Source organism: Aptenodytes patagonicus, chromosome 1 (genome assembly GCF_965638725.1).
Source record: "Aptenodytes patagonicus chromosome 1, bAptPat1.pri.cur, whole genome shotgun sequence".
NCBI lineage: Eukaryota > Metazoa > Chordata > Aves > Sphenisciformes > Spheniscidae > Aptenodytes > Aptenodytes patagonicus.
In genome coordinates this window covers 76,479,226-76,551,314 of record NC_134949.1, presented here as the reverse complement: position 1 = coordinate 76,551,314, position 72,089 = coordinate 76,479,226, and the positions used below count along the sequence as shown (strand labels likewise).

The following is a 72,089-nucleotide window of genomic DNA, read 5'->3' as shown; positions in this document are numbered from 1 at the left end:
TATGGCTGAGGACAGTGTTGCAGTTTTGGGGAGGATGTCGCAGCCAGGAAGCGAAGCAGAAGGAGGGTGAATACTAATACTCTGGGCATTCCCTCCTGCAGTCAGTTGTCAGCACGTGCTGGCTTTGCCACTGTTGCATCCTGCTCTTAATTCCCCTAGTTCCTGCTCTTGTTTCAGAGCAATGCCTGGGGAGGAGGGATGTGTCCTGTGGTCCATCAGCGGTACCCAGGCCAAAAGGGCACTTTTGGCAGCCCGCTGCCTCCCTGCTGTAGTGCAGGCTGGGTCTGCACATGAGGGGGCACTCTGCGTTACTGTGCAAGAGGCTCGGGAATGACTGAATTTTTCCTAGCTCTTAGCCATAGCTCTGAATCTTCCAGTGTGCAAGATGCAGATCACTGTGCTGTGACTGAATCCCACCTAGGTGTCCTAAAGCTGGCAGCCAGCTCACGGCATCATGGCAAAGAAATGAACACCTTGCTTCAGGTGTCCAGGGAAGAATGTAAAGAAATGCCAGCTACCCGGCTGCACTGCAGTGGCTGCTGATCCCTCTGCCATGCTGGGAGAGGGGGACCGCTGAGCCAGTGAACCCCGGATGCTGGGGGTTAGCACCAAAAGAAAGAGACCAAGCTCACCATATTTCTGCTGTACCTGTTAGAGCGTGCTAGACTGCAGATTGGGGCAAGCCTTTAGTCAAATGTGTCAACCAGGTAAGACACTTGCTTAAAAGCCTCTTTTGCAGAAACCATAGACTGTTTCATCCCTTATGCTCAGAAAACTATTCAGATGACTGTTTTCCCCAAGCCATCCCCATTCAGTTTGTTATCATTTTCATTATTAAACATTTATATAAGCACTGTAACATTTTATAGTGTTTGACAGAGATTTCCAAGTCTGCCTAATTAGCACAGTCCCTGCCATATGGAATATACTTTTATTATTACCCATTCATGGCCTTGTTATTCAGAAGAGGTTCTCTTGTGAATGGAAACGTGCATTACTGCACTTGAGGCTAATAAGTGTGACATAACATATGACACACAAAATTAACTACTGCGCTACAGGATCCAGCAATTGGGGGTGATGTGCATATGGTCACACCGAGACTCTGTTCATTTGCATCATTGCTTTTCTGCCTTACTGCCTTATTAAAAGTCTGAGAGAGGAAAATATTGGGAGAAGAAGGAGGGCGAGAAGAAATGAATAAATCTATCTTAGCGTAAATAGGTTTGGCTCAACAATACAACAGTTGTCAGCAGCCTTTTCCACAAGCCTGTTCTCTCAATGAGGAGAGCACAAAACAAGTGATTGAAAAGTCAGTTCATGTCCTTACAGCATTCTTGGAAATAATCTTTTAAAAAAAAAAAAAAGAAGAGGTAGTTATGTTTCTAAAATGAAATGTGCTTTATGCTTCTGCATGTCCAGTTCCAAAGCAGAGCTTGCCAAGTGGAGGTGCAGTCCTGTGTTTGTCGATTGTCTGGTCCAAAGACTAGATCAAAAGAAAAGTGGCATCTCTTCTTTTTTACCCTCCCTCTGCCCATTCCTGCTCCGATTTGTTTTTCTGAAATCATACCTAACACAAAACAATATATTAAGAGCTTTGGCAACTTTTGGAGCTCTCAAACAATAAATTATGAAGAAGGACCATAAAACAAGTCACTACTTGTCTATTAAATATGCATGCGCAAATCTCTCCAGCTCTCTGCTCTGTCCATATATCTGGGTTGACTGATAAGTAGGCTGGTGCGCCTGGCATTCCTCAGCCCTGTGTCCCAGGGAGATCAGACGGAGCATCTAGCAGGGGTCCTGCTCTCCTGCCGCACTGTGCACCGCAGGGCAGGTCTTCCCGGCTCTGGGCTCATCCCCAGGCCTTCGGCACCTCCATCTCAGGCCTGGAAGAGAACAGAGAAGGCAGCAAAGCGATGCCTTTCCCCAGCAGCACAAATGGCTTACTTCTTTGATGAGCCAAGTATAGACTGGAAAATGTTTGGCTGCCAAATATAGAGGTGTGAGCAAGCCAGAGTGGGGGTAAGGATGAAAGCGGTAGGAGGAGGACTTCTGAGACTGAGGGGAGAAACTGAGGCAGCCGGTGGCTGGTTTTTGACACAGCTGGAAGGCCTACGTAACATGCTGCAGTCGTTTCACTTCTCCACACTCAAGATTACAATATAGTAATTAAAAAATGAAAACACTGAATATTCTGGATTTCCTTTCTTTGCCTCACCTTACAAGCAGTGCTGCTTTCTCTGGCCTGCCCAACATGCAGTTCCTGCGCTGAGCCTTGTCTTTATCCAAATTGCTTTGTCTCCCACTACAAATACTGGGGATATTGAGCTGTCTTTAAAAAGAGGCCCAAGGCTTAAAATTCCAGCTTAGGCCCCCAAGTGTCTGGACTTTCTAGTAGCGTGGAAAAATTGTTGCTGTCCCTGTGTTGGAGGCATGCATGGGAAACCAGCACCTGAGAATAAATGAGCGACTGGCCATGGACTGGGGGTGCTCAGCTTCAGCTACTGCCTTTGGACCCCTTTCCCCGGCACCTCATGTCTGAGGCGGCTGAAGGAGGAAGGAGAGTTACTCCATACTCCTGCAGTCCTCAGGATGGCTGGGGGGTCAGTACTAATGGCAAAAGCCTGAATATCTCAGCTGCTAGAGGGGCCTGATCTGCGCGGCACCTATCAGAGCAGAGATGAGGGCTCTCGTGGGAGACCTGCACCTGGACCCCTAAACCGGGAGGCTGATCTCCTGTCTGGTCGGTGCGCGCTGCTGGCCGCTAGTCTTCAGTGATATAACTCAGTCCCGTAATTCGGTACTTAATAACAAGTTACGGCTTTGGAAAAGGAAAGGAAGAAAATCTTGTCCTTCAGTGCATGTATTGATCCACAGCCCAAACGGGGTGGTTCATTGTGAAACCTTTTTTCACTGATTCTTGCGATAGGAAACGAAGTTGTCATTCCTGAGGCAGAGCAGCTGGCTTCGGCTGAAGCTGAGCACTGTAAAGCCTGTACCCTGGTGCTTGCTGGTACTAAGGTAGCTGGGACGGCTGCTACAGGCCTCAACAGTGATTTGTGAGGACACTGAACATTTGCTTTGCAAACATCTGGCCTGCGGTGTGCAGGGTGCAGTGCTCTGCTAATGTGAAGAAATGCTGTGCGTGCCTTCACACGTGGAAGATATTATCTGTACTGTTGCATCTTCTCTAATGAAAGAAGGGGGAGTCTGAAGTAAACCTTCCTCTTCAAAATGTCCCAAACAAAAATATTTGATGAGAGAATACATGGAAAGCTCTCAGGGTGCGTAAGACATGTTGAGTCTGAAAAACAGCAGATTAAAAAAAAACTTAACAGCCAGTCAAAAACCACTTGAAAATGATGTGGGTTGGCCATTGCTGGATTCAAATGTCATCATTTATAGTCAGCTCATTTTTTATAGAAATTGATGGGCTGCTGGTAAGATACATGATTTTTTGCACCAAGTTAATTCAGTCCATGTACATGCATATATTTGGCATAATGCAGTTATGGTGTCTGGATGTATAGATGGCAGCATACATATACATAAATTTAGATGACTTATGGATCACGATTGTGGTTTTTTTGTGAGCACAAATGACAGAAAATGTCCCCTGGCAAGGAAATAACCTTGCTAATTTAACTGCATCAGCTAGTGTACGGATCAGCCTTTCCCTCATGGACAGTGGCTTTGTATTGTTAGCAAACATGCATTCCTCAGCAGCCAGAGAGACACGGCTCTTTTTTCATTCATGTCTTCCACGTGTTCTTGAAGGCTATTTAATGACATCTGAATGTTTCTGATACCGCTTAAAATGAACCACATTTATTGCAATTTCCCAGGCTTTAATGAAGGAGTGAGCGGGGACGAGGATGTAGAGAGGCACGAGCAGAGTCAGAGCAGTTGTTTGTTGCAGAACGGTGTAGCTCTGTAAAGAAGGAAAACAACGGGCCTCACGCAGGGTGCCTCTTGCAGATACATTATCAGTGAGCAAGAACTTAAACAAGACCTCATGGTCTGTCCATCAGCGGTGGCAGCTGCCCGGTGCTGACAGGGGCTGCCTTTCAAAAAGGACAGATTATGTTGCAAACTGGATTTGATCTGACAGAGCTGACAGAGATGTCATCCAGGAAGGATCCCCTTTGTGCTCCCAGCCCGGGCCCGAAAGGGACGCCAGGCGGCTCATCCCACTCCATGCCGGGGACTGCGGAAGGGCTGCTGCAACCAGTTGGGTTTCAGCATCATGTTATAGGCCTCTCTTCGTATATAGACCTATAGATAGCAAACACCGCCGGCGTGCCGAGGGCGGATTTGCATGCATGGGAGCAGGCCGTCGCACACAAGCTGTGCAGGGACCAAAGCCAGCCGGAGGTGAGCTGGCTCTGCTCCACAACTTGCGTGACAAGATCAGCACGGGCCTGACCTGGGCAAGTTGGTGCTGCTGGAGGGGACCTCCGGTTCCCAGAGACGAGCTCACAGCAGTGGAGCAGGCAGGCTGCTGGCTGCCGCCATCCCTCCCCTGAAACTCCAGTGGCCCCAACAGAGCCAGTCAGAAGAATTTGGCTGTCTCCACGCTGGTAAAATAAATATTGCTACCTGGCTGTTGAAGCAGCTTCCCCAACCCGCCAAACTGTGTGCAAGGGTTTCTCCAGGAGAACCGTGCTCACCACCCCGCTGCCCTGGACAGACACCTGGTCTGTCCCCAGGAAGGATAGGAGGTGTTGCAGATGCAGAAACTGTGTTTGAAATTTGTCTTGCCTGGACCCTTAGCTAGGGAGGAGACTCCAGCCCCTGCCAGCTTCAGACTGGTTCAGCATACGAGCTGTTCAACACTGAGGTGTCTGAACACGGACACCACTCCTGTCCTTCTCTCTTGGTACTTTTTCACCCTTGAATACCAAGTCCCCATCCACAAGTCTTACAAGACCCTGGCCGTGGCCCAGACTGCTGAGGATTCTCGGTGTCTGCTGTGTCTCAGAAGGACCATGGAAATCCCAGCCTGAGGAGCATCTGCATCTTATTTGGAGAGTGAGCTTTCCTGGTAGCTAATCTCAGTCAACAACAACAAAGTTGCTCTCATGGGATGTTAGCACTGCGGTCTCACTACCTTTGGATAAAAACTCGTGTCGTTTCCCATAGCCGTCTTCCTCCTCTGGCTGGGGACATGGGCTGTGTCCATAGGCAAACATCACAGTGTTACTTTTAGACTTTATTTACAGGCACAGTCAGACACTTGTCGTACAATTCAGGCTATTTCAGAGTTTTCTACTCTTCCAGTTAAGACAGAGTAACTGACTCTTTGAGCAATTCTAGCCCATTTCAATGAGGAAAAAAAATTTGCCTTCAGCATCAATACCTTCACAGACATCTATGAGGACTTCGCAAACCATTTGTGTGGGTGTACTTGAAATGGTGGCTGTTGCGATGATCCTAGAGAAAGAAAAGGAGAATCCTGATGGATGAAGGGAAAAAGTTAAACAGAACGGTTGCAGTTTGGCAAAGGGAGTTGCCTGTCTGGCCGAGTCTCTTTTGTTTCTCTATTTATGCCTTGCAAAGTGTCCCTGTAGAGAAGAATTAGGAAAAAAAATCCTAAACTTCCTGAGAAACTGTCAGTGAAATTCATTCCTAGATTTAAGTAAGGGTTTACTTGCGTGTAACTATACATATTCAGAGGGCAACTGAAAAGGGACATTTGTATGCATGGGTGTGTACACATGCATATATGTATGTGTGTGTATATAATATATGTGTCAATGGCTATGGGAAATGGTTAAGAGCATTTGATGCTTTTTGCTATTACTGTGTGGCTGGTAATTTAATAAAATATTTATTTCAGGATTATTCTGATAAAGACCAAAAGTGAGCATCCAATGAACGTGGGTGTGTTTGTGGTTTTGGATATGTGGTTTGAAATGCCTGAAAAGCTTCATTAGATGTACTTATTTTAAAAATGAGGGAAGGACTGCTTCCATTTAAATGCAGTGTCCCATAGTTTTTCAGGGTCTCCCACACCAATGTGGCTAGCCACAAGCCTGCCCCAGGCCGTAAAACCATTGACAGTAATTAAATACTTACAGTGCTGGACTCCAGTGCTCTCCTGAGAGCAGCAAGCCAATTTACAACCCACGTATATTCCTGTGGAAAATAGCCTGTAGTTGCAGAGAACCTGCTGGCAATAGGCTCCCCCAAATGGTAATTAATGTTGCAAGTCTGCATTATGGCTGCTGAAACACCCAGTTTTGAACCCCAGCGTGGGATATGGCCTCCGAGCACAGCAACTTCTAGAAAGGTATCATGTGCCACATGGTGCTAATTTATTTTTAACTCAATCACCTGCTACGTAAGTGCTAGTGAAAAACATACCACCTCCCCTGCCCATGAGCAGCCGCTGCTGACTTCCCCCCTCCCTGGCCTCAGGACCCCCTTACCAGCAGGCAGCATAGCTATTAATCTTCACTTTTAAGGTGACGAGGCAGGGTGTGCTCACCGGGTGGGAAGCCCGGGCTCTCATCACGCAGGGGCCACTGCCAAGCGGCATTTGCACTCTGTCGGAGCCCCACTGGTGCTGCTCAAGCAGCTCCATGCAGGGAGGACCTGGGGGGACAGGTGCCTGAAGGAGAAGCAGAAGGGATGGACACCTATTCATTTATGCTGCATGTGTGTGACAATATTTCCAGTGGTGCACTGCAGTAGTCGGGGACTGGCAGTATCTGCTGCAGTTTGCTCAGGACTTGGTTTGCAGAGCCTGTGGTGAAATTGCGCTCTCTGGCCTGTGAGGAAGGGTGTTCCCAGAACTGCTTTTTAAAGCAGATACAGTGAGAAATACTGGACAAAGATGTGTGTCCAGCACTTTTTAGAAACACTTTAAGTAATAATTTTCCCTCATCATATGTTGGGTGTTTCCAAATGTCTGAGGGTGATCTCTGCTCCCGAACGTATGATTCCAGGAAATGAAAGTAGATGGAAGTTTGGGGGCTGCAATAGATCCGTTACTGCTTCCAGCATGTTGATTCAAGATCACATCATGCACGAGACATTAAGTGTACAAACACATCATCTTTGCAGTGTTTGTTGTTCATAGGAAAAGGATAAGAAAGAAAGAATGCCCTAAGTGAAGTACAGAAATGAGAAAATAAAAGCTACTTTCTTTTCCTGAAAATATTCCAGTTCATCTATTTGTTTTCACACCAGTCAGGTATTGCTGGTAAACTAATCTGTCTGCTCCACAGTAAATCTGTGATACAGAAAATCCAGATCTGCAGAGGAGGAATACAAGTCCTAAACCGAAGGCTTAAAATAGGTTCAGTGAGTTTTATCTAGCAAAATTTAGAAAACTTTTTTGGAAGGGTTTAGGTATTTTTCAGCTCAGATGGATACTGTCTGAGCGCATCTGCTTACTGAGAAATAAAATCTAAATAGAGACACATAAAAAAAGATGCCTATATAGTTTGGAAAAAGGAAGGAGGTGTTTTGGAGCATAGTGTCTTGCACATCATAAGCATATTTTTATATACCAGGTTGTGGAGATGAAGTGAAATAGAACATCTGCATATAATAAGGATTTGGGTCTGTTTTGGATCTTGGGCAACTACAATTTGGCTATAGCTCCCAGGTATTCCCACTCCTTTTCCAATAGTATCTCCTTGAGATAAGTTTCCCACTGCCAGAATTTCATTTTATTAAGTTCTATGAGGGTGGAGGCCTGGCTCTCCGAGAGCATTGATATAAAACCTTATTATGGAAGGCCATAGCCAGCAGCAACTCTACAGATGGTATTAGAGGGCCAGTTTCAGTTTGCTCGTTTTTCATGTGTTCCCCGTCAGTAGAGGGGTAGCAGAACATTTCATTCTTCTGTGGAAAGAACATTTATGGAAAGATTTCTGAGTCTGAGTGCGTTTGTCATAGGCTCGGTTCTGTTCTCACTATACTTCACATCAAGTACCTTATAGCTACTTGCAGAAGCAGTTTCCAAGGCAGCTGTAGACCTGGCAGGGCCTGCGTCCCACCCACCTTCTGCCACTGCCTCCCAGAGTACCTACCTGTGCAAGCGTGCCTAGTGGCATGCTTGTCTCTCAGGCATCTCGGGTGATGCTCCGGTTAGAGCTGACAGCGCATATGCTGCTGCGCAGCCTGGGAGATGGCGAGGTGCCTAGGAGAACGGCTCTCATGTTGTCCTTCCTACATTGCACAGGCACCGCCCCTGCCTTCAGCCCGCAAACTGTCCCCTCCACTAGGGTAAGCCCATTAGCACTGCTCTTAGTGGTAAACATGTGCTTAGGTCCTGTTCGCGCCAGCTGGACCTTAACGCTCATCCCTCCATGTGTAGGTGCAGGTAGTCCGTCAGCCCAGCAAGTAGGTGGCTTGAGCTGTTCATCACAGTCTTGAACCAGATCCATAGAAGCATAAACGTGGCCTAAGGTCTGTTCTGATCCCGCTGTCAGTGAGGTGGCTATAATGTTTTATATGTGATATAACTGTGGAACCAAAGGTATATTTTATGGAGAAGAAGCTGAAGTAGCTGTTACTGAAACAGAGCCGAGAAGCAGCAAGCATGCTGTGCATCATGGGGATATATATAGAGGAGGAGACTAAAGCCAGCTGAGATTATCGCAGTGTGTGTCACTGTTAGGGAAGAGAATGGCTCAGAAACAGACCACCAGCATGTGCTGCCATCCTGGAAGGGATCGTTAGTGGACTGGGGATCAGCTAAAAAAGATTTGACAAAACGAAGTCAGAATTTGTGTAATACCTGAAAAACAAGATCCCATCGCTGGTCATGCACACAAAAACAGGCTAAGTGGTCTTGAAGTCATGAAAACTGGCAGTATGTTTTTATCAGAGACGTATGAGAGATGAGTTGAATTGACGTGACTGCTGTGGGCCAAATTAGAAAGCTGGGGAGTAAAAGCAGCCAATTTGGGAAGGACATGGTATGGTTCAGATTGAAAACAGATTTCTCCCTGATCATTTTCCAGAAATGGAAACCAAAACTAAAGCTCTGAGCTATTTCTTGAGGACTGGTATATATGTGTGTGTGTGTGCCTGTGCATTTTGTAGTTTTTAAGAGAGTGGGCAGTAAAAACATATATTACTATATTATGTGGGTAGGTGGCATTCTTGTTTGCATTGCAAACTAAATTGTCAGAGCACGTACACTCAACTATGGGTAGGGTGCATTTTGTTTGAGTTGTGAGAAGGATGCTCTGCAGGCTTGTTTTGTGTAATCAATTGAAATTATTGAATATGAGCTGCACAGCTAACCTTTTTTCATTGTTTGGGGTTTTTTGCATCACTTCACTTCTTTGAGGGGTGTACAAAGAGATGCTGAGCTACTGTGAGAAGGCCTCTTTTTGAAGTGGCTACGCAGATTTTAAGACCAGAAGAAAAGACTGGTTTATAACTGTGGTTCTGAGCCCTGTAACTTTCCCTGATCTGCCATGATCATAGGCTGAATTTGAATCTTTTCTCATTCTTCATGCCAGGCCCTGGTTCGTGTCCGAGTGCTCAGAACCTTGCTTAGAAGAGGACAAAATTTTACCCTGGTAACAAACCCAGGATTATGCAAGTCTGTCTCAGACCTGGAATTTCCAACTCTTAGATCATTACTTTAACCCCCCTGGAAAATCCATTTAACTTTAAAAACAATTACGATGATGTTCCCTTAAATTACATATATTATCAAGCAAATGGCAGGAAGTGAAGGCAAAGTTTATGTTTTTGGCACTGCAGTGCTGAAGAACTAGACAATTCTGTAGCAGAACAGCACCCACAAAGGTCTGATCTGTTCTTTGTGCCTGGTAAAATTGCTGGGTAAGAGGTTCTTTTGGAAAACCTTAGGTTTCTGGAAAGCCTAAGGCAGCCGGTGAATGTCGTGTGGCTCAGCACTGAAATACTTTTGTGGACTCCCAGATGTAGTCCTTAATTTGCCAATACAAATCTCCATGCGTGTCACTGGTACGTTATTCTTAAAGTTAAAAAATAATGCTTATGTTTTAGTAGGATTGAATCTTAAATGTAACTAGTCACTTAAAAATAAGAGCAAGAAATGGTCTCTGGAAAGTGTTCAAAGTCCTTTTAAAACATCCTTAGAAATGAAATGAAGTATGAAGAGTAAATGTGTGCTAAACCCCTACAACATCAAGAATCATGGGAGCAAGCAAAAAGCTTCCTTTTATTGTTTTGCTTTGAGGCATATCTGTGTTTCTTACGTATTAGCATGCCTAAGGCAGGGCTAAACATTTCATGTAACATGATGACCCTGGAAAACATGCTACAATTTTGGGATAATTCCTGATGAGTGTTTATGAATCCGTAAGCATCTTACACAAGTAAATGAACCAGTTCTCCAAGCCACAAAATGCTGGGCTGCTCTATATTACTGCAAGGACCACTTAGCGCAAAGACTGTTTTGCTCCAGCATGATGAATAGGATCTCTGTTATTCAAAGGTAATAGGAAGGCTTAAGAAACCACGATATGAGAGGAACTGACTTTCTTGTTTTGCTGGTTTCGCAGGGTTTTTTTTCTGGTTTGGAAGTTCTGTGCTGCCATCTATTAACTTTCTGTTACTGTCACTTGGAGCCCGGAGCAGGTCACCTCCCTCCCCTGCCTCTGTCTGAACAAGAGGACTATTATAGTCCTCTGTAGTAGTGCCCCAGCAGCTCAGGGCGTCTTATTGCAGTGAAAAAGACGTGTTTGGACTTATTGTTTCATATAATGTAATGCTTTTGAATGAGGGGGAGTTTAGGTGAATGATTATGTTCGAGTAGCTGCAACTCCGATGGAGATGAACAACTGGAAAAACTGAAGGACAGAGAAAGAGGGGTTTCTAACCTCTGGGGAAAAGGGGAGATGGCAAACGCCCTGTCATCGTCGTTATTCCTTAATACCTATGTGTTTCTATTGCAGATCAAGGCTTCACTTAGCAAAAGTGTTTTTCAGGCAAGATGAATATTGTCATTCAACCGTTTCCAGATGCTTATAACTTTGGCCTGAGGGTGAAACATCAGATCATTTCCTTAAGAGGTGACAAAGAAAATCTGGCTGGGATCAAACACCAAAATGAGCTTCTTAGTGGGAAGATATAGGGAATGGCGTTGAAATTGTGTATGAACCTTTACAAGACTGACTTAGGCTGACATGTTAGAGTGTATTGGCATCATTTGGCAACTAACTCATGGATGCAATGTCCTTTATGTCTTTCTGCACTAAGCATGTATTGCACAGCTGCTGAGACTACAGCAGTCGTTTCAGTGATGCAGCTAGTCCCCTGCTAGCCTGTCGTTTTAAAGCAAAATGAACACTTTCTCATAGAGTCTAAATAGTTTTCTGAAATGTTTTAATTCCAGTCAGTTCCTTTAGCTAGCTTTTATTCTTATGCAGATTTTAGTATATGTATTTTTTCATAGCAAAAGCATCCTGCGTGTATTTAAAGCGAGTATCTACTTGATGCAGGGGTGCTGTGTTAGGTCAGAGCGATGTGATTGAAATATCACTATAGAGCTCTGCAAAGAGTGTCAAAGGGTAATGTCTGATTTCCATAGGCTCTGCTTGCCTGAAGTCCTTCTTTTGTCGCATAACAGAGTTGTATTCTGATTGCAGAATGTCAATTATCCATACCTCCCTATTTCTCCTACTCCTTGTGTGTCAGCCCACCTAGAAGCTTTCTAATAATTTATCAAATTGTCATTGGGCTCACTTTGTTACTTTGCAACCGTTAGCCTGTCCATTTGCTTAATTGGTCCATTTCCCATTTGTTAGTTATTCAGTCTGTGAATCATCATTTGAATAATTTTTAGCTAACTATTAATTGAATACCATTTATAATGTGATTACATTGTCTACATCCTCATTTTTGCATGATCAGTAAGAGAAAGGGTTTTTTATTACGATGCATATCAGAGTCTCTGGTTAATTGGTGGTTTGAAAACGGGAAGAAAGTGATGGCTCTGTCCACTAATTACAGAATCAAGGAGTCCAAGAGTGTTTTAACTGGTCGAACATGGGGAGTCAGTTCAGGTTTCTGCATCTGTGTTTGGCTGAAGAAGGCCACAGGGACTAAGGCATGGCTTAGGTGTGTGATCTTACCAAGCTTGTTAGGCCTTGATGGATCAGAAACTGTTTTAACCCTGCCACTGTGCCTCTTAGGACAGTAACATGATTAATGTTACAGATGCTGGGCCTGGGCCCCACTGTTGTAATTCTATTTTGTGCCTTCAGAAATGCAAGTAATACTGAACCTATATGTTGGTTCAGGTTCAGCAAGGACTTTGAACCATGGGGTGCGTGGAGCCTTTTTCAGCCAGATACTTGCCCCTCTCTAGGGCCATTATCCAGCACCCACTGAAGTCAGCGGACACCCTCCAGCTGCAATGGATGGGCTTTTTATCAGACCCCTTTGCGCCAGTGCAGGGGTGCAGCAGGCTCTTGAATTTGTGGTGAAATTCTGGTAAATGATAGCCATGCAAGCAGCCTTTATCCTGGGCTGCTTGTGTGGCTGTTGGTTAGGCAGCAGTGTGCAAGAGTGTCAAGGTCTCCTAAGCTTTCACAGTTGGCACAAGTTCCCCACCTGCCTTGTCCTCACATGTGGCGGAGGGCAAAGGTTGGGGCAGAAGCTGATCACCCACCACTACATTCAGTTTCGGGTAGGATGGCAGTACCCTGTAGCTGGCATCCCAGCTGCTGCTTCTCCTGGCTCATTTTGGACGTGGTGAGCTCAGCATCCAGGGCATGAAGAAGACACAGTTAACAACCTGTTCTTGCTATTCATTCATATCCAACATCCTTCATGTGTTAAAGTGGAGCCTGTACGAGAAGTTGATCCACAAGAGATGGCTGAACCTCACTGACTCTTTTGTGCCAATCCAACAGTTCAAGGTTTATACAGTGGCCGCCTTTGTAACAGCCTGTATAAGGAACTTGGGAGCAAATACAAGTGTACTGTTAGAAATGTTATGATGGAAGAGGGAAAGTACGATGAACTTTGTGGGAGAAAATTAAAGCTACAGAGAGCTCCAGGGCTGCACAGTGAGGCAGAGAAGCTCCTCCAGGTTTGCTCAGTAACATCTGAGATTAGGCTGAGCTCACCTTTGCGAGGGCAGGGCTTGCGCTCACAGAGGATTGGTATGAATGTTGACCCAGACTTCAGGTCCTGGCTTTCTTCCCAGCTGTGCCTGGGACTGGGAAGATCTGGGCTATTGATTCAGATGGATTTTTGGGTTTGTAGTCACCAGAGCCAAATTTTGGAGGAGCATTTAAGTTCTCAGTCAGGGCACGATTCTCAGAGACAGTCACCCCCGCTGTGGGGTAAGCAGCCAGAGTTTGGACACTGGGCATAAAGGGTGCTGGGCTCCTCCTCAGGCTAGGGAGGAGCTTCTGAAGAGCTGGCCTGAAGTATCATCTTTGGCTACAGCAGAAAAAGACTGCTCTAAAATAAGAGAGAGGAGTAAAGATGCCTCAGTGCTAACGTTGGGCAGGGTGGGAGTCTGTCCATCACCTGGGTATTTTTGTGTGCCCAGCTTGGTTCTCGTGACTGTAAACATCCACAGAAAGACTCATCTGTGCCTGTGGTACTGACATAATAGGCAGCATCTAGGCTTAGTTCTTGGCTAAATTATTTAAAAAGAAAACTTGCAGGTTTAGCCAAACGTAGAATTATTATTTTGGCAAACAATAAAACTACAGGGCTGCAAACCATCTAAATAATCCCCCAGCTGGCCAAGGAAATATCATAACCACATACAAAGGCAACTCTCAAGTTAGAGTAACCCTACAAACTTACAGCCATTCCAGAATAGCTGCTAATCACAGATGTGTGTTAGTCTTCTCTGAAAAATACATCGGGGAAACAACAGCTGCAGTAGTGCGGAGATAATTTTATTTACACTTTCTCTGTGTTGGGTGCTGAGTGGCTCATTCTCCACTATTAAATCTAAACAGGGTGATATTGCACCCCCCGGCAAAAAGGGAACGGAGCCAGTTAAACATTGACTGGGAGGAGATGCGTGTCCCTGCTGAGCTGAACACCACCCAGATTGAATTTTGGGAGGTTTCTTAACCTTTACTCTCCAGGTCATTGTGCTGCCAGTGTTTAAACTCTTTTACCTAAACAATGCCGGTAGGTTGTGGAGCATACCATTGCACTTGGTTACCTCCAGCTCTGGGAGGGCCCCTTGCTTCAAGTGCTTCGTCCCCACCCACCCCCCACCCCCCACCCCCCCATCTCCCATTAAACGGAGTGGGCCAGATCAGTCCAGCATGCAAACAATGATGTCAGTATTGTAAAAGAAATGAAAAGCTCAGTGGGAATCCAGGAGACAGACCCCCAAATTAAGGATCTTTTGGCTAAATACAAGCATTAAGAGAGGCTTACAAAGATCAAAATAATGTTGCGTGCCAATGTGGCATTTAATGTAAAAGATAAAAGGGGAACTTATTTCAGAAGCAAGATCGTTTTAGCAAGAGAAAGAAATCTTAGTATCTGTGTTGGAATGCATAAAAACACATGTTTCCGATACTGTTTTCTCATATGCTAAATGAACAGGACATCTGGTTATGTTTTTAAAAATTAAATTAAGTGACACTAAATCAGTGCTTTACAAAGCAAAAGGTAGTAAACCAAGAACATCTAATAAGGTAACAATGAAATTTTTGGCAGGACTTCAGAGTACTAGAAACTCGCACAACCAAAAGGAGTTGAAATATCTTATTGTGATATATAGGAGGCCTTAACGTCTCATTTATCTGTGCTATTTCTTACTACACTTCACAGTAATACGTTGTGTTCCCATTGGTATAGATTTCTATATGTTAGAGCCAAAACTCCAGATGTTTTCTAGGTAAATCTCTGGAGACTATTTTATTGTGTTTCATTTCTCCTTATTTACAATTCACTCATCTTGAACTCCAGCCGCTGGTAATAAAAATCCATAGAGTCTGCAGCTGAGCCAAGTGGACACTATTGTCCTGTTTTTTCAAGTCAGGGATGAGTTGATCCAAGCCTTGAACAGAATCCAAACCACTAGAGTTTTCAAAAAGTTCACCTCTTTTCTTTTTGTTTTTTTTAACCCTTCATGCACCGGGGAATAAAGAGACAATTGCTTTGTCTTTCCTTTTTTTCCCCACTCTCTGGTAAAAGGTCCAACCCCTCTTCACCACAGCAGCATTTCCACAACTGCTGCCCACAAGATTGTCCTTTAACCAAGCCCTTCTTCAAAGACCAGCTCCTGCCTGTTGCTTTCCACTTTGTCCCCACTTGGTCATTTCATAAATCACTTTGGAAGAGATTCACTCATCGCACGAAAGAGCAACATTCAGGCAAGAACTCTTCCCCCCCCCCGCCCCCACTTCAGCACACCGGTGGAGATCAGGGACCTGACATTGTTGTGGGGTTAGTCAGAGACGGCTTCCCCAGCCCTGGTGTGCCCAGTGGCCCTGGGGCTCTCTGTATCCTGCTGCCAGGCTACTTTCACCACTGATCGGCCATCTCTCTCTGCTTTCCTCTGGAGTAAAAGAAAAAGCAATGCGGAGGCACAGTCTTGCCTCATCCCTGAGCCACTTTGCGCTTCTTAACGTATTAAGAATACCTCCTTTTCTGCCTTGCAGGTACTGCACAGTGTTCCAGCCGGACACTTACAAACCCAAGCTCCACTTCCCCTTCCAGGGAGTTGTTCAAGGCCTTTATTAATGAATTCAAACATAATAAAGCCTGCTGTCTCCTCCCTTTCTCGGCTTGCTGTCTATTTAGATTGTAAACACCTTCAGGTTCTCTCGTACATCAGAGAGCTTCTGGTACCCGACTCGTACTGAAATCAGTCTGTGGTTACTGGGGAGTTCAGGTCTCTACATGCTGACAAAACCCCTGCTTAATGACATAGAAATAATTAGCCAGCCACTTTGCTGCAGTGGACTTCAGTTAATTTTAAAGAGCTGAAAAGTTTCGTTTCAGAGTTGCTGGAATCAGTGGTACATTTTATATTCCATCATGGGCATGTTTGATTAATGGACATCAAACAGATTTTTATATGAATACACCCACCCACCATACGTATATAAACATAAATCATTCCACAGCATAATCTGATCATGTTTTCTTAGAGGTTCTGGGCTTGACTGAGCCTTCAGGGGAAAGCAGTGTTGTTTGGAGAACGCCAAACGGCAGGCGAGACCTGCTCAGATCCTTGTAAGCGCTGCTGTGCTACCTTTTCGCTTCAGGTAGAAGGGTGAACGGAAGGAAGTTATTGCAGCTCCAGAAAGGTGATTTATTTCTCCCCGCATGTCCAGGTAAAATTGACTGGCTCTGAGTCCAGCCTCTTCCCGGACCTGTGTTTTCTGTGCTGACATTCAGGGACTGTGCAGTGCTTGAGACCTAGAGCTGCAATGCAGCTAACTGGTAACTCCAGCTCTCTGCAAGGCTGGAGGGAATTCTTTATTGCTCTAGTAAGCAGCTAGAGTGGTAAGTGCCAGTCTACTAGATTTTTGAACAATTATTTAATTTTTCTTTGATTTCTTGTTACTTGGGCAGCTGAAATACACTTAGGCAAAGCAGATAACATCCTTTTTGCTTTGTGTTATTGCTTGTGAATGATTTACTTACTTGTGAAGTAATAAGAGTTACCTATATAGTGTGAAGTTTATAATTTTTGCTTCATGTGTCAGTAGATCTGACTGTGTTGGTTGGCACCCTAGTTACCTGAAGAGCTGAATATTTGTTGTGAATAAATTTCAAAATGAAACAAGTTAAAATGGACCAAACCCAAAATGCCAGACAGGAGCACTCTCACAGTGGATCTAAGAACAATACTTAGCAATTTCCAGGTTCCAAACTCAAGTTACACAAACAGCATTACAAAATGAAGGTAATATTATCATTAGTTTTAGTTTCAAATGGAGAAACAGAAAGATAAAATTATTTTCTTAAGGCACTGCAGTTCAGTGGCAGTGCTAGCAGTTGATCTTCAGTCCTCTATCCTAGCTAGCGGCATTAAAACCTTGGATGCAGTGTCGCCTGAACTTCAGAGAAAACCACCTCCAAATGCCACACCTCAAGCTCATCTCTAGAAATACTTAATGAGCAAAATTTTAATTCAAGTTGCATTAAAATAATTAACAAAGAGAGCATCAAAGCACAGTATCTTCCCAAGCTAGCTGTATTACACAAAACCTAAATCTCTAGCAAACCAGAGAAAGTATTATGCTGATCAACCATTTTCAGCGTGGAGAAATTAATACAAGGCAGGCATTAAGAACCAGGAACGATGGCTGCTATTTAGTTTTAATTTCTTATCATTTCGAAGCAAGTGCTGTGTCTGTAGCCTACGGCTTTATTTGCTAACAGTGAGGCTTCAGCCTGGGCTGAAGCCACATGGGTCACAGATTCCTCATCTGGAAGCCCGTGGATCTTCTGTCATGGTGTCCTTTGGGCGCATTACGTAAAGGTCACCGTTCTGGGTACTTTCCCTCTCTCCCTCCATTTTTCAACTCGTTAGGGCTCTACTTGTTCACTACTAAGGACCAGCTAAAGAAAGAAAAATATTTTTAATTCTCCAGTGAGAAGCTGGGTACACACATAGTACTCAACATTTATATAGTATCTGTCCTTAAAATGTCCGTGTTCGCCAAGCAATTCTATGTATTGGCATCTCAGGTGACATAAATAGCCCTCTGAAGTCAACTGAAGGACTCAAAGGCTTTCAGTGATTTCAGCATATTTTTGATTGTGCCATTTTTTTCCTGCAGTGAGAAAAGAAAAAAACCTGTGGTATCTAAAATGCTGTGTGTATCTTTTTGCAAATGCAGTAATCTCACAGTAGCCTGTTTTTTCCAATGCGACGCTGTCTCAGCCAATCCTTTGCGTCAGAGAGGAAAATCTGTGACACGTTCCCAAATTCCAATAGCCAATTACCTGCTTCCTCTGCCCTCGGTGCTGTCTGTCCCTGAAAAATGCAGAGTTTGAGAGGTTTTTTTTTTTAAACATTCCTTAAAATGAAAAGAATGACCGTCAACGAGGGAACAGAAAAAAAAATACATTTCGCTCATTATAATTCTTAACAGTACTTGAATTTTTAGTATGAAATACTTGTAATAAATTGTGTAAGGTCAGTCTCGTGAGGTAATAACACTTCAAGAGAGGGAAAGATTTTAAGTAATTTTAAAGACAGATTTGAAGATCCTTGCCTGGACACAAAAAGAGGATAACTCTTGAGAAGTCATTCCAGAAAAAGGCAAAGAGGCTAAATTCATTGAATAAGTTATTAGTGTTAAATTATTAATTCAGTTCTGAGTCAGCTTTGAACTACTTATTAGCAATTAATTGATACAGATATTTTATAAAATGTACAAGTAGTTTTAAGAAATACTTCTGAACACTTTTTTTACTGGATGCTAAATGATGGGCATGTGGAAATGTATGCTCAGTCTTAATCTCTGTCATTGTAATGTAGTGGTTTGTCAGATTAACGGTGCTTTTCAGCAAAGGGAGACAGGCACTGATATGCTGGGTAAGGAACAGAGCTTGAGAGGCACTGCCCATGCTGGTTACTGGAGAGGACTGGTAAGAACCTCTTTCTGCACACAAGAAATTGTGTCTTCTCATGTGTTTTTGGTTGCGACCATCTCCCAAAGAAAGTCACAAGGGTTCTGGCTATGCAGGCACCTGGGAGAAGATAGTTACATTCTCCGGGTCCATACTGTGAATTAAGCAGAAAGAGATTGCTATAAATATTAAACAGAAAGGAACTGCTATAACGGGGGGAGTAATTTTCCCAATGCAGGATGGGGAGAAACAGAAGCTGACAAAGCAGAGGAGGAGATTGGCTCTCTGCAGCATACCTGTCCCATCCTTTCTGGCTCCAAAAAGCAGGGAGGGCCCGTGGAACTGATGCAAAGAGATGCATCCATGAGGGGAAAGAGTTGAGGAGCAGCGAGTTTTTGCAGCCTGATCTTCTAGGCTGCAAAATCTTCTCACTGACCCTCACATCCATCTCTATGGCAGCTACGCCTCGGCACAAGAGCCTGTTGTAGGTATTTCCCGTGTTGTGCATGGGACCCCATCTGGTCTCACTCAGGTCAGTGCTCAGTGGAAGAGGTGTTGGGCCACCCATGAAATCTTCTGGAAATTCCACTCTTTCTGTAATACAGATGTGAGCTTGTTCCCATTTCAGGAGAGCAGGAACTTCACTTATTACTTTTGGAGGCTCTGTGAAGGTAAAGAATGTACTTATTCTGATCTTTTCCACATGCTTCTTTTAGTTTCATCACCTAATTTAAAGTCTGATTAATCTTTGAAGAAAAATATTTTCCTGTTCTGTCAACTTCTCTATCTAACCTTCAGCTAAGCAGTTTTCACAGGGTTAATAATAATAATACTTACATACACACAAAGTGAAGAGTACATCCTTAAGCCAAGCAAAAATGCCTTGTAAATGTCTTTTTTTTTTTTGCTGTTCAATAAAAGGCCAGTTGAAATTATACTTTGCCACCCATCAAAATGCACCAAGATGGCTGCTGAAACATGCATGTCCTTGTGCACGTGCACGTGAACTTACTAGAGACATAAGTACATCTGTTTGAAAACTGCTTCTGATTTTCTGCATTGAGCTTGCATTTAGATAGTACTTTCATAGATTGTGAGGTGCTTTACAGCAATGTGCAAAGACGTTGCTGTCCTTGTACAGATGAGGATACGCAGACACAGGGGCATGAGAATCCCTCAGAAATGGATATTCCCGCGAATCAGAAACCTGTATCCATTGACCTCCAGTAGAGTTTAGGTTCCTGTGTAACCTTAAATCACTCCTGAAATCAGATTCTTGCTTTGGTGAACATTGCATTGTGAATATTAACAAAGCGGCTTCGTTCAAATCATCATCAAGTCTGTTGGTGGGCATGGGAACATTAAGATTTGCCTACTCATTTTGGGTTATACTGAGAACTTGATTTGCACCTGGAAAGAGGAATGAACCAGGTAGCACTGAAACACGCAGACTTGCAAATACCCACAAGACTTTTCCTCATGCAGATTTATTTCACGCACACATATTTCTCTTCATCTCCCCTCTAGTGACTGAACTGAAGCATCTTTGAAAATTTTTGCAACCTTTGATGACTAAATAAGCATGATATTCCAATGGTACAGATCTGTATCCTGCATGCTATTTGATTTAACCTGAAAGGACTGATAAATGTTTTCTTGGTAAAAGTTATCAAAAGTAATTCAAGCCATAGAGCAGAAGCAGAGATGATTCACTGTTTAGTGAATGAGGACTGTACCCAAGTCGGGACATGTGTTTTTATTCCTACAGGTACCACCCTTGGGGAAGGTACATTAGTTTCTGTGCCTAAGTTGTCTCTCTGCCTTCGTTTGCTTCATGCGTTAGGATGGGGAAAAATGTCTGTCACTGGTCTCATCTTGTGGATTTCAAAACTGCCCAGTACAATCTCAGCAGGGCTTCTAGGAATAAATGTAACACAAATAATAATAATGGTTATCTTCAGAGCAATAATGCACTAAAAGTTTCTCATCTTTTAAAACATGCTTGCCGCAGTGTGACCAAACACAGCGCGAAGACATTAACACTGTAATAGCTTTCTACAACACTATAATGTGAATTTTTATTCGATCAGAGAAATAACTAATAAAATATAAACAGCAACATCAGATAGAAGAATACATTTTAGGAGAGAGAAGCCCATGTAAATGGTTACACATCCAAGGAAACTGTTGTGGGAATCAGGCAGGGAAGGGAGGTAGGGATGTACTTCGATAATGTCAGCCATCTCGTTCTGTTCTGAAAAGTATGAGTTCTTGTCATGTGTTTATATATACAGGAGACCGGAGAAGTTCCCACTGATCTCAGGAGAAAGTTGTCTTTGTGAATGTTTGTTTGTGAATGCTAGTTTGGGATTTCCAGTCAACAGTTTTGGTCAGGATAATATTTTTTTCACTTAGTGGTTTTCAAAGAAAAAACAAACAAAAATGTAATTTTTCTCAGCACTTTAGTAATTTCTTGACTGGCTTGAGTAACAGGAACAAAGAGTCATGGTACAATCTATAGCTTTCCCATTTATTTATTTTTGTGTCTATATATTTCAATGACTGCTTTACGTAATGGTTTTATCTGCATATCACCTTCTAAAAATATTTTTTAAATTTGTTTTTTTGTTCTGAAAAATAACTGTTCTGTCCATCCTGAGTTGTGTGCTTAACCACAAAGCAATTTGTGCTGATGTTGCAACAGGAAACTCGAACTGCTGTTGTGTTTTCAGTCCTGGCTCTTAGTCAGTCTGCAAGCCACGGGTCCTGAGGTCATTCTTGCCTCTCCAAGGCCATAACACACTCATAACTATGGAGCAACGTAAAGTTCTGCCCCTGCAGCAAAATGGTACATAAAAGATGGTTTGGATCACGAAGCAAGCATCGCTCCAGATGCCCAGCCAATTTTTACTCCTTGCTTGTGAGAATTAGTGCTGAAGTAAGGGAGTCTGCTTGAGGGAGGCAGAAATGGTCCACAAAAGAGGTTTTAAAGTTTGGACTTAAGTAGTACATTTTGCTGTTGTGATGAAAACCCCCTTTTTGCCCTCTGAGTTTTAAGTATTACCTTCGTGTTCTGGAATACTTAGAAAACCAAAATATCTTGGAGGTTCACTCTTGCTTCTACTCAGATATGTGCGTGTGACCACGTTTGTCCTGCCAACCTGAGTATTGAAAACAGTGTTTTCACAACCTGAAAAGAGTGTTTTCAGTCTGACTTCAAGCTTTATAGGATTCAGGTCTAAGACTATTTTAGTTTTTGAATGCCTGTGGACAACTGAAAACAAAATAGGTCATGCAGTGCATGGTGATAGTAAGCCAACTCTAAAACACAGAAGTTAAAAAAAGAGTGTGAGTAGTAGAAAATGCACGTGCAACCAGGTGTGCACCTGAGCAGTGTTGTTAATGATCCTCCTGGTACATTAATTATTGTGTCCCCCAGCATGTGATGCTGCATTCAACCCAGAGCTGGCTCTTTGTACCGCCTGAAATTGAACTGGAAGAAAAGTGAACCGAATCTTGCAGCTTTCTTCTCCTAAGAGGTGCTTATGGGACTGCAAGTCCCAGGTCATAACCTTCCCAAAGTGCATTTGTAGTCACCGTTCAATCACGACTCAGAACGGGTCTGCCTTGCATTAATTGCACTGACTGCGGTTCACATAGACACCTCCCAGGCTGTCTTTTGCGTACAGCAGGCTCAGGTAGTGATATGGGAGTAGCCATAGCAACACAGCACTCAACAGGACCTGCACATCCACCCAGAGAGCTGGATAAATACGGAGGCAGCATGACAAATGCGCTCTCAAAGCTGCCACTACTTCCACTTGTACTCTGGATCCTGAAGATACTCCTACAGCACTTTCCTGATGAGAAAATCCATCGGAATTAGAAAGAAAAAAAAAATAATAAGATATTATTTCAGTCCCAATTGCTTTTCCCCACTCAGGCTTGGCTGGTCCCTTTCCTTTGTGCTTAAGTCCTCAGCTTAGCAAAGCATCTGAGTCTAAAGCATTTCACAGGTCTAAATGATGGCAGTCTGGAAATGGGAGGAGGCATGCCTGAAATGTCAGGAAGCTACAGCCTGTCTCTGAAGATACCAGCAACAGGGGCAGGCTTTAAACATACATGTTTCTTGACCCAAATTCCGCTGCAGGAGCCTAAGGCTTCATCAGCCATCAACAGGGCTGATCACCAGTGGGTGTCAGGGCTCTCATCCGTCTCCTTCAGGCAGGTACCCTGTGTCCTGGGGCAAAACCCCTGCCTGAGCACAGGACCTCGTGTTCGATGAGACAAGGTGTCACTGAGGGTGGTTAGCTGAGTTTTAAATTATCTCATAATGAGGAAGCTTCAGATTAATATATTGCTTTTGATCTCCTGTTGACACGTGGTTTTATAAAGCTGGTTTGTCTGTTCAGTTTCTAATAGCACCTTTAAAGGCTGTCCCACCATTGTTGCCAAGTTATGATTAAGCAGACAAGCATAGCTCTTTTCTCCCAATGCTTAATATCACAGAAGAAGATGCAAAAGTTTATACTTCTGAAAACTTGCTCTATCAAATAGGTATTGGTAGTAAGACCACATATGCCCTCTGCTGTCCCTTCAAACTCTGTGAAGACATATTATCAGAATATTATTGTTATTATTATTACTGATATTAATTTAATTATTATATGAAAACTCAGAAAAGAAGAAATATTCTGAACCAAAACAGTATTCTTTGTTAGAGATCAGTCTGAACCAAATCTGGTTTGTATCTAAATCTTGATTGCTGGATATTAGGGAATGTCACTGAAAGCTCATTGCTGTAAAGTTTAATAGCTGAATCAGAATGAAGGTATCAGATGCTGCTTTTCCTTGCAAATGTTTCCCAAAAGGGCACGCACAGAATGATGCACACTAGTACAGTATTGCTGTCACATCTCCCTTCAAACGGCAGCCCCACCAAGCTCTGCCTCTGCCCTAATATAAGAAGCAACAAAAGCATCATTTTTTTAATGTAACTCAAGCCCCTGCAGAATTACCATTGCATTTCATGAAAGAGCTGTAGAAACAAAGGATCCTTGCTGAGGATTTGAAGCCCCACTTGTCAGGGAGTACAGAGCCCTGTTTATAGCTGATGAAGGGACCCCGCAGACAAGCTGAAGTTTATATCAATCCTATCTAGCAAACCCAAGGGCCCAAACCTCTGCATTTGCAGAAGTATGCACAGCACAGATCCTTTTCAGCCCTCTGTTGTGTTTCCCTGAATTTGCAGAGAGGTGTTGGCTTTTCTTGCGCAGGGCTGGCTGCATGGCTGCCTGCCCCAGGGAAGGCATTGCATTGCGGGGAGGGGTTCAGGTAGCTCCATCTTTGAGTATGCAGGTGGAGTCTCTGGGTTTACACTAGGTGCTGAATAGTACAAGGCAATCTCTTGGGAAAGCTCTGCAGAAATAATACTTTTCAGATTTTGAGTTTTCATGCTCCCTAAGCACACAGTTTGATGTGCTTCACAGTTCTGGAGAGTCATCTGGAATAAGATCATATATGCAAAACTGTATGCCTTTAAAAAGAGACCTATAACAAAAACATAGATAAATCTCTAAATATAGTGGGCATTACATTTTTTCAGTAAGCAAACTGCTTGCTGTTTTTACGTGCTGAATTTCCTTGATTTTTCAGAGATGGCTAGTCTTAAGAAACTAATTTCTTGGTAGCAAGCAAGCCTTTAACAATCTCGGGTAAACTTTATATGGTGCTTAATTTACTCTAGCAGCACATAATAGAAACAAAGTGTTGACTAGCATGCACTTTTCCAAATTAATTCCTGTCTTCTGACAACACATACTTTTCTTGACAAAGATAAGTTTCCGAGCATTATTCAAATTGCTTCCTGCTGTTTGTGCAAATTGTACACACAGTATTATTTTAATATTTAATGGCAGCTGAGCAACTACTTGACGCTCTACTTTTAAATTATAGCCTAATCCAGATCTCACTGGCTCCTAATAACTCTCATTTTGGATGGCACTTCTGAAGAGCATGTGTTCCTGTGTGAATGTCATGCAGCAGTGGTCAGCCGAGGAGTTGGAGTTAACATCTCTCAACCAGCCACGGGGAATGTGGTGGAGTTCTAACAGAACCTAATTTTGGTAACTGGGAGAGGTGACTTGAGGGGTCAACAGTTTTCCATGGATGGATGCTAGTTTGGCACAGGACAGCACAGAACTGGGTTGATAAGGTGCTATTTGAGCTACTGTGATTATTTATATGGACCGAATTGCACCCCCTGCCCAAACTCTTGGATAGACCCATAAGTTAATTGCCGTGCCTGCCTAGCTAGCTAGCGTGTGATCGTGTGACCACGAGGTGCCTTCATACAGATTATTTTCACGAATACTCTAATTAAAATGCCTCCTAAGATACTGTGCCTATATTGGAAGTGTGCATTGAATGCTCAGCCAAAATTATCCATTAGGGTGCAATTAGCTGTGAGCAGAGCACTGAAACCTGGAATATTTTTGACTAAGAGGTCAATTAGTGTGATTGGGAGGCAAAGAAATCGGCCAGCCGTAGTATGGTCAGAGGGAGTAATCAAGTGAATTGAGCAGTCAGCTGATTAGGAAACAACTAGTGAGAGCAAGATGAATTTTCACCCTGGAAGTGATGAATGTAGACCTGTCTGGAGTGTTCAGCTGAACTGAGCACTCAATCAGCATTCGATTAACCTGAGCTGCCCCCTAGGAGAAGGCATATACGTAGGATTTGAATATATATGTATGATAGTCTCATCATGTATAACGCTCCCGAGAGCTGTCCTATATGTAATAAAGTATTAGCAAAATTAGTAAATAATAATAACTCAAAAATACTAAATAAAAGTGAGATAACTGTGTATTCAAACAAAATATTTTTGTATCAAAGAGATGACTCCTTTACCTTGCAACTCATCTGTTCTTAGATTATAGTTGTGCTTTAAATCTAAATATCAGAAATTTTTCTATTGTCTAGTAATAGGTCTTAAATTAAAATAAGACTAGGCTTTGAGGTTAATTAAAGTTCACTAGAAATGAACTTTTTAATATCAAACATAAGCCTTTGTAATTAACATTTAGGAGGCAGGGTTAATTATTATTGTCCCCTTTGTTAGTTTGCAGTGTAGAATGAAGAAATCAAAACCTTTGAATTTGATTTCAAGGGTGTCTTTTATGAATGGGGAAACTATGCTGACCCATGAATATTGCTGTGGAGTCCCCAGTCCAGGTCTGGAGGAGGAAGGGAAAGATAGGTGGGCTTAAGGATTTCTTCACTCCCCAGCCCTGCCATCAGCAACACACCTGCCCTATAGCCTGGGGACAGTCCTTGCAGGGTGGTGGCCCCGGGGTGATGAGGCAACCAAAGGTCACTTTCCCCTTTGTGTAGGAGTGGTTGGCTTGGCGTCTTCACTAGCTTTCTGGCTGTCGTGTGCGAGTGGTGTGGCTCAGGGGGGCTGCGGCTTTGCCCACCCTTCGGCTAAGCAGTGGTGGAGGCATGGGCTGAATTGGAAGTCGCTGAGCAGCACTAGTCTGGTATCGTCTTGCTGTTCTGGTACTCAGCTGCAGCTGGGTGACAGGGACAGCAGTTTCCCCGAAACTGGGAGTTTTCTCCGATCACTCAAGGCTTGGTGGCAGGAGCTGGTGGCCACCCATGTTTCCAGCTCTGCCTTCGCTCCCACAAAATGTGCCATGGCCACAAAGACGGAGCAGGGCACGCTCTTCTAAACAAATTCCTTCACTTCCTCCGTACAGCACTTTTAAACGCAAATGGAAATGTGTCTTGCTGGTCAAGCAAATGAGTAAGCACGTGCAAGGAGAAGTCTGGCAGGCAGTGGAGCAGGCAGGCTGGAAACTCCTCCAGGTCCCTGCAGCAGAGACAGCTGTCAACAGGGCTTGCTTGTCTGAACGTGAGCGGCGAGCCAGCTCTGGCCCTGAACCACTCCTCCCACAGGGAGAGGAGGCTGGCCCGGCGGCGGCAGTGTTTCGGCTGGGCCTTTGCAGACTTGCTGTCATTATTTTGCAGAAGGAGCATCAGGAAAACCTCTGGGGAAGGAAAAGCCGGAGACGTGCTCAGGTTTGGCTCTTCTAAAGGCTACCCCAGTTAACTTCATTTGGTTTATCTCTGTGACTCAGAAATGTATGAACAATAGTCTAGATTATTATTTTTTTTAAAATGAGGTCATAAATGGCATTGTGCTAATCGGAGCAAAGGCAACGCTTGCTTCGCATTAGCTAGCTGGATCATCTCTCCTTGAAGTGGAAATTGTGACTCCCTACATTTAATTCTTGTCCCTGTTTATATGTGAAGAAGTATTTGTTTAGCATTTGGGATATGTCTTTTAACCCAGACTAGTTCTGTTTATAAGTATATTGCGGTACTATTGGATTTTATGTTGCAAAATTCCCTTTATTAGTTCCTCAACCCTGACCAAAGTTATATTATTTTAGCATTGAGATGGTTGTTCTTTTTTCAAAATATTTATGTTGCAAAGCTCATGCTCCCAAATTTAGTGTAGTGTAGCAGTCACGAGTTCACTTCTCACATGTACTGATTGGGCAGCGATCAAACCACATAGATGTCAGTAGACCTACTCATTTATTCTGGAGAAGGATGAGATCTCCAGGGGCTATACAAACAAGTCTGATTTAAGATTTGTTTTCCAAAAAGGTTTCAACCGCCATGTACTCTGTGTACATAATTAATATGGAGTCTCTTAATCTTTGAAACCATAGTTTATGTTACTGATTGCACAAATCATCTGGGATGCCACCGTGATAAAATTCTGGAAGTTTTTCTCATGGTAAGAGAAAAATGATGACACTGGAAGCGTGATGCTCAGCAACGGGGCACTGACCTGTCCTACTCGAGCTAAGGAGTAGCCCAATTCGCTTGCAGATTATAAGAATATTGCCTTCTGTACAGAGACTAAAGAAGGTCAAAACGCTCTGTGAGCAAATTGTTCCTGCACGTCAAATGATACTCTGGGGTAATGGTTGTTGTGGCTTCCAGAGTCCCGTCCATGGCAAAGCTCTGTGGTGTATTTTCGGATTCACACCCATTGCCCCCTGTCCCAGGTGACCCAGAGATTTACTGGCCCTGCCTGGGGAGAGGTAGACAGCTTCCCGACTTGCAGTGTGTCAGGAGGGTTGTGTGCTGTGCAGAGACTGCCTTGTGCTGCTCTCCTTGCTCAGTAACACAGAGAAGTAATTTCCCAGGAGCCTGAACAACTTCTTTTCCCATCACAATTGTGGGTGCCTGGATTTGCACTGCCACCCACTAAGAGCTCTTGTATTAACCTTCTTCAGAAGTGGTCAGTGCATAACTCGTTGGGAGATGTCTATACGTTTCTATTACACATTTTGTCCGGTTGTTCAGTGCAACACACAGTGCATGTTTGGGTGCGCATTTGAGACGGCGTACCAGACTCTCACTGTCCTGTGAGGAGCATCTTCCGACAGAGTGCAGTAACCGCTGTGTGTGCAGAGATGTCAGTTCTTCCAGCTTTTTCCTGGCTGAGAGTTGAGAGGTCACTTTGTGTTGGTGGGATATGGAGTTGCTGTTTTTTCTGTTTTGTCTTTAAAGTGCACACCACTCTGTGGTTATTTTAGGAACTTCCTTTCTGTGTGTATGTAGGTACAAGAGAACTTCCAACCTGGTACAATCAAGTCAGACCCAAAACATTAGCTCTATTTATCTTCTTTTCACTGTGTTTAACTACAGTGACTATTGATTATAAATGATCTTGCCATTACTTAAATGACAAATACAGACACACGCTTACCTGAGAAACTAATGGCAAACAGCTGAACTTTAGGATTTAATGAATGTAGGACCACTTTTGAAAGATTGCAATTCACAGGGACACCATCCTGTTTGGCTCATAAAATCAGTATTTTAGGGAGCCAAACTTATAAAGCATTTGCAGTTCCTTTGGCACAATGATCAAAATATGAATGAAACTTTTGTTTTTCAGATCTGAAGTCCATGTTAGGCTAGCTGGTGTGACAATCACAAGCTTCAAAACCATTTTTCCTCTGATTTCGTGTAGTTGTTTTCTTAGGAGGAGCAAGATCTTCTTGCCAAGAAGGAAGCACTGAAGGATGTTCAGGAGAATTACATCTTCCTGGAAAGTGAAATCAAGTCGCCCGGAGATGTGCCTGGAGGAGGAAATAGGTGGGAGAGTTAACTGAAAAAATCAATCACTGTTTACCTTATTTCCTGTTTTGCTGTACATCTCTTTTAAAACTATATTTGAATATGCAGATGTCATGTGCCAGATTTTTTTGTTTTAGAGCAGACAAAGAAAGGTCTGCGCCACCACCCCTCACAACTTTAGTCCTCTACCTCAGGAAAAAGAGTATCAGGTTTGTAAAGGCATCACTTAAAGAAGATGACATAGCATTTCTTTGCCATGTTGTTTGAAAAACCACTGAAAACCCACAAGTGCTAGACAGACTTTTGTCTCCCGAGTTCCTACCAGTTCTCCCTCTCTGGAGAGCCCCGTTATTACCCCATCTAACCTCCCAGAGCAGAGCGTGGTGTTCACATGCTGTTGGATCTTTTGTCTCTGTTTATTTCAGAAGTACCCATGAGCCTATGTGGTAGAGCTTTCATCGGATCCCCAGTTTTCTCAGGCTTCCAGCTTGCCTGAGTCTAGCAATTTTAATTCCAGTACTATGTGTACTCTTACTGTTACTCTTTGCCATGCTCTCAGTTTTCCTTTCCCACTCAGTTCAACAGGCTCTGTTTTGTGGGATCTTTGTTAATACCTGTTCCCTATGGGGGAAGTAGTTTTGCAAAACCCAGAAAGGCCCCAAGCAGCCCTCCTCAATTCTTCCTTGTATTCTTCCAAGCCAACTTCCAGTCCCCTGCATGCTGAATTACCAGAAATCCTTTGTTTGGGAGGCACGGAGACTCCCCCAAGGCAAAGCAGCCTATGTAGACTTGCCAACCCAGCCTCACCCCATCTGTCTCTGAGCTACTCCTGACTGAACTCAAGGAGCCCTTTACCTCTCCAAGCAGGCTCTGAGAGTGGGAACTGTCACCTGGTACTGTTGAAGCTGATACCCAGCTTCCTAACCCTGGTCCATATCATCTTATTTTGTTCCCTGCACATACAACGTTCAAGACAACTGCTTCCTTCTCTTAGAGCAAAGTAAGACAGTCACAAGCACCTGCTGGAAGGGCTGTGCCTGGAAAAGACAGAGGAAGAACAGTTGTGAGAGAAAGTATTGAAATGACCATGACAATTTTCATTCTGCTTTCTGTATCCACTTAACAAGAACTGTTTGCTCAGGTTCCACCTAGCAGTCAGTAGCTGAACTGTGTCGCAGGTTCCCGGAGTAGGAATGAATTTCACTGGTGCAGTTCTCCTCTTGCTGCTCCCTGTAGTTTGAAACTGCATGTGCTTGAGATCTGCAAACTAGCGTGGTGGGAAGGGCGCTCCACTAACCAGCTGTGGTGCCAACCCCCACAAAATTAAAGGTCCTGTTGAAGAAATGGATAACTTGAAGGAAAATGTAAGGGCTGCGTATACATCAGTAAACATAGGCCCATCCGATCTCTTTTGATTAGAAAGTCTAGAGGAACAAGGAGCAAATTCCCAAATATAAACCTGCTTCAGTGATCTGATCTCCCTGTCACGAATGGTGTGTTTTACACTGACGTTACTTGTTGATTTCATGCAGCAGTGCATGGCCTGCCGAATCTTGCTGACCATTCATTTGTTCACAGACATATATCTGTGTAAGTATCTGTATGTGTACACACATAAAATCATAAAATAAAATACATACTATAACATAATGTAGCGTAGCATAACATAATATAATTAATATAAAGCAAGCCATATAGCTTATGCTTTTCTGTCTGCTGGAGCCATTTGCTAGTTGCAAAACTAAAGAGCTCCGCAGCCTTTTTAATCAACACAGGCTCATCTTTTGCCGTTCTGACTGGAAACTGCAGAGATTTATGTGGAAAGCAAATTTCAGTGGTTTTGGTTGTGATGTGTCATTCCCAGTACTACTGCTGTCATTAGCTGCCTCATCTAACTCAGGGAGACTTTAGTCCACTCCTCTGTTTAATCACAACACGTAGTGCGGGCATTGAGCTTTGTACTCTAAGCAATGGCAGGGTGGGGTGGACATTTTAACATCCTCTTGTTCTATCCAGTATAAAGACCACAACAAATTTATCCGTATCTTAGAATTCGTAATACAGCTTAATGCACGATGCTGGTGGATGACATCCATTGCACAAGCAGGGTTTTTGTTAGGTATTAGAATCAGGTTGCCAGTCTCTGTGGATGTTTTCTATGAGCTGGCGCTTAGAAGAGACTTGCTCTGGGCTCAGCTGTGCTCGCACTGACACCTGTATAAACCCACAAGTAATTTCACTAAGTTATTAAATTGCTCTGGACTTGTACCGCGGTAGCTGGAAGCAGGAGGTAATTAAGTTCATTTTGAAATTCTTCAATGTACAGCAAATGCTCAGCCCTACCCACCCACACAGACAGAGAGGCAGAGGTACATACATGCAGGTGAAGTTCATAAAATAAACGGCCTGACCAAGTGTATCCGCCCAGATGAAAGCCAGATGCTTGGGAAGGAAACTCTTTTCCTGCCAATGTGGCCTAAAAGCCGCCAGCTTGTACACGGTCAGCCTCAGCTGTGTTGCCATGACCAAAAATAGTGTTCTTGGGAATATTTACAAGGATGAATACACACACACTTTTTCTTCCTTTGAGGTTTTCAACAGATGCTGCTAAGCTTTGAGTTTTCTAATTAAAAAGGTCCTACACGTGTCAGTATCATATGAACTGTGGCACTTTTTCTGCTATCCTGTTTCATAGTGTAGATCCAGGGAAGTCCAGAGAGTGCTGGTTGCTGTATGTGTGCAGAGGGGTGCCTCTGCATTTACAGCCACATTGTCTTTAATCACATGTTCCTTAAAAATGTGCATAAGTTAACTTACTTGTCTGTGATAGTTAAATGCCTTCATGTTTTCAATGGCCACATAGGGCTCACGGAGTTGCAATGGCATAGCCCATTAGAGAGGTGATGCAAAGGACTGATGCCTTGAGTGGAACAGAGAAATTATGCTTCAGAGAATAGTAACTCTTGCTTGGGCAGCATACTGTCCTCACAAGACATGCAGCTCACACCCTTTTTAGGCTGTTGGAAGAGCCCCCACATGCTGTCCCATGAGGCAAGGCTGGATGAGGGACAACACCATGCTTCATCTCCTCCCTTCCCTGAACCTCTCTTGCTGTCCTGACTCTGCAGCAGCAACTCTCAGTGCCACAGTAAGGAATTCTGCAAGGTCCCCTGAATGACATAAAATGAACCACATAATTATTTAACTTCAAGAGAAGGACAAAGACTTTCTTCTGAAGGACTTAATATGGGGAACTCAGCAATTCCTGTAAGATTGGGGTGGAAGATGTTTACAAACCCCATGGCCTTGTGGGCTAGCTATGCTGCAAATTATCAGGAGCCTCTCGAACCACTGTCTAGGCATCCTTCTAAGGGGGCAGTCCACACACTTGGCACCTAGAAGCATGTCTAGGTTAAAAAAAAGTGCAGACAAATCCAAATCCCTCTGTCTGTGCTCCCAGCAGGATGGATATAAGCCCACTCTGGTCCAAAACCTACATAGCTGTGTTATGATAAGTGAGTATATTAGTTAGGATGCGGTGCTGTGCTGACTTGGCAAGGTAGCTTCCAGATGGGAACCGGCTTAGGTTCATGTGGCCCAGGGAGCAGGCACTACATGCTCAACTCCTGTCTGCTCCTGCCCATGGTGGCATGCAGAAGAGAATTAGAGTTACAGATTTCAGCCAAAAGCCACCACAGTCTGGCAGCTTTGGTAGCCTACAAGAATGCAAAGATCTCATCACAGATACGGACCTGCTCAGATGGCAGGACGTGACAAATAGTCAACCCAGCATACAGACACATTAGAGAGTACAAGCATATTGCTCCGAGCTGAAGATAGCTTTGTTGGCTGTATCGCGATGCAGTATTGCTTAGCTAGGAGTGTGTCCACTTTAAAATGAGGAAGAGGTTGGAATATCATTCTCTGATATGATTTGTCCCCATATAAGATCCTGTTTTCACTTATTTATTTAGTAGACAAAGAGACCAGTGTATGCTTTGGTCTGGTTTTAAAGATAATTTTCTTAACAAATTACTAAAGGGTCATTTTTTCATACAGCACAGAGATGACATCCTCCCAGCTGTCTTCTGAACTATCGGTCACTGGCTCCGTCACTCCAAACTCCACAGCAGATGGGTCAATGTATTCTTCAGACATGTCCTTTGCGGGTTTATCTCATCCTGCCTCTGTCACAGGGACCACAGAAATGCCCAGTCTGGCACGATCTTCTGGCCTAACTCAGGCTTCACAAAGGAGAGCCATAGGTAAGCCTCTGGAGACTTGACTGCTTTGTATCTAGGACAGAAAAACACAGCCCTTTATTTGTCCATATGCACACAGTATGAAAATATAACCCTATAGCTTGAAAGGAGGCTTTGGTTATATTTCAACTAATGGAGTGCAGCAGCCCACATCCCATTTCACATCCCGCTCTCTGGCTGGGACTGATCATGTCTCCAAACATGAGAGTGGCAGGTGAGGCCTCAGGTGGTAGAGAATATGCCTGTGTTCCCTGGACTAAGTGTTGTAATTTCCTTGTGTTTCACAGTGGGTATAGCTGCAATAAGGACTCCATAAGAACCTTTTATTTTCATGCCTTACGTTATAGTAGGCTTAGCTTTCCCATGTAGAAAAATCTGCAACTGTGCTCCAGGCAGTGTGTAGATGCCTGGAGGAGGTTTGTGGAAGGCGGTGTGTACATGTTCTGGGAGCCGTGACTGGCCCAGAATAAGCTGCTGAACAGTGAGCACCCGGCTCTTCCCTGTTGCAGGGGTTGTGATTGTTTCCAAATCACAGCCAGTGCTGAGAGCATCCTCTGCCTCCCTCCCCATGTCATTTTCTCCAGCATTGCGTTGTGAGACAGAGGGTAGTGACACCAGCGGTCTTGCAGCAGGGTGCTGCTGATGGGGCAAAAGCCCCGGCTTTGCACTTGGCCACCGGATCTTTTTGGCTCCCACAGAAAGACACAAGAAGTCCAAGAAGAAACTGGTGCTGGGTGGGGATTTGTGTGAGTGCTGCTCTGTGTGAGGGAGGCTTATGAGAGAAGGAGGACAAATCTCTGTAACATGCCTCTGAAGTGAAGCAGAGCATATTTGTCCCCACAGATTTTTAAATGCTCTTTAGTTACTTCAACACAGACCAGAGCAACGATGCCAATCATATTAGGGGGTTTACTCAACATCCTGCGAAAAAGGGGATGCAGCAGAGCTCTTGAAACACAGTTATGACTAGAGTTTCTAGTCCGTGGGCAATTCTGATATTTTGGTATTTGGTTTAGACCTGCACAATGATAAAAATGGAAACACTGTCATTTTGGGGGAAACAAAAAAACATTGGATTTTTTTATTCTTGTGGTACCTAGCTACTGGTCTGTGTGCATATACACCCATTTTTCTACCCTTAATAACTTTGGAATACATGGACCAGTTTCTCCCTCCCAGGTTGGCATGGGCATAGTGTCCTCAGGGATGAGGTCCTACAGGTTTGCTGAAAATTGACGGTCAGGCATGAGAGATACTGTTAGCGCTCCTATTGAAGAAAAGGTTGATATGTCCTTCCCATTTATTAGCCGTCAGAGAACCCACATCATGCCAGGGCAGGGGGATGGGGAAGCAGAACGAAGGGAAAAAGTCATTAGAAATCAGGCTTCATTAATTCAGCTGCTCAGGGAACAGCGTGTTTGGAAAGGTCGAGATGTTTCATTTGACCTAAACAAAATGCTTGGACATTCTTCAGTTGAAATGTTTCATTCCTGCTTATTGAACCAAATCAAAACACTTAGCTTTGGTGAAGCACTGTAATGAAGAGCTTGGGAGGGAGCAGCTGCAGCTTATTCTAGCAGCCCTTGTCTGCCCCAGGGTTGGGAGAGGGTGACATTCCTTTTCCAAAGGTGCAGTGTTGATCATCTCCAACGTATTGATGAATTAAGATGGATTTCAGCCCAGGTATTAGAAAACAATGAAAGACCCCAATCTGACTGCTGTCCGAAAGGAGTGTATGTCCTCCTGCCATAAACAGCTACTTGAAGGGAAAAAGAAGTTGTGAAAATGTTTTAATGGCCTGGTCTTCTAGGGGAAAGAGGCTGATGTAACTTGCCTCTCTGTGTGTGTGCTCATGTTTGTCTGCCTGTCCTCCCAGTTGTGTCTTTAGATCCACTTCAAACAAATTTGGGCATGTTTATACATACAATATGGGGTAGGTATGTGGAAAGCAGTGGGCCTCTGCTGTTCCACCCTTTGGAGTGTGAGCTAGCCACTAGCCTCAAGTCCTTCCCTACTGTTCCCATATGTGTATCGGTGAACAACGAAGCGTGTTAGACAGCGGGATTTGTTGACAGTTCCCTTTTTCCCTCCACACCATTGCCTGGAGGTTAATCCAGCCCCCTAAGTGGAAAACTGTGATTAAAATCATTGCCCTTATTCAGATAGGGTGAGTTTGAACTCGGAGCCTCCTCTCTCTTAGGAGAGCTTTCTAAGCACTCCACTATGAATTTTGGGGTATAGGTATCCCTTGCTGTGGCATGACACAGCAAAATGGCACAAAAAAAATGGAGAGCCTACAGGGCAGAGCTGGTGCCCCAGGGTGAACTACTTAAGGCAGCTTAATGACTGATGGAGATGGGGCTTCCTGGAGTTCAGGGTGCCACAGAAGAGGAGGCTTTGTCTGCCCAAGAGGTGCTCTCCTGGAGGCTTCCCCTACAGCACTTTTCCCTGCTGAGTGTTTGTGGAGTGCTACCAGTTTAGACAGTAGTTTCCAAAGGAACATAAGGGAATTAGTCCTTTGATCCCACTGAATTTCAACAGTGTCAGGGGCCCTCCTAGAGGCTCCCCAAAAGCCCCTTTTAAGGATGCCAGATCCTAGCAACAGCAAAAGCAACCATCAGTCTGATCTCAGGAACAGACTGGCTTGTTGACACATCAGTGCAAAGCAGCTTCAACACAGTCTGTTCACCCTGCAGCTGCCAGTTCGGCTGCCGCTCTGAGTGTTTGATCTAGCAAAGGCTCCAGCCCAGAAAAACAAAGCCCAGTGTTTCTAGCTCCCAGCTTAGGGAGCTCCTCGCCCCTTGTGCTGTTTCTCTGCTACCAAAAGCCCAAATGCCATTCTTCAATGTTTCCTAGTTCGGTTCATCCTCAACCAAAGTCACATTCTGTTAAGCTCTACACCAGCTGTAGCTTTCTCTTTAGACCGCTTGCGCTGTAGCGTTTCACCCCCGTATTACCCCTGTGCTACTACACTTGGCTGCTGCTAACTGCCTGTTTAACACAGGCAGGTGAACCAGCACCGCTGTCCCAGGGCTCTAGCGGTGCTTCCCTGGGTATCCCAAGGGAGGGGATTACAAATGACACTGGAAGAGTGTCTGATGCTGTGCCACCACCATGACACGATGAAATGCACAGAGAGAAGGGACTACAGATTACAGTTTTTTGTAATTAAAAAAAACTCGCATGGAAAAAAGTAACACTGTCGACAACGCTCTTAGGGAGCTGGTGAAGCTAATCTGCATTGCAGTGATGCTGTCTGACCCAGACGCTCATCCAAGTGAAGCTGATTTGTGCTCCAGTCATTTCAGAGCTAAGATGAGCTGAGGGATGCATCTTCCCCCCCCCAAATTTAGGCTGCCCCACCAGATCTGGTTAGAGATAGATTTGTCTGGTGGAGTGAGTCTGGTACAATACTCAGCATACAGGCACTGAAAAGGATTTAGTTTGTTGGGGAGACTTTGATGTGGGAGATGAGAGAAGTTTTCCTGGTGAAAGACGGGTTTGCAGGGCTTGTTCCCTCTCTCTGGTTCTCCCTGCCTTTGATGGGGCAGGGAGTCCCGCATAGTCCCTCTTGGACACTTATATTTGAAAAGGAGAACAAAAAGGGGATTAGGGGATGTTATCGCTTTCATTTTGTAATTGGAAGGGAGCCTTAATATATTCATTATCCACTCACAGCTGATGCTATGCCATCTAACAGCACTGAAATTGCAGGATGACAATTATACCACTGATGGCATAATTTATTGTTTTTTCGTTACCCAAGTTAATTCCAGTGAGGTAATAAATCTACATGTCAGTAAGAAAATACTCAGTTTACCAGCTGTGCTGTATTTTATAGCCATGGGTTTAAAGCTTTGAGAGGAGCGTTTCCTCAGCATTGCTTTGCAATTAGAGGCAAAGGGGAAATTAAATGTTCCATTTTTGTTACCAAAATAAAAGATTTGTTTCTCATAAGTGGTCTTTCTGTTAATATTGCATAACTCAGTGTCTTTGCCTTTTGCTTGCTCATCAGCTCAGCCCAAAGATGGCATTGAAATACCAAACTGGAACCCTGCTCCATCAAGAAACCTTAGCCTTTCAATGATGGTGTCAGGACAACGCCAGGACTGTTTCAGCCCTTTGTTTACTGACTCAAGGAAGATTGCCCAGAGCCTTGGATACATGGAGAATCATGGACGGACATGTTCTGCTTATGAGGACTACCGAAAGTCTGCATCCAGGTACAGGCACAGTTGGGGCTTTCCTTCAGGTTATTTTTATAGGGAATGGTGTTTGGTGCAGTATCTCCTTTAGAGGAGCTGCAAAATGCAAGCAAACCCTTAATAAGAGGCTGAGTCGTTATCCAGAAGTGTACTGGAGAACATCAAAAGCTTTGAAATGTAACGATCTCACATTGCTTTAGGGACAGCTGCCCCTAAACTGGACTTCACCCTCAGAAAGGGTAAATCACTCTTCATTCACCGTGTCCCTTTCAATGTTTGTTAATGCATTCTGCCTAGTGCTTTAAAGATACCTCCCTTGTGAATGCAGTCCAAAAAAGGACCAGAAACACTGTATCTCATAGCTGGTTTGGCCTTGTCTTCAACTGATCGCACCCAGTTTTGAATCCAAGAGTAGAACTGATATTGTGGGGGACTTCAGAGGGTCCCACCATGTGGGCTGCATGAAGCTATTTGAAGCAGTGACAGGCAGCCAAAGGAGTGAACTGGGCTGCATAGGGTTTACACCTGCCTAGAAATCCCATTAAAAAAATAAAATATTGTCTCCTGGAGAAGCTAGTTGTCCCAAAAAGGCATTTGCCATCTTTAATTTAGCTTCACATATACTAAAGGTGGGAAAGACTTATCAAAACAGATTCTCAGCTGGTTTCAGTTATCTTGGATCTGTCTCCTTCAGAGGAATGACAGTTGACATCTCCAGTTTTAAGGCTAGCCCCCGTGTGGACACTGTCTCCTACAGACTATTTCCTACTGCGTTGTTCAGTGGATAGGCCTGCACATGCTTATTGCTAAGATTGCTTTCACAATACTCAACCTACATTTCTCCTTTTATAATGATATTTCATTGGTGGTAGTTCAGCTGCATAAAGCCTTTGCCTTTTGGGGATTTTCCACCCACCTGCCATACCCGTTCTGGTAACACATGTCCCTGTGATTAACTGTTGAAGACAAGCATTTTAGCTCTTTTACTCCCCACCCCCCCCAATTAGCTCCTGGATCCCTCATTATTTTTATACCCTTCTATAGTGCCTTGATAATTGTCAATATTTTTCTGGTGATGAGACGTCCTAAAATGGACCCAATACATTTTATTCTGGTCTCATGCCAGACTAAATCCAGAGTTTCTAGCAGAGTAGTACTTAAAACAAAACAAAGCATCATGGATGAGGCTGCATGTTTGGTGCCTCAGGCCAAGATGTGAGGAGTGGATGAACTCTATGTTGCCTGTATTAGAAGTGGAAGAACTCTATTTACCTGCATTTAGTCCTAGGAGGAACTAGGAGGAATTTTCTTGTAGTCAGTGAAGCCTGGTCACACCAGGCACTGGTGCATGTGAACATCGGGATGAGTAGTTCCAGCTTCCCATCTCCACAGCTGCACAAAGGGAATCTTCCACTCCATGCTCCCTACTCCTCAAGGACAGTGCCATCAAATTGTAACAGCCTTTTTTGTTCTGTTAAATTGCAAATGCATCATTGGCTTCCTCCTAGACTTCTTTCAGCATTATTGCTCTCCATACTTTTCCCTCCAGTGAATGCTATTTCCCCCCTGATAAATTAGTGTACCATTTTCCAAGAGCTGCATCTCACTTATTTCCTGGCCATATTTCTAAGCTCTCTAGGGCTCTTTGTATTCTTTCTCTTGCTCTCATTTGTGTTCCCTTACCCTTTCCTCTCAACTTAATGTTATCTACATATTTTATTAACCAGCTGTTTTATTCCCCCTCGCACATCACAAGTAGAGATGCTCCGTGAAATGAGAGCTACCGGTTGTCCCTATAGGGAACATATGAGACGCAACCCCCTTGTCTATTATTATTCCTTGTTTGCAGTCCTTCAGACAGTTCCTGTGACAGTATTTATGTCTAAGCCAATGGGAGATAATATTCTGAGGCTCTTTGATGCCTGCTGCTTTCCCTGCTCTCATTCATTTTGTACTTCTGTCAACTTTATATGCATTTTTCTCATGGACTTAGTCTTTGTAAACCCATGGTGCTCCTTGCCTATGTTTCCATAAAGAGATCTGTGTAATTCTCGGGACATTATAGGGAAAGCCATGAAAAGATACCTTTGAAAGCCAGCACGAAAGCTCCAGGTGTGATCAGAGCTCTAAAGCTGTTTCCAAATAATGAGATACGCCATACTGTTTGACTGGGCTTGGGGAGAATAACTCTAAATAAACATTAGGAGATAAAAGAGATCACCTTCCTCTTTATGCATTTCCTTGTATTGTGTGAACTGTTTTCCAGTGGGGATTGAATCACATCTTGTCTCATACAGAAAGCAAAAGAAGTCATTAGCTCCGCTAATTGTTAAAGAGTAAAAGGTGATGACAGTTTGCTTTGTGTGTGGTTAAACTTGTTAAGTGCATAAATTAAGCAATTCTTTTAATTCTCATTTGATTCATTACTATTATGGTATTCCACCATGCCAGCACACTAGCACTTTTTTTTTTACTCCACTCAGTTTGAATTTAAAGTATACCTTTTCTTGTTATACACATTAAGTAAATAAAATTACATTGAGTACCCAATACCTAATGTTTTAATTTGGTATCACATTATATAACATCCTTTGAGTGTACACAATGTGAACACATAGTTTAGTAATACTTCTATAGAAAGCTGGTGAGTAGTATGACTTGATCTGATTTGTTGTGAAGCCACAGTACAAGTATACACAAACTTAGTAGAAATGCGTGGTTTTGGCCAACTAGGATATTTGGGGTTTTTTGTTTATAATCGAGTTTAATTTAAATCCATTTGCTTTTGAGAATATGTGAACATACTTAAAGCACCTTGTAGGTTATATGTTTAATTAGATTTAATTAGATTGTTAATGCATGTCATACTGAGAAATGGATGGGAGTTGAGGCATTGGGATTTTCAGCTGCATCAGGATTTTCAGCTATCAGCTGTGTGCAAGGAGGGTGATAGTATTGTCACACGTGTCCTGGCACTGATGCTTAGAGACAGCCATTATGTGTGTCTTCAATGTGAATGTCACCCTAAACCTTTCCCTGACTTTTGCACCTGAGCAGTGTTAAATCTGCTGTATTTTGGCGTGACTGTTTTGCAAAAAACAAGAAAAATAGACACTGATACTTGAAATTTTGTGCATGGCTATTGAAAATCATCAATATCTATTTTGTACTAAGTGCAAGTGCGCTACATACTGAAGATGAGTGAAGTTTAATCCCTGATCTGTAAAGCACTTGGGATCTCAGCTGAACCTTGGCATTTCAGGCCTATAGTTGCATACAGCTACTATGTATGCAACATTTCTCAGCCTTTCACAAAGAAAGATCTGAGCCTTCTCCCAGGACTTTTCCTGTCCTCTAGTATAGTTAAATCTCTTGGCATGAAAATAAATAGATTTGTACTTCTGGAGATAAGCCTTTCCCAACATAATAATAGTATCAGTCTGTGACTTTCTTTAAGACTTAAGAGCTTAGAAAGACTTGAATTCTTGGCATGTTTTCTAGTTAAAATGCCCTGTTTCTACCTCTACCAGCTCAGAGAGAAGCAGTTCAAATGGTGTCCTACTGAGGGGTTACAGGTCCGTGGCTGATGCACCCTGTGCTCCCAAGAGCACTGACATTTTTTCCTCCCCTCAGTGTTATGTATGTTATAGAAAATTTGGGATTCTGTTCCACCAGTGAATATTAGCACATAGCAGAAGAAACTACAGCATCAATGCACACCAACTTCTCCCCCATGCACTTTAGCACTTTAGCTCCTGTCTCACAGGATCTGGTCCAGTATTTTGAAAGGTAAACTAACTTGCTAAAAAAAGCTTTGAAGACGTCAGTGAACATCTCCTTAGAGATGTTATTCCCTCATTTAAACTCACAAAAGTCTGTTGCCATCCAGCAGCTAGCTGGCTGTACAAGTCCTTAGAGAAGTCCTGCAGGTCTCACTTTCCCCACCAGCTCCCTCCCTCATGTTACATGTAGGAATTTTGCATGGAACTAAGAACTGCACGTACACTTAGAGTGCAAAAAACAAATGGGTTTGGGGGAATTAGTTCAAATGGTGCCTATACATTTGGGATTTTTAAGGTCGAGGGTAGGAAGTGAGCAGGCTAAGGTCCAAATTCCCAGTGAGACATACATATAGGTCATGATATTCATAAATTCAGAGTCTTGTTTGGCAGAAAATAGTATACCAGAACATGAATGCACAAAGCATAAATATTTTGTTATAGGATTCCTTAAAAATAATTGCTGGTAAAACAAGATTTCCAATACAAACAAATAATCTTATCTTTAGTCAGTCCTTTGCTAATTTAGTCACTCTCAATTTCATCAAATAGAGGCTATATCCCCAGAAATTCCTCTGGCAAAGAGGTCTCCCAAAACCTGGAAGATTATCCAATTACAATTTAAAGAAACGTACAGCAAGGATGACTGACTAAAGATAGAAGTCTCTGAGGAAAAGAGCAGGAAAGACTGTGAGGGAGTGTGTGTGTGTGAATGCTTCACTTTCTCTTATAAGTAAAGTGAGGAGAATTATACCTGCGCTTAAGTTTTGTGGTAAGTGGAGTCAAGGTTCCTGGTGTTGGGTTCGGACCTGCCTGCTCTCCATTTCTCCTTCCACTTCTCTCTTTTGCTATGTGCAGACCCCATGCCTATATGAAAAACTGACATTCATTCTTAGGGAGTTTTTTTAGATTTACATGTGTTAACAAAAAAGGGGCTCTTAAGAGACTTAGAAGCTCTGTTTGGGCAGTACAGGCAGAGAATAAAGATTGCTGTTAATCCCAGGCTGAGTCAGGGGAGCAGTGGATGACTTTTTCTCCTGCGAACAAAAGGGAGATGCCAGAGAGCCATCACCTAGGAAATCCCACCCAGAGCAGGATCATCAAGAGCTAACAGCTCCTCCTAGGCTCTTCTGGATACTGGGAGCGGTCCACAGAAGGAGGCTGTATTTTCATGCCTGGAAGGAGAATTGCATGACGATGCATTCCCATCCCATGCCCATCAAAAGTACTGTGCTTTCTGAGCTGGCACAGGAGACTGTCCAGCTGATTCAGAAGCATTTGAGATTGAAGGATGATCAAGCCCATTTACTCTTCTTTATCACTAACAGCTCTTCCTGATTCACCCTTAGGCACGGTTGAGCTAACCTTGCTGTTTAACCCTTGCAGCTTTGGATCTGACCTTTTCCTTCAGCCAGCATGGCTGTGAGGCAGTGTATTGCTTGGATGCAAGCTGGCAGCTCTGCATCGCATGCTTCAGCAGCTTCCAACACCGAATTCCCGTGTCCTATCATTTGCTCCTTTACCAGTCCTGTGTGTTGTATCAAAAACTCCTGTCAGCCCCATTTTATGTTCCCAAGTCTCCCTGGCTTCACTAGGTTCAACCTGAGGTCTTGTTTAGGGAAAGTCACGCTACCGTAGACCCTCATTATTCATTCCATTATCAACCAGGATTCTGCTGTTTACAATGTTACATCATAAAAATGACCTTTTAAGAACATTTTAAGAGGTTTCTCTAGGCTCCTCCTACGTACATTTTGGCATCCAAAACTTTTCCTTCATTTTCTTTGCACAGATAGAGAGAAATGGGAGATCAGGAAGATCTTTGCCTTCTGTATGGTTTAAAAGTCTTCTCCCATTGACATAACTGGCTTTTACCCTTCCAGAGGGTAAAAATATCAGGGATTTCTCTTTGTTGCTGGTGCAATTCTGTTTTTAGAGCCCAGTGGAGTCCTAGGCCACTGCTGGAGATCTGGGACTGTAGTGATGTAGAAAGCAACTGTGGATTTGAGTCACAGCATTTTACATCTGCGTGTGTACTGCATGTGTAAAGGATGACTTACAAACCGAGGGATCCCAAAGGATCATTCTCTGCATCAGCAGTCTGCAAAGTTTTTCAGCACAGCTGTCCATCCCTTCAGCTGCACCAATACAGCAGCATGGAGAGACTGACAAAAAAGCTCAGGTTAAAATAATGCCCCCCCAAAACCTTTTACGCTGGGTTATTTCAGTGATCCAGCTTAGAATGTGTTCCTATGAGCAGGGAGGAAGGAGAAACGTGCCAAACTGTGGCAACCAGACGAAAGCAAGCAGCCAGGAGAGGGGGAGAGTCTGAAGGTCAGGAGCCCCTCAGCCTGGCTGTGCTGCCAAAGCCCATCCGAGGCTCTGCGTCTCCGGTAAGCTGTCTTCCAGGTCTCTCCTTGCTGACGTGAAGCACAAATGGACCAGGACTGAGTGGGAGGAGGGTTGCTCCGGAGTTCCCAAAGTTTGCAGGAAGGCAGAGGAGAGGCAGCCAAGTGTTACATTCGCTATACATGTCTTCTCCGGCCAGGGAGGGGGCAGTTCCCCGCGGCTCTGCTCTCAAATCTGTCAATGCCAGCGGCAGCCTGGAGGCAGCCTGGCTGTCGTGAGCAAGTGTGACTCACTGCCACACCACCCAGCTGAATTATTTGGGGTGGGTGGGCAGTATTTGTCACGCTGTCGATGAGGATTTGGCTGCGTTAAGCAAGCACATTGGCTGTCTGGGCTGTTGGGTCAACCTTTACTATACACACAGAGGTCTATGGCTTAAACTTACTGGAACAAGATGAATGTGGCAAGGGCAAAAGCATTATACGCACAGAAGACAGACAAGTAACTGCACCAGTGCTAAATAATGAAGTTTATTGCAGTAGATGCCGCATCAAAAGCTGAATGATTCTTAGACTTCATTCACAACCTGTCTAATAAGACCTATGATGAGTATTACAGTCTGGGACCGAGTGTTTAAAAGTGCTCCCTTGACATGTGCACTACTTAAAGGAACACTCAAGTGATAAATTTGTTTTCCAGTGCTTAAGGGAGACTGAGCGTTCCCCTGCTCACGCAAGAAGTCCCTGATCTTACTGCAGATGCAAAACAGACCCTGCTTTGCTGTGATTCTGAAAGAAGGGAGGGATGAAATCTCAGTCTTGTAGCATGGAGTCTTTCTGAGTTAATAATAAAGTGTTAACAATGAAAATTTGTCTTTCTCCAGGAAGGAAAAAACAATGAGAGGCGGGAGGAGAAAGGTGTACTGATGGACAGGAGGAATTTTCTATACTTACAAAGGGAGTCAGCTACACAACTACCACTAATTATACTAGGCTAAATACCCAAGGCAGCCTTAGAGGTTGTAGCCTATATAGATTTAGAGAAACCCAAATTCAAATGGTATATTGATGACTTTTTGCCCCACAAAGAATCTTCTAATTTTTTATGGTAATGGGTGCTACCTCAGTATGAAAGAGAAATAGAATATAATAATTTTAATGCAAATGGATTTTTTCAGATGAAGGGCACTGCACAAAAAGTGGAATGGCAGTGCTGTAAATATTCTGCCTGTGGTACGTTTACTTACCATTAATTACTGACACGTAGGCTAGTTGTTATAAGGAAATACCTGTATTTTTTCAATTAAGCAATGCTTTCACACTTTCAAATCAACTTCTGTTCTTTCAGTGCTACTGGAAATTTGAAAATTGCTGAAGTTGATCCAGGCGGTCATTTTGTAAAGATCCTGAACTGTGCCTCTGAAAAAGAGGAAAGCATTGGGGATTATCTCTTGAAGCAGGACGTCCAAGGTCAACCAGTGGCTGTATTTCAGATTCCCCCTGAGACCAGGATGGGGCCCAACTCCACCGTGACAGTGAGTGTGGGGGGTTTGAGTGCCTTTTCTCAGCTGGCAGACTAGGGTACACTCTTAGCCTGATGGTATAGAGTCAAACTTAAGTCTGTATTTTCAGAAGGGCTAACGCTCACTAATAATGATGAATCCAGAAGAAGCTCCTAATGTCCATCATCAGTCGAAGCCTGGCATTTGCATGACATGTCCAGCATTTCTTGTTGCCCAGCAATGGGAAGCTATCCTGGAAAGTCCTTGTTTGATACATTCCTTTTTCCAACCATTGCTCCCATAAAAAGCTCCCCATACTGTCAGAATATTGAGTTGTGCCAGTGTTTGCCAACAGAGGGTGTGAACCTTGGCTCGGAAACCCACAAATAATAGAACTGGAAAGAAAACGAGTTTTATGTGTTGCTACTGAAGCAATTAATATGGTTTTGTGTATAGTCTAAGGTATCACTATAGTAGGGTCTCAGCGAAAAATTATGTTGCTTTCCAGACTGCGCCCACTATCTAAGGACAGCTGTTATCCAGCAGAGAAAGCCATAAACCGCTGTTCTGGCAATGGGGCTCTGTTCCTGACTTTGCCTTGGATGACTTTAGGCAAAATGATGGCACTCTGTGCCTTAGTTTCCTATTCTGTAAAAGAAAAACAATTATGTGCTCTCCTTTGATGTTGTGCCAGAACTATATGTTAAAAATTCAGTGCATGGGCTGCTGCTCTTCAAAAATTACTGCTCCTCCAGCTAGTTCAGATGTATCTTTTTGCCACTTTGAATAAGAGTTAGAGAGGTAGGTAGGATCTAAGCTGCAAAGAGTCAGATGACTTCGTCATACTCCAGAAAAGCTTTAAATAGAAAGCAACAAATATATGCATCTGATATCCATGGTAATGAAAAAGGCTTGAACACGTGAACTAAATGTGACCAAGGCTCAGTTGTAGGTGTAGCTGAGGAACGTCTGCTGGTGTCTGCACGCAGCCTCCAGCAACCTCTGGGATGTACCCACACTCAGAGCGGGCACAGCCTTTGCTGTACAGGGTAAAGATGCTGCTTGGCTGGCTGCAAGACACCTTGCAGATCTCCCCAGAAATGGTTTCCTCTTAGTTGGCTTTGATGCGCCAACCATTCCCACCCACCCCAAAAGTAGTCCTTTCTGAAGTGCTCTGAGCAGTGCTGAAGTCATTGACAAGGTTGCTGTTCCCATTATCGTTAAAGGGCTCTTGGGTGAACAACTGACTGAGGTAGAAGGTCCACCACAGCTTCTGTTTCAGCATACGCAAGCAGAAAATTTCTGCTGGTTTATTAATTTCAAAGGGTCGTATTCAGGCTGCCAACTCTTGCATCTAAAATTCATGTACAACAGTGTCTGTGTCAGACAGCCAGCTAGGGAGGACTTCCAGGCCCCAGCTCCCTGTGAGAGCAACAGATGAACCAAGGCAAAAAGTTAGATGCCAGTGTAGATGGTTGGAATATGGCTTGAGGCCTCTTTTACCACCAGTGCTTGTTTCGTTTTCTGAGATGAAAACTGAGGCCTCACAGAACAAAAGGAGGCAAAGTCCATGTTCATCACCAAGCTTAATGCAGGTCAATGCAGCCCTGCATGAGCCCTCTTACAAGAAAGCTGGAAATGCAAGCTGGCAGGGGCCCAGAAGAGCCACAGTCAGTGCTGTCTTCTGGTGTATGTGTGAAAAAGCCACAAATACCCCTTAGCAGAATGCTGTATGGTGAGCACTTTTGGAAGAGAACATTCTATTTTTTTCAAGATACTTCTCCTTTAAAATTGAATGAGAATTGTTTTGGCTCCCAGGAAATGGTTGAATCCGTTTTCTCACAGATGGCAAATGCCAAATCCTTTAGGAACACCATTTGCAAAAGCGTGTTGTGGTTGTCTTATGTAAGAGAAATGTTTTCATAACAGGTCCTTTTGCTGCTGCGTTAGTGATAAAGGTCACAGATAATTGTGTTCACTTTATAAAGCACAATGTTGTTAAATCTTTTGTATAAGGATAAAAGTACAAAAAATTTCTAGTCTCCAGTAGAGACAGATTCTCCCTGAACAGAGGGAATCCAGAATCAAGCAGAGACTGGAATTTTAAAGCTGGTATCACAGACCTCTTCCAATGCCCCTGGTAATTCAGAAAATAAAAGAAACTGCCTATTTTTAATCTTACTCTCAGCAAGCCAGACCAAAAAGCTCAGGATTTACTATCGCACCTTGAAAAATGTGCCTTTGCTAATCTCTGTTAATCCATAGGAGAGGTACTTGAAAATAATCACTATAACTAAGCTGTGAGTCTTGAAATATAGTGTTTTCAGCTTTGATTTCACAGATCAAATAGTGACTGGTGTTACAAAAATCAAAAGGAAAGGGAAAACCTGATGTTTTTACTGAGTTCTAAAATTGTATAAATATCCAGGAGCCATTTTGTCTTTAACCTAATGGCTGCTTGATCTTTGCAGGTTTGGGCAGCAGATTCTACAGCACTTCACAAACCTCCCTCAGATTTTCTTTGGAAGGACCTGGAGAGATTTAGGACAAGCCTTGACTGTGCTACCATTCTCTGTGAGCCTAGCGGTCAAGTGAGTGCCCTGAGCAAAATCACTATGTTTCCTTACCCAGACTGCTCTATCGCTGGACTTCCTTCAGAGATTTAGGATCATATTGTTAAAGTCCTTGTAGAATCAAGCACAAGCAATCCAAACACAGCAAAGCTGTGATCTCTCTGTGTTAACCTTGCTTCAGTGCGGAGGTTAATTATTAGGATCTGAAGGACTGAAGAAAACCAGCAGATTGACACCAGACACCAGCAGATTGAAAACCAGACACCACTCGTTGAATGAAAGGCTAACATCCTCACAGCAACTGAAGCATAGAATCATAGAATCATTAAGGTTGGAAAAGACCTCTAAGATCATCGAGTCCAACTGTCAACCCAACACCACCATGCCCACTAAACTATGTCCCTAAGCGCCTCATCTACACGTCTTTTAAATACCTCCAGGAATGGGGACTCAACCACTTCCCTGGGCAGCCTCTTCCAATGTTTCACCACTCTTTCAGTAAAGAAATTTTTCCTTACATCCAATCTAAACCTCCCCTGGCGCAACTTGAGGCCATTTCCTCTTGTCCTATCACTTGTTACTTGGGAGAAGAGACTGACACCCACCTCACTACAACCTCCTTTCAGGTAGTTGTAGAGAGCGATGAGGTCTCCCCTCAGCCTCCTTTTCTCCAGGCTAAACAACCCCAGTTCCCTCAGCCGCTCCTCATAAGACTTGTCCTCCAGACCCTTCACCAGCTTCGTTGCCCTTCTCTGGACACGCTCCAGCACCTCGACGTCCTTCTTGTAGTGAGGGGCCCAAAACTGAACACAGTATTCGAGGTGCAGCCTCACCAGCGCCAAGTACAGGGGCACGATCACTTCCCTACTCCTGCTGGCCACACGATTTCTGATACAGGCCAGGATGCCATTGGCCTTCTTGGCCACCTGGGCACACTGCCGGCTCATGTTCAGCCGGCTGTCGACCAACACCCCCAGGTCCTTCTCTGCTGGGCAGCTTTCCAGCCACTCTTCCCCAAGCCTGTAGCGCTGCATGGGGTTGTTGTGGCCGAAGTGCAGGACCCGGCACTTGGCCTTGTTGAATCTCATACAGTTGGCCTTGGCCCATCGATCCAGCCTGTCCAGGACCCTCTGCAGAGCCTAATGTCTCTGACCCGGGCCTCAGGGAGGCAGCAGACTTCCCTGTGGGATGGGTCCGGTCGGCATATAGGGCCCTCTGTTCCCCTCAGAAGGGAATCGCCTATGACAATTACCCTCCTTTTTTTCTTAGCAGAAGCAGAGGCTCCACAAGTGTGAATTGGCAGCCCACTGTCCTCTTCCACTGTGTTTCAGCCATGAAAGATCCAGCTATGCCCAGGGCTGCCCATTAGTAACTGCCATCAGCTTGGCAACTGTATTGAATATGTTTAGGCAAACTTCTGTTGTCTTGGGGATGAGAAAGAGCCCGAGATCACTTTTTACGCTATAGTTGTCCAGTGGCAACTATGGGTTCGGTAATTTTTAGCTAGACAAACTCGAACTAGTGACAATATGGAAAAGACCTGTAATTTTCATAAACAGTGTAAGTTATACAGCTTCCCCAAGGTAGCATAATTTACACCTTACAAACTGTTAAGTGAATGTTGACTTTTGGTCTCACCTTTTCACATTTACTCCTCTTCTAGCTCAGTTTGGCCATACTTGCTATTACCTCAGTGCCAGGGAATCAGAGGCTGAAAGGGAACTTGAGACGTGATTACCTCTGCCAGGATTGCTCCTGGCTGTGGCTTGCCTAGGTAGTTCTGGAAGACCTTCAGTAACGGAGACTCCACCATGTCCCCAGGCAATCTGCTTTAGTGCCTCACTCTCTGTATGCTTAGAAAAGCTTTCCTAGTGCCTAAACTGAACTTTTTCTGCCTCAGTTTTAGTCCTTTCCTTCTTGTCCTATCTACTGTGGCCATGGAGAACAGATTGCTTTTTCTTCCTTCAGCAGCCTTTGACATACTTGCAGAATTGTCATGTCCTCTGTTCTCTCCTTCTTTGTCTGGTTTACTTAATTGGAGCAGTGGAATTTCAAGGTTCTTAGATGATGAATCTACCCTAAATATATTTAAAGACTGGAAATGGATTTTAAAGACCAAAGAAAAAAATCATGAATTTGGTGGTTGCCATTAGTATTTATCTTTCAAATGATAGATGACTCAGAAATACATTGGAGCACCTACCCTTTTAGCCCTTCCTGGTTTGTCTACAACAAACAATTACCTTGAAGAAAAAATGCAGAATATAAACAAGCAGTGGTATGTTGGTTTTTTTCAGGCTGTGGCTTGGTACACTCCTCTCTACTGGAACAGAAGGCAAGGATGGGTGGCAAATGAGCAAAGTGGAAACATTGAGAACGTGGTTATATCAACTTTCTCAACAACAAAGCAAAAAGAGGGATTGGAAAAGGAACAGCAATTCACAATAACTGATACAGAGTGGAAGAGGGCTGACCCAGGGCAAACAGGAAAAAAAAGACAAAGCTTTATTAAAAGGTATCTGATGTTCATTGAGTGTACTCTGTAATTACAGCATTGTGCCAGACTGGCTCTGTAACTGAACACTTTTAAATGAGCATCTTGGTAAGCAGTTTTTGCAAAGCTTTGGAATTTTGAAAATAAGAATTAACCTTAACCTTCAAACAGGAATCCAGCCCAAAACTCCTGATAGGAGTGCATTCATTGCCAGTCAAGACTCAGTGGAAAGTGAAATTCAAGTAAAATTCTTCTTAAAATGTGACTTATTATTACATATTATCCTTTCAGCCCCAAGTGTTTGGATGGCACCATTCCAAGTCCATGAGCTGGAAAGCTTTCAGCCAAAAATGTTGATGTTCATGGAGCTGTTTACCTTTTTCTTGAGAACAATGGCCTGAACACGGTCTTCTCTCAGACCACTGCACTTTGAACTGAGCTAGGGACTGATAACCCTTGCTTTCTAAATTACTTCAGAACTGTCTTCTAACCTTTGTATCAACTTAAACTTGGCAGCACTATGAAAAAGTGTGGTTCATTGGTCTAGCTGTGGACAGTTTAGTTTGGGCACCCAGGTCTCAGTCAGGAACGCCTGAGCTGAGCCATTGACTGTTTTGAATAAGGAATGCAATGTTGGTGGTTTTTTCCTAAGTCCCCTCCAGAATATTGGTTCCAGGCGCGTTTGAGCAAGGTTCACAACAGAAAAGCATGTGCAGAGGAATTGATGTATTTCAAAAATAAAGGATTAGCCAATCTGGATATATTTTCACAGAAAAAGTGGGTTACCCTTCTCATGTTTGGGGTAATTGCTCTTCTCTAAATTTCTTCTCCAGACTGTGGCTGGAGATGTTCAGAAGATATACAGTTTTCAGCATAGGTTAAACTGGCTGTTCTTCGCAAGCGTTGTTCTTAAAAATGACTAAAATCACTTTTGCTCAAACTCTCCAAAGAAACTAAGTCAGAAGCAGGGAGAAATTATGTAAAAAATCAGTGCAAAGAGTTCGAGTCTGGCAGAATTATAACCAATGGCAAATGGTAAATTATAATGTGATACGTCAAACAATATAGAAGTTGCAGTTCTTCCACCTACAGCTAAATGCAGAATGTGTCAAATATATGTGTGCTGTTTGTTAGGTATATTGCATAAATTTAATGTATGTGTGCAGTAAACACAGTAAATCTATGCAAAATACATTTTAAATATGATAATGCAATACAATAAATAATGCAGTAATAAATACAACATACATATTTTTATATCCTGTGCACATACATGCATGTGCAAAACGTGTGAAATACACACAGTAAAATTAATTGAATTTCTCTTTACAGGGAAAAAAAGACCTCTGCATCCCTTTTCCCTAATCAGAGTGCCTGGTGCCAAAGTCCAAACTCTCCCACACACCCTCACTTTTCTCTGGTTAGACCATTAACCATGGGGAATGACGGCAGCAGTTTGTGCAGGCAGTCCCGGTGTCAGTCATCACGGCCTGACCCCCTGCCAGGTGAGTTCAACAGCAGATGCAGTATATGCTGTAGCATGCACAGTGGCAACGGGGTGGATTTTCTGACACAAATAGCTTAGGACTTAAAATACATATATGTTACCAGCTCTTACTTCTGTAGCAGTGATCTGCAAACTTTTTTAATTGTGCACCCCTATCAGTAAAAAATTTTTGAACAGGCACTCCCAATATATGTACATTTATTTATTTGTAAATTATATACTTTTACTACTGCAATAATATATTATGTATATTATAAAATGTGCACACGAATAGAAATTTAAAAGGATGAAATAAAGATGAAAAAATACTATTTTACAAGTATTTTTAAATTTAATTTTATTTATTAATATTACAAAAATATTTTCTTCCCGCACCCCAATGGATTGTCTTGCGGTCCCACTGGGAGACCACTGCTCTGTAGAACTGCATATGTTGGTAAGATGTGAGGAGGCTATTGTTACTAATACTGATGCATTTAGGAAATGAAACAAAATATTAGGAATCAGTAAGAGAAAGAGACTCTTATATTGGCTGTGAACTGTTAATTAGGCAGTGGTGAGAAAGTCAGTGTGTAATTCAGGTACACAAACCCAAAAAGGTGTTGAGACACTGGAAAGAGTTCAGGGGAGGATGACAGAGTGAAAAAGCGTCTGAAGAGATTGATTCACAAAGATTAAAAAGAGATAAATGTGTGTTGGACAAGCAAGGTGATCATTGTGCAAGGGGGTTCAAGCATCACAGCGAGAGGAAACAATCTTAGATCCACGAAACGGAACTAGAAGGAATAGGACCAAGTGAAACATAGGAAGGCTTAGGTTGAATATGTAAATAAAAAGGAGTTTTAATGATCTATAATGTAGTCTTCCAGTTGTGCTCGTTGCTCCACTTAATGTTTTAAACCACTGGCAAGTTTTAAGTGCCCAGCTGCCATTAATTTTTAAGTAACTAGGTATCCAGCTCCTGAAGACAGCTTTGTAACACTCGTTCTTTCTTTAGTGAACATTTAAAACCAGACTGGTCAAATTATTTCAATATACTAAGGAGGTCACCCTGTGACTGGCGTGGATAGGTGACTGTGCAGTTGTCAGGAGTTTTTTCCCATTTCTAGGAGTGCCAGCCTAGAAAAAACCTTTCAGCTTGGGCCAGGAAAGTATTGATGTACCTGCTTAGCTTTACACACCCAAATGGTAATCCTGCAGCCAGGGAGGACCGTCAGGAAGATCCTTCTCAACTGTTAAATCCAGGAAAAGCAGATTAAAACCTGATGGAGTCAGTTGTAATAGACCTAATTTCATGGTTTGTTTCCTGCTCTGTCTTAATCACTGGTAGCATCAGCTACCAAGTGTCTATTTTGTGTTATTAGGGTTTGTCTAATTTGCTAAAACTTAGTTTGTCTTGTTCTGTGTCACTCTGGTCTTCTGCAGAGCCGGGTCCCCTGTATCTGTTCTGCTAGTTTCCTGGACAGGGAAAAGCTGGGGACAGAAAGGGAATTGGCACCTGCCAACTGGGGGTGCTGGTGGCATCAGAGGTGGTGTTCACATGAGCAAATGCTGTGGACAAATAGGAGGTGGTCTGTAGAGCAAACCCCTTGGTGCTGCAGACCTGGCATCCACCCTGTACACATTTCAAAGGTGATTTACTTTGTCCCACCTCTAGGCTGGTACAACAGGCCATGAGGGGGCACCTACCTCTGCACGATGTAGAGGGTACTCCTTTTTGGGTATGAAACTTCCTGGGCTGTTGTGTAGCCCACTCATGCTCACCACTGGTCTGCACAAAGCGGTTTCTGTTTGAATACCCACTTGCAGGCAGAGTGCTTGAGGTTTGACTCCGGAGGACATCTTCTGGCTCAGTTTTATTGAGGAAGCCAGCTTGTGCACTTGATAGTGCTCCGTGATGTGAACCTCAACACAGCAAGTGGGGGGAGTGGCAACTCTGCTCCACGGGTGCACTCTTCTTCGAACCCGAAGCGCTATGGACACACCCAGGACACCCCTCAGTAGTTCTCCCAAGCCAAAGGGAGTTTGCTGCGTGCAGTCCTCTCTCCTACGTTCCCATCTTTTGTCACATCTCCGCAGATGGAGGTCAGTGCTGTTGCCACGAGCTACATTTGGTTTCAGTTTTCAAGATTTTTTCCTTGCAACTGTTAAGACTAAGAACTTTTTCAATAAAGCAAGCAATATGAAAACAAAACGAAACAACCCTGAGACTGTAACACAATTGCGTTGTTCCAGGACCCAGGGCTGCAGGCACAGAGAGAGGGCCTGCCTGCAAATCTACTTCCCGAGTGTGGGAACTCTGAAGGCAGAACTCAAAGCAAGGTGGTCTGCCACGCACTAAATATATCTGATTTTCTGTAGGTTTTCACAGGCAACCTGCATAGCCTCAGTCTCTCTTTCTCAGATCTTTGCAAAAGATAATTCAGCTCTATTTACTTATGGTTCATTTGCAGTTCTTTTCACTACTGAATTATGAAATTATTCCTCTTAATACTGCCAGGAAAGTTAATAATATCCAAGATCTCAGATTAAAAATTAAATATGAGTATAACCATTATTTTCCTCTGATAAATATTCATGTGTAGTACATATTATTGCTGAATTTTTCCAGAAATGAATATAGAGAGAGATGTAAGCATCATTCTTATTTTATTACAATGCAAAAATTACAAGTGCTTTAGGCAGATTTATACAGGTATGCCGCTAGACATTATTACTGATGGTGATGGAATGATGATTTTGAAATGTACGACTACTTTCTTTTTTTCTTTTTTATTTTTCTTTTCTTGCTTGAAAATTTTTAACTAGCAGGCTTATAACTGACATGAACAACTGGGGTCCACAGCAATATGCATAAATGCAGTCTTGCTTAGGTCCTGGTCCAAGAAAGCTTCCCTATTCAGTGAGGACTCTTCAACTTGTTCATAAATGCTTCATAATATCAGAGACTTACAGAAATCAGTATTGTTAACATTTATTTTCCTTCGCAAACACATTTTTGATCACTATTATCTTTAAATATGGGTAGTTATTTTCCTAATGCCATAATACAGCAAAGTTAGGTCAACGGCTTTGAATTGAATTAGTGAGTCAAAGTATTTTTGCATTTTCCTCTTAGGTACTTAGTTTTGCTTTTCAAAATCAGTTTAGTATACGCTCATATTTCAGAAGTGCAAAGGTCCACTCAAAACTGCAAAGAGATGGGCCTCACAGATTATACTGTTTGATGGTATTTGCTTATTAGCCTAAAGTACTTAGTTTCTCATACATCTGTTGTATCCTTTCTAGCTCCTAGCTCTCCTTGATAATAATCAATAATCAAACATTATCTTTTCACTGTCTTTTGGGGGGATGTTAATAGCAGCAGTCCACAATATTCCAGTACAGAACAAAGTGTGTTTAGTGGCATGATGCTGTTTTGAGAACTGTTTGCCTCTCCTCTCCTCATGCAACTTAGCATTTTACCTTTCTAGCTGCTACCGAACAGGATTTTCACTACCCGGTTCCAGTGACTCCTGTGGCTTTACTTTTGAGACTTTGCAGTTGATAAGACGATGGTAGGGGGTGTGGTGGCTGTTCCTTTCAGCACATACCCATCCATATGAAATTTTAACTGGCACCTTACCTTTTGTTCACTTTGCCTTCTGAGTCTCTCCTGAAGCTCTTGGAACAGTGTTCTTTGATGGTGACAACAAAAGGCTTCGCAAGTTATCTAAAAATGATTTCACTTCATTTCTCGCTATCTTTACTTTATAGTCTCTCTTATTAATTGTTGAACTGTCTATTTGGTTTCCTCTTCACCCAAGTATCCCCATTTTCTTCTCAGACTAAGAGATAGGAGGGGAAAAGCTGCTACTGCCATAGGTCACAAAGTTCGAGCTGAGCTCCTACCTCCCATTTTCCTCAGAAATGCATCACTCTGGTGATGGCATTTTTTTCTTCTTGTTGTTGATGAATTTCACTCTGAATCAAAATGCTCAGCTGTGAATTTTGCAAGGAGTTTAAAAATAACCGTGGAGCGTATTGTGAAGCGAGCACTTTGAAGCCTCAGCCAAAACCAATGAGTTTTGTCAATCAGAATGTTTCCCCGTTGCTGAGGAACGCTAATTAAGCTTTCAGTGGCAAATTGAACCTGCAGACAAGGAACATATTTAGCACACATTTTCAGTGAAAAGGAGCCAATTCCTACCACTGTCTTCTTGAGCAAGTGGATCAAACCTGTTAGCTTTCTGTTCTTCCCACTAGTTCTCATGGGTTTTGTCCCAAAAATTGGAGTCGAATGAGATGAGATGCACTCATATCATGATGCATTTGCTCTCTTGACTTGTCCCAAGGACTTCCATAGTCTACAGGACTGCCCATGTAATTTCCAGTTAGCAGTGAGAAATGTTTGCAGATTCATCTCTTTTCTCATAGGGCACTGACACATTATGGACAAGACCAAGCAATTACATTGGCTGTTATAAATTATGTTATACAAACACACAGATGCACTTTTTGAGTAGAAAGAGGTCAAACAAGATATTACAGTGATATCCCATGGTAAGGAACTAAGTCAGCTGCTTTCTCCAGTAGATCAATTGACCAGTGCGGATCAATGAACTGTTCCAATCATTACTAAGGCACAAAGCGAAGCATCTCAGGTTGCTCAACACAGTGTCATTCACTCTGGCTGACAGCCAGGTGTTCCAGTAGTCTGCACCTTTGCGTGCGTTTATGTGCCCTCTGCCAGCTTAAGTTCTTCTGTAGCCTTCAAAACCTTAATATAACTTTTCAGTTTGTCACTGATGCAGATTATTTATCTGGAATTCCAAGGTTCTGCAGTGCTGAGGAAGAGGATGTTCCAGTAAAGGAGACCACTCTGGTGGCAGAAAGCTATCAAAATATCCTGACTTCATTTATTAGGTACCAAATGCTGTACCATCATTTTTTATGAGAAACACAGTAATTCTGGTTTCTTTATTACTGCTTTCTCAGCCGTGATATCTTATGACCTGACATTGCGTTTCCCTACCTGCCAGGCAGGATGCCAGTCTGTCAAAATAATTTCCTTATCTATTTGTTGTTTACTGCTTAAAAACCACTGATGTAATGTGCATTTGTGTATTGTTGGTGCTCCAGGAAAAAAAACAACAAGTTATCCTGACCTAGAATTTTGGAGGAGGGAAAAACTTGGGAAAATCAAGGGGATAAATAATAATTCTCTGTGGCCAAATACGGAAATTGTGAAAGGAATTAAAGATTATTGCCCACGCCTTCAAATAATATGAACAAGCACAGCTCTTTCAACTCACCTCCTTCCACCATGGTCAAATAAGTTACATTATGAATACTTCAGCACCACTGAAAACAAATTGAAGGTTTATCCATGGTTCTGTTGAGAGAGAGAGGAGGTGGCGTTCGATAAGAGGCTTTCTTAAGACTGTAGGAAACCCAAATACCTCTGCCACTTTTGATGTGGGTGACCAGAGGTGACAGTAGGGTGTGTGTAGCAGGCTCTCCTGAGAACTGCTTCAGAAAGTCAGTAGCACTGACCTGCTTGGTGTTCATTAGCATCACTTACCAGACAAAACATCGTCACCATGCTGAGATGTGCGAACACATTTGGCACTTGCAAACTCCGGTTGCCACTGAGAGGAAAATCTGGAGAGCTGCAATGCCTTTGAGATGTGAACATTTGCAAGCACACAAGTCCCCTGGAAATATCAGCAGAGCTGTCTGAATGAAAAGTACGTTTATTGTCCTTTGCTTCTCTTGCAAGCTGATCGCGATGGGGAAACTGTGGTTGCAAGTGTCAAGTTGGCCTGTGAAAAAGCAATTCTCTCCTGGATAATTTTGGCAGAACAACCTGACCTTCAAGTAACCATGACTAAGGATGGCCCTTTATCTTGTCGCCCATTACAGCATACAGTCTGTGACTCAGTCATATAATGGAGTGATAAAATGAAGTCCAGAGATTCACTTCTGAAAATTGCTCTCATGTAATAACAATACCCAACACTTATGAAATCTCCAAGTGAACTTGCGTAAAGGTGGTGTTCATGTCAGTAGAAATGTGGAGTCATTTAAAAGCTGATTCTATGGTAAAAGTATGTCAAGGTCTGAGATTAGGTTTGAACGCAGCTCAAGGAACTGACAGAAATCCAGGGTCAAGGAGTGAAAAAGCTTGTTCCCTCCCTGCCAAGAATTTGTGGCGAACTGCAGGCAGTGAAAACAGGGAGCCAAAGACATAATGATTTTTGCAGTGAGACTTGTGGAGACGGTATAAGGCAGATAATCTGAGAGCATCAGCTGGAGGGAAAGTGACAGTGAGGAGGAAAATGACGTGATCTCCATTCAGAATCTGCTAAGGGTTTGGAGAAGTACATGTTGTTCATGGACAGCCAGCACAACTGTGATTTTCGCCAACCAATTCTTGCTGAAATCCAATTCAACCGGAAGTCTGCAAGAGAGAGTTTGATCCTTTAAAGTAAAGGTATCTTAGTGGCAGCTAGTGACCTTGCATGTGATTGTATATTTATCCCAATGTGGCTTTTACTTAACATGTTCTTCCATAAGGTCAGAGGAAACAGAGAGTTTTTGTTGTTAGCGTGCTTGTTTCCTAAACTGACTTTCTTTTTAAAGTAGGTATGTGGAAATAATGACTGTTGTTATCAACAGGCATTCTGTATGCAGGAACTAGTCGGAAGAAAAATCCTTCAGTTCCCAGCTGTGTGAGTGGGGAAGGCAGAAGAAGGCCTACTCGGTCAGCAGGGGTGAGTCGAATTGCTACAATTCAGTTTTCAAAATAAACAAACAAAAATCCAAAGAAAAGAACAGTGGAGTTTAAAAAAACCCACAATTCAGAATGCAAGAATGTCTTTATTTTGTTGGATTCTTCTAGTCTTCTTTCTGTGAGAAAGACCTATGCCAGACCACAAATACAAAGCATCTGGATTCAGGCATTGCAACTAGATCATAGCTACATGCTTCTAGAGAACTTTACGTTTGCATCTTGGGTTTGCTTTAAGTTGGAATCTATTTACACTATTCCTTCTAGGAAAAAGAAGGTTTAAGTGCACACCCAGACATATTTTTTAATCTGTTTGAAGACTCTTTTGCTTGCACTACCCTACCTAAAGACCTAGAATCCAGGGTCAGTAATGAAGCCCTCATATGTAAATATGTAGACCCTCAAACTTGAGTTGTTGCAAGTTCCTCTTTCAAACTTCTTGATTTGTAGACTTGTCCCCAGGAGTTGGTGGTTTGATTTTACTTAATATCAGTTGCATGATTCATTGTAATGCAGAATATTTTCTCTACATTTTTATTTGTACTACAAAATATCATTAGATATGCAGATGTTGGAAATGTCTGGCGACACATTAAATATCATTCCAATTTCCTACCTTTACTTCATAGGTTCTGTTACAAAAGCTATAAGAATTGATGGATTTTGTCCATCAAACAACTTATATATACAACTTATTACTGTTGCCATAATTATTAAATTGTGCAATAGGTATTGATGTTACTTACAATGGTTAATGTTCTCCAAAGTGCTATATACATTTATATATATCTATGTATAAGTAACAAGAAGAAGAACAGTCAGCCTCTCTACATCAGGTAGAAATAAAGAAGAAACGACACTGGAGGATTATTGCTTGTGCCTATCTGCTCACTGTATACATGAAGTGGGACTCTTTGCCCAGGTACAGACTTAAACAAATAAACACATCAGTGCTACAGTTTTGCCTTATATAAAATGATAGTAATAACACGTATCTCCTAGGGGCAGTGTGAGTCAGCAGTGTTTGTAAAAAGGCTTTTCTATCTTTAGATGAGAGGCGCTTCAGAAGTGCAATGAATTAGTGTTTTTCTCAGTGACACTTGATTAAATGCTTTTTGATTAAGAATCCCACAGTTCCTGAGAAAGTTGCTGAATTAAGATGACCTGAACACTCAAGAAAACTATGACCAAGTAACTTGCTTTCTCATCTCTAGGTTTGCTACATGATAGTCAGGGTTTAGTGGAACTATTGCAATAGCCAAAGACAATTATGTGACATTTTACAGCTTTATGGGGAGGAAGCCCTTAGCACTATGAGCTTGATGGCGGTTCATACTGTGAAAATTTGACAGCTCAGAAAACAGCTCATCCTGTGACCTGTAATGTTATCAACAGTAACTAACTCTGTGTACACACTTCTCTGAGAGCCAGTGAAAACAAGGATGTTTGCTTTATTTTCAGCAAAAGAGATTTAAAAGAATGCTTCAGATTACAGTATGTTAAAAGTTTGGCTTGACACTAATGTAGCTGACTTGTAGCAACTCATTAAACCCTGGTGTCACAGCTGTGCTGCAGAGCCCTAAAAATATACCTGCTTCACAGCCGAGTCGAGCTTTCATTCAGATATTCCTTACAAAATCTTTTTACCTGATAGACTTACGCTTTCAGTCAAGCCAGATTGCCAAGAGCACTAGCTTAAATCCCAAGAGAAGCTCTCATTTGGGCTGGCCACTTGCCCATTTTGCCATGAAGAGGTGTCCAAACCAGCTGAGACAGAGAGATGCAGATCTGTAAGTTCTTGCACAGGATAAGAAATAACAGAGCAGCTCAGTTTACTGCAGCTTAAAGGACCGTGGGACATGCTTCTGAAAGTGAGGTGCGTACAGCACCCGTGAAGACACAGTAACTCACGTGTAGCTTTGCAGTGTGGCCTCTCATGCACAAGCAAATCCATATGCTAATTGCCTTATAGAATAAAGATAATTTTATATGTTTTACTCCTAGTGATTGTTACAGACAGCTGTTAATGATTTTCACAAATGCTATATGCATTTGTAGTGCTGTAAAAATGATGATTATTAAGACAACATTTGGGTGTAAGGTCTTTTGACTCACTATGGTCTTACCGTTCTTACCGAAACAATCATAATGCTCATGTAGTCCTAACTTCTCAGTCATGAAACCACATAGTGGACAGGAGATTCTGAGAGATACCAGAGACTGATGACTCAAAAGTTTTGGTCCCATATAAAGGTAGTTTCAACATGGGAAACTGGAATAGGTAAAATTAAATCACTGAATGCATACTATATGGATAGTCTTATTCCAAACTAGAATGCCCTTTTTCTGGCTTAATCTGTTTCACTTTCAAAATGACATAAGCTAAACAAGAAAAAAAAAATCCCTCTTATTTTGAATGGAATATCTATAGAGGCAGTTAAATCCCCGTGACCTCGGTGGTATAACTATACTAGTAAGTTTTCCCATACAGACCACTTTAATAAACAATTTCATAAAGTATCCTATAGACAGCATGTCCTTTACTATATATTAATTGTAGAGGAATCTCTGTGAGTATGAACTGAGCTCAGATAACTTAATACTGACATTAAGCTCCTGGTTTCCCAATGAAATGCCTCTCAGATTGGTACTGAGTGGCTATCTGATATTGAGAGGAACTGTGAGCTTCCTTCCAATTCCCAGTGGACAGTATTTGCCAACGCAATAAATGGGTTTCCTTGGTTTGCTATCTTAGTAGACAAGCAAAAAATTGAGTGAGAAAGGACTAACATCTGGCCCCTCTGGCTCCAGGAGGAGGCATTTCTGAAGCAAGATGGAAGTACCGTGTTGGGATGGAGCGAGGAAGCTTGCAATGACCATAGGCTTTAAAAATTCACTTAGAAAAAACGCACGTGAGGATTCCATCTGCCTCCCCAGTTCAGCCCGTCCCAGAGAGATATTCACATCTTAATATGTGCTAAAATTTTACTTTTCTCTAGGAGGAGGAAATGCATATCTAGTGAACAGTAGGATTTCCTGGGGTGTGGTATCCAGTCACCAGCTGTTAGGCGGAAGGAGACACGACAACTTGTAAGGCATCTGGTTGGCTTAAAAAGGAATAACTTGTTGGACCTCAAACTTTCAGCTTCTCAAGACAGGAGAAGAGGCATCAATCTGGTTCAGGTGTTTCCTAAGCAGAAAAAAAATAAAAACAAATCATACCAAGATAAATCAGTTTGCTGCTTGGTACTCATCACATTCCTAAAAAACATTCATTCCTTTCTCCTTTACCTTTGCTACTAAGCACTTCCTGAGTGCTTTCTGTTGTTCTTGAATTGGGTTTTTCATAGCATTTCATGTAAGGAAAATCAAGAGGGTTTACCCTTGAAGCTAATTGACCAAAAAGTGCCTTTTTTCTAAATGGAAAATGGACCGTTTCCATGCCAAATACGCATTGGGAAAGCTTAGGATACTTGAGAAGTGACATTCGATTACTTGACAGGGCCAGATCAGAAGTGTAGCTGTCCATCCCAGTGCATGTGTCTGCTTCATGGGTGAGAGAAAGCAGGATAGAGAGGACAAGGCTGGCTGCCTTCCAAACTCTTCTGTGGGGCTCAGTGGGAACCAGCAGATGGGAAAAGGGGCTGGCTTATCTGCGAGCCTGTGTGTGGACTGCAGGAGTCGGGGCAGAAGGAGATGCTGCCTGACCTGGCCCTTTCTCCACCACAGCGGTCCCCAAAATTCTTTCTCGTGAGGAATCCTAGCGAACCGGTGCATATACATTTAAAATTGAGATTTCAAATCAGCAAGGTCCTATGGTTGATAAGCAATCCTTTTGCCTTTTGGTTTGGTTCTTCTGCAGTAGCTATTGTTATGTTCCAAGGTATTTTTTTAAACAATGAAATAGAAACAGTCCAAACAAGCTTGGTGCAGGCACACAGTCAATTGTCAGAATACTAGTGCAGAATTAATGTTGATATCCTCCTCACTGCATTTCAGGTCATCTGGAATAGCTCAGGAACAAGTGACACTCTAGATTACTGTTAGAGAGAAGATGGAGCAGGCAGTCTCTCCTGGTACCCTTTTGTTTTCTCATTTTCTTCCACTGCACTCCAAGTACCTTTGCAGTCATGCTCAGTGCTGACACTAAACGGCTCCAGCACTGGGGATGCTAATGACTGGGATTTAATTGCAAAGGCTCTCGAACCTGTGTGTCAGCAGTGTGGATTGTTATGACCCAGTTGTTGTCGCAAGCAGATTGCAACCTGTGTGGGACATGTTTGTAGGTCTTAGTGTCTCTAGCAGGGAAGCCACTGCTTTATGTGCTGCTAGTAGCAATCCCGACAGCAAAGACAGAGACTGCATGGGCATAGAAAAGAAGCAAACCTGTGGGACAGTTTTAAGACAAATTAGATGGGTAGCATAAAAGCACTGTTTCTACTACTTATCCTGTGTTGTGGATTTATGAATTTATGAAGTTTAGTCTCCAAGGTTAGCAATATTGCTTCTTTTACAAGCTAAGTGAGTGTCAAGCACCCCAAAATAGACCCAGGAATTTCTAAAGATCTGGGAAGATAGGCTTGGTGTAATGTTATCCCATTCAGTTCTTCACACCCACCTGAGGCTTCTTTGGACACTGTCGGATAAACCAGGGTATTTCAAAACAAGGAAATTAAATCTGCACCTTATCTCTGATCCTCATATGCCCTACAGTTTACAGTTTTCATGGTGTGGAAATCCAGATTTATCCCATTTAAGTAATGTAGGGCAAGGCCACTCCATATTCTGTCTTACCGTTTAATGAAGGAGATTGTTTCAGAAAAACCTTAAGTATTAGTTGAGAAAAAAAGTAGTTCTGAAAAACAAGCTGATAGCATGGGGAGGGCTCAATTTCATTCTTAATCCTATGTATATATGTTACAGCTACAGACAGCACATCCAACCTGGTTACGATATAGCTGCCCATCAGCCTCCTTACACGGTGGTTAGAAACAGCAGCACAGAACTGATGGTGTCCCAGGCGATGTTTGTGCACGAACCGCACTCTGACTTCAGGAGAGATCAGACAAGTTGTAAACAGATCCCCTGGCTTGTATACAGGACTTGACAGGAATAAGGAAAAGGTGAACCTAGTGGCTATATAGTGGTTTTTAAATCTTACTAAGACAATACAGTTATTCCCCTTGGAAGTGAATTTCAGGCTCTGTCTAAAGTGTTTTGGTGGGTGACAGAAGAAAGCTGGATTTGTTCATTACACTATTTTTAGTAGCTTGGAAAATGAGCATATTAAAAAGTCACTAGCAAATATGCTCGTTGGGTGATGTTGCATTCCTGCATGGAAGGGTGTGTGTGCACAGCAAGACAGGTGCAGGGGCCTCCCCGGCATCCGGGTACCAGTTCTTACATCCAGTATCATATCACTTGTGCCAGCCATGTTTGCCCATGGGTTTGGGCCCTAAACATTTCATTTTGCGGGACTATAAGGTGCAAGTGCCAAACAACAGAAGCACAGACGTGACTCCATTCTGGAGTAACCACACAGTCACAAGAGTGCACAGGCAACACACGGTGGATGGAGAGTGCCCTGTTTTCTTTTAGTCTGCCTCTTTTTCTGTTAAACAAAATACTTGGTGAATCACAATTTTGCTGCATGCTCCATCCAGGAGACACTGTAACACACAGTGAACTTCCCCATGGACTTGATATGAGTTTTAAAAATTTATTGCCCAATCTGTAGGTTGATATTACTGTGTGTAATCCCAGAGAGTTGGTACGTGTCCATGTGTCACTGCAAATTTTCTTTAGCTAGAGCTCTGAAAGCGAAGTTGAATCACATGCTATTTATATCACAGTTATTAGAAAGACAGCAGATGTAATAGAGCTTAGAAAGACAACAGGGGTTCCTGTGAATCTTGGGGCACTGTAGAAGCCTACTTTGTAACCTTGCTGAAAGAAAATGCATTCCCAAAACCTTACGAAAGGGCTGTATTTTTGACAAATCCCCTTTTCTTCCCCACAGTGATGAGAGAAACTTCCATAACAAAACTTAAAGCCAAAATAAATTTGTCATTGGGTACATCTTTACAGTTTCAAAGCTCAAGCCTTAAACACTGAAAGGATGACTACATAGTAGTCCACATATGTATTTCGTGACTAAGTACATGCACGCAGTGCACTGCCAGCTTCATCTGTTCAGCTCAGGCCCATTTGTAAGTTTCAGTGGCAGTTTTAAGTGGCATGTGACCGAGGAGGAAAATAAGGACTCAAGCAACAGGAAGCGTATTATTTTTCATGCCTCTTTTGACTTTCAGAACATGGGATTTGTGTTCATCTGTTCTTTGTCTGTGGCCTTTTCTATCTGATTTGAGCAGACATTTGCAATAGGATGACATTGGTGTCGTCTTCCATCAGAACGCAACTTTATTTTTGGTTTCCATTTATCCTAAAGTAACTGAACTGCAGCCTGTGAAACAGCTGGGAAGTAAATACACTATGTAAATAGCTTTATTTCATTAGCTGACATTAGGTTTTAAGGGTGCTGTGTTGTCATTTGCCTTCCTTGCAGCTGTTGTAGCGTGTGCTGGACCATTTCACAGTGTACTCTGAATATAAGCGTATCAAACGGCTGCAAGGCAGAAACTAGACAGAGAGTAGTTTCTTCCTTTTCTTTAATTATGAATTACATCTTGGAAAGATAGGTCCAATCTATCTCGGCTTTGGAAACAGCTCTTGCAGAGTTGTGCAAGATCAGTACATGCGTGCACGTTCAAAATGACGCGGGAGCAGGAGGTGCTTTGTAAGCCTGCAACATTGCACCACTGGCCTAGTGACCGTGGGGAGGTGATTGTGCCGGCTAATGATGATTAAATAAATTGTGAGCAGCTGTTTCTTTAGTCTGTGGAATTGCAAGAACAAGAGTGAGAGGTGCAGGCAGCAAACCAGAGCAAGCCTGTCACGACACAAGGCAGGAGGCATAAAGGACATGCAGTATGCTCTCTGTACGTGCACAGGAACAGAGCCTGAGAGCTGGTTTTGAAAAGAATTGTTGGGGTTTTTTAATTGACAACACTTAATTTTGTATTCTTTAATTTTTCTCACTTAGGGTTGTTTGTTTGTTTTATTGTTTACACATGCTGAGTCTTACAATCTGAACAGAGTTCATCTAGCCACAGTAAAATCTTGATCATTCTCAGTTAACTCTTCTGCAGACCCAATAATTTCCATCTGGAAAGGCAGTCAGTAATGAATTCAGAGTGCTGTAGTCAGATCTCCTGTCATTTCATTGCTTTCACATCACACTGCTACAGAACATTTAATGGCCCTCTATAAAGTGTTATTACAAATACATAAACCTAAACTTACAATTCAAAATAAATGAACTAAATTCTTTTGGTGGTGCAATATCATCAACTGTTTTTATCATGGGGGTTTGCCTTTCTAATTTGCAAAATTTGTTAAACTTCAGTACGTGCAAAACCCAGGGCTCCTCAGAGTTTCCAAGCTGACCTTTCCTGAGACTTAACTTTTATCCACAAAACAGAGGGAGCCTGAGAAATGGCAGGACGAGTTTCCTCTCATCGTCTTGCCAGTGTGCTGAAAACTGTTCATGATACTTTTAGTCTCGGTGCCCTTTCATTTTTAAGTGTCTCTGCTGAGAGTGTCCGAAGAGATAACAAATAATGCCAACTGTGTAGTAATTTTACTGAGGGTAAACAATGCCTCAGTAAGAGTGGGGTTAAGGGCAACTAATCATTCACAGAGGTCACCAAATAAGCACGTTACATCACATTTTCATAGCGCTGGGTGAGTTACTTGTTTTGAGTGAATTATCCAATAAACTTTGGCCTTGGCTGATTTCAGAACAGGCCCTAATTTTCACAAATGTGTTAGTCACACAGATGAGTTTGCAGTGTTTGTTATCAAGAGAATACTACAAATGCACTCAGTACTAACGCACTGGTACATTACCATGTACGATTTATAGTCTGTGAGCTTGCCCCTTTTATTCTTTATCCTCTAGGGAGCCAGATTGTTCATATGAGTTCCAAGCTGTGATTGAACCTTTAATAAAAAGTGGTGAGCAGCGATGAAGCTTTGGGGAGCCTAGGTAATACTGCAGTCTGTAGGGCAGCCATTCAAACTCGGGGTAATTTAGACAGACCCTACCTTGTCCCAGTCCCCCGTAAATCATGGCTGGGGCCTTTCCAGTCCCCCAAGCAGTGCTGAACTGAGGTGTTACGGGGGGCTGGAACTGGCAACGTAAAGTGCTGGGGACTGGACAGAGATAGAGGTGGCAAGTTGAGTACAATCTGAGCTCTGGTCTAGAGGATGGTGGGGAGCTTCAGAAGGTACCTTCAGTTCACCTCCTCCCACTCCTCACTTCTGTGGGCATTAACGTGTAGTAAATCCTGCTCTGCATCTGGCAGGGTGAAGGTGCAGTTGCCAAAATAGGATAAAGAAAAGCCCAGAGCAAAGGCACAAACAGTGCATCAGAAATCATGTAACTTCGGTTTCATTCAGTCCAAGTCTGATTTTGCATATTTGAAGTTGGCTGCAGCAGACCAGCTGATCAGGCAGCAGCAGATACATCACATCGTATGCGACAACCTCAGTGTACATTCACAAATGATTTCCTCACAGGTTTTATGAGGTGAGCGAGCGATGCACTATCAGACACAGCAGAGGTAACCCTTCCCACACGGTGTGCGCCATCACCTTAACTAGACCTCTGGTCCCTTGATGCCTGTTTTGTGCTTTTCCTGCAAAGCCCAGGGAAAGAGTAGAATTATGTTTTCTGGGGAAGCACGGCCCTCCATGTGTCCCCATGTAAGTACCCGTGCTCAACAGATAGTAAGTTACATTAATAATTCATATAAAGTCAGGCAGCCTACAGATAGTTTAAATTCATTCTCAACAGCTAATACTTTGTAGTGGTAAAAAGAAGTTCCTCTCCCCTCTTCTTTCCTGAAGGAAGTAAAACCCAAGGCTGTGTTTCTCGGCTGAAAATGGACTGACTGCAGCGCACATTGTGTGCCAGCTGGGAGTCTGGCTCTGGGCTCTGAATTCAGCAGCTCCAGCCTATCTCTGAAAAAAGCTGCTGCTTCTGTCATGTACGGATTCTGCCTTATGTTCAATATATATAAAAAACAACCGTAAACTAACCAAACAGTGACCTTGACTGTAGCATCAGTTAAAGAAGCAGCAAAGAACTCCCCATGGCATGCAGCATCATTTATCAAGGCACGCTTCTATCGACCATGTTCCCTCTAAGGAAAATATCTTGATCTCAGGCTTTATTACTGAAACTTTGGGAAAAGTTTGGGTAAATCTTGGCAGTGGAGGCTTAAAATTTTGAAAGCAGTTAAGAAAATTTGCTACTTTACAGTCTTTCTCCTCCATAGTCCCAAGCAATTGCCACGATGACCACCCAGACGTACAACACACTGACTTCCCTTGCTGCGTGATGCTTTCCAGTTGCTGCAGTCGCTCCTTGTGGGCAGCGTATTTCAGACAGTGGCACACTGACTCCGTGCTCTGAAGCACCTCTGAATGCTACAAAGCGGCAGTTGTTGTACACACACCATAAATTCAAACCCAACATAATGAGTTCTCGTCCCCTTGTAAATCTGTGATGTTCTGCTGGCTTCAGAGGACAGATGCTGTTTTACCTCGGTTGAGGAGTATGCGTAGAGACCAGTAGAGTGTATTTTGAAGATTTTTAATAAATAGCCTCAGAAATTCAAATAGTAATTGCATGGGAGCTGTCAAACTCTTTTAAAACTTCTAATAACATAAAAATACATATATTTATTGTTATATAGATAAAGATATACATAGACTTAGAAATTGGCAGGAGAGAGAGTGAGAGAAAGTAATTCTCAATGAATATTGTATTAGATTTTTCTTCTTTTACGGATACTACCTTTTCAGATCTGGAGTGCACCTCATTTCCCAATTACTACTTTCTCCTTCCTCTCTGACAGTTTGCTTTTAAAAAAGAAAAGTGACAACTGAATGATCTTCCACTATTTTCTCGCTCTGTTTTTACAGATATTATTTCCCTTTGCTGCCCCTATTCTTTCATTTAAACTGTGCACAGAATGATCTGTCACTTCTTACCCTTGAGAAATATCTGCACAATATAGAGATTAGGTCCTGATCCAAGCTTTATTTAAGCCAGTGTGAAATTTCAGTAGACTTTGGATCAGATCCTAAACATTCCTTGCGCAAAGATTCTCCCCAGTTGGGAAACTACTTATTTAAAGGTATGCCTCTGTGCTCTTAAAATCTTGGTTTTCCTTTCCTCAGGGCAACTTCATAAAACTGCAATCTCTGGCCACTGTGTCTGTGTCAAGAACATACTGTGTTTTTTCATAGCGTAATTTGATGACAGCATTGATTCTTCACTCCAGAAAAATGGGCAATACTTAAGGATCAGCAACGTGCTAGTTAACACATTGGACTTGTATATTCAGCTCAGCCTCTCAAGGAAATTGCTTAGCTGCCCATTTGCCTCAGTTTACCCATCTGAATCCAGGGCATAAGGCCTTTGTGAAGTTTGAATGATGCTTGTTTTTAAAGTACCTGAAACAAAGGGGATTAAGCAATGCAAAAAAAAAGAAGTTATTTGTTTAGGAAAAAAAAAAATCTACAGCATTTTCCTAGGTCTGAGGAACAACAAAAAAGGATTTGCTAAATACGGGCTTAAAGCCAACCTTGAAAATGTCCTTTTACTCTTTGTTTTGGATCTCATAACAAACACGCCAGGTTCATCATTTCAAAGAAATTATGTAATGAATGAGAATCTTACCCATACTCTAATCATGCTTCATGGTACATAAATCAAGCAGATTGCCTATTAGACTCGTGTCTTTCCAGAAGAGCAGATGCAGTCTCACTCTAAATGTATTGTGAAGACACGTCCTTTTGGGCCAGAACACTGTGTCCTCAGTCAAAGCCTGGGCCTATAAAAAAAACATTGCAAATGGGAAAGTAATGTGCAGCAGGGAGAAACACCTAGTCATGTTCATCCTGTAAAGTGAGGTTTTACTGCAGTAACCTGCAGACGCAGAGTTAATTGATTCAGCAGCAGGGCACTGCGCTGCAAAGAAGCCTGAGCACACAAAAAGACATATGATTGTTTCAACCGTTTCTATTGCACGACAAATATATTTGCCTTATAACTGTGCCACATTTCACTAAATTACATGCTGTGCGGTTTGCTCTGATTGCATGATGACATCACTTGCTACAACCACAAACCATGGGGAATTGACATTGTCTCCATGATTTCACTGGTTTTGTCGTAACCGTACCCTTTGGCATCGCTGCCGGTTTCACCAAAAGGAAATGCTAAACTGGATACACCATAGAACATTTCTACAAATGCTTTTTCCCAAACTCTTTTAAAGGCACATGTCTATAGGCAGCGCTTCTGTCTAGTGTAAACCTCCTTGCGAATGCAACTTAGGCAGCTCCCTCCTGCCCTCCCAAGTGGTGGCATTGGACTCCAGGTCACCCAGAACTGAAACGCCGCATGCTTTGGTGGATGTCGTGGGCCAGCTAGCCTTCCAGCTAGCAGATTTAAATGTGCTTGTGGTTGATAATGAATGAAGCCTAGCAGTTGCTCGGCCTGTTATTTCACCTTGATTACTACACTTGAAGCACATGATAAAGATACCACCCTGTGAGATGAGTTGGCAGGTGGAGGTGGAGGCCAGGAAACATCCTCACAGTTGGCACAATTTAGATGGCATAGGACTGAGAAGATCTGGGGATCAAAACACCCTGTGCTTATTATGGGCTCCTCTGGAAGAGAAGAAGAAGAATGCCACTGGCTTACAGTGAGAGTGGCTGATCTTTCATTCCTCTACTCCCTCCCTCCACCCAGAGGTAATGGCCTTCACTTGTCCAGTTTTTCAGTTTTGATGTCCCTTGAGGACATTGCATATGCTCAGGCAGCTGGAAAAGGAGCTTTCAAATCATGATTTCAGTGGGTATGGCCAGAATCTCCTAGCACTTGAAAGCCCTCATAAAATAATATTGACAATCTGTAGGGCTGCAGTACTTTTTAAAGACAGCTGTTTCTTCATTATCTGTGATAGTGGAGGTCTAGGAAGATCCAACTAATAGACTAATTGAGGTTATACACATACGATAGGTTGTGGTGGGGAGCATATTAGAAAGATACCCGAGTGGTGCAGCAGGGAGCCAGCTCAGGTTGTCCAGAGTGATGCTGCGCATTAATGCATGAGCTCTGCTCGTCTCAGGCGGGCTTTTCCCTGAGTCATTCCAGTACCTGCACCCTGTCCTCTTCAGCCGGGTACAGAAGGCAGAGCCACCCACACTAGCGCCGAGTGACACCAGCTCAGGTTTGCTGGGACAAAACTGCTCAGTCTCAGCTCTTGGCACAGCTGTGTTTCTTCTAGAGAAGGCAGTGAAGCTTCATTCAGTATAGTCTCATTCATGAAGACTGTGCTCTGCAATGAACCAGAAACTGCTTGGATTTCACCAGATCCATGGTATGACCTGTCTGTGCCAGATAGGCTGCCCACAGAAAAGGGAGAGTTGACTGTAATGCTGTTTCTGTTGGCAGGAATAACACACAGTCTCATTGCAAGGATGAGAATACATTGCCATTTCTTAGTTAGATCTGTTCCGTGGAAGAACAGAGAACTTCAGTTTCAAGTGCTATTTATCTGGCACATTTTAAGAGATTACTTCTAAATGATGGAGGAATGAGCTGAACAGAGGTATAGTGAAATATGGGGGTGATTTGTTCCAGGCAGTCATGGTATCACTAGCTTGATTAGTTTTTGTGTCATCCAACTGCACTATTTCAATAATTTAGAGCATTTTTATGGCTGAATTGAGCACTGTGGTGCATAGTCCACTTGTGTCATATAGATAGTTCCATATATATCTCCTGCCAAGTAGGTAGTAAACAAAGGCTGTGAATATCTACACCCAGCTAGAGTAGCTCTGTGTCCCCATTGTAATTTGTGACCAAAATAACGAGATATGTTGTATACTAATGCTATGGCATGTATTTGGCTGTTCTGAAAGGACATCCATACACACACATACACACACTTTCCCACACTCAGATGCTCTCCCTCTCTGTGGGGTTGTACAAAGAGATGTGAAGCACATAAATCTTGCCATTCCAAGAATCTCCTGCTATAAAGAAATCCTTGGTTAGAAACAAGCTTGTATATAGTGGTTTTTCAAAGCAGCAGAATTCATGTTTCAACTAGATAAATAAATCACAGGCTAGATTCTTATTTGACCCTCCTCTGTTTGCAAATTTAATTAAAAAGAAGCAGGAGAATCACTGTATAGTCTTTTTCTCCTTTTTCTCCTAGAATTTAGCAAAACACTTGAGAGTCTGAAGAAATAGGCGGACATCATCTCTAATCTGGTCCAAATTTCAGAGTTGCTTTATTTTCAAAGAAAAATCATCTATCTTCAGTCCTGCTGAATCTCATGAGAAGTATTACTAAATACAACTTACCATCGGCACCTATCTTCTATGAATATATCAGTCTCTATTTTTGTGTAATTATTGCTGAATGAACAAGATCTGCCCATTTTTGCTTTAAACCTAATGATTCCCCAGTTATGGAGAGGCTAATGAGTGTAGAAGGCTCCCCAAGGATCCCCATCTCTGTACCACCAGTGGGACAGGACTCTGTTGGGAAGGGAGGAAAGTGGGATTGACATCCCTTCCGCCTCTCTATCAGGAGTGGAAGGCTGCAGCTGCATGACCTGTTAACCTCATTATTTTTTGGAAGTTCAGCATTCATTTGGTAAACAAAGGCAGGATGAAACCTTCAGCTGGTATAAACCAGCATACCTCTGTTGTCAGAAATGAACCTTGCCAGATTACTCCATCAAAGGAATTGACCCGAAGTCACAGGAATTTGTTACTGGAATATACGTCGAAC

General features: G+C 42.9%; 1 protein-coding gene across 1 annotated transcript; it reads left to right on the top strand.

Annotated features, from left to right (window-relative positions):
* Positions 1–32,908: 32,908 nt before the first annotated feature.
* LMNTD1 (lamin tail domain containing 1) lies at positions 32,909–61,163 on the top strand. Its single transcript, XM_076328770.1, has 8 exons — positions 32,909–32,966; positions 36,979–37,186; positions 44,644–44,830; positions 47,269–47,388; positions 49,668–49,885; positions 51,197–51,369; positions 58,032–58,126; positions 61,143–61,163. Exons 1-8 carry the CDS (start codon positions 32,909–32,911, stop codon positions 61,161–61,163), a joined length of 1,080 nt encoding a protein of 359 aa, XP_076184885.1.
* The last annotated feature ends 10,926 nt before the right edge of the window (positions 61,164–72,089 follow it).

What these genes read in the sequence shown, in the direction of transcription:
- LMNTD1 (XM_076328770.1), top strand. Translation starts at nt 32,909, where the DNA reads ATGCCCAGTCTGGCACGATCTTCTGGCCTAACTCAGGCTTCACAAAGG. An exon ending in TCTGTGAGCCTAGCGGTCAA is followed by an intron (nt 47,389 to 49,667) that starts GTGAGTGCCCTG and finishes GGTTTTTTTCAG; the next exon opens with GCTGTGGCTTGGTACACTCC. An exon ending in GGCCTACTCGGTCAGCAGGG is followed by an intron (nt 58,127 to 61,142) that starts GTGAGTCGAATT and finishes ACTTTTCTCTAG; the next exon opens with GAGGAGGAAATGCATATCTA.